Raw genomic sequence first — 54,372 nt, forward strand, 5'->3', positions numbered from 1 at the left:
ATATATATATATATATATATATATATATACACACACACACATACACACACACATACATATACACACACACATAGTTTAAATGTTTTATTCTATTTTATGAACCTCTGTAGTCCAGCGAACACTTATTCTGTATTTTGAAATCAGTTTTGAGGAGTTATAGCTGTTTTTATGTCTTTTTACATTTGTATTTTACATTGTAGCATGCTTACTTACCGGTACATTGGTTTTTTTTTTTTGGTTTTTTTTTTTTAGGTAGACAATTTTAAGATCCGTCAAGGGACAACAGATGAAAAATAGCCTTTTGGCCAATTCTGGTGCATTTGCAGGAATGCTTTTTAATGTACAGTATCCCTGTCAAATAAATTAATTAAAATCTTTTCTGCTCAAAGAAGAGAAAATGTGATTCTTTTAACAGAATCTGTACACCGATATAAAATGGTCAATTACTTTTAGATTATTTCCAAGTCAGGAAATTTTGAATGAAGTCATGGACTTTGTCCAGCCTGTAGAGGTTGCATGACACAGTGACCTCATGGGATGGAATCCAACATGGAGAGCTGACATTGCTTCAAAAGGCCAGGGGGAGCCTGTGTGCAGCAGCCTCTCTGCAACCAGTGTGACCCAGGGCAACAAAGGCTACAATGTAGCTTACCACCAGCATGTGAATGACTGCATGAATATAGTTATAAGTGCTTTAGAATTCACTTGACTTGAAATGGTGCTCCATGAATACAGGCTATCCATATACCAGCTTAAAAGAAAAGTAAAATTTTGTGACAAATGTGTACTCCATATTATCAAATGCACTAGTCCATTATAGGTATGTCTATAGATAGTTCCTGTGTAAAATCACATATCAGGATTGACTGTCACCAGCTAGAACGTTGGTAGACCTGAAAATCTTGATTGCAAAGATCATTCACCAAAAATGTAAAAAAAATCAACTCCAATAAGGGTGTTCAATAAAAAAAAAAAAATAAAAATAAAAAAGCAATAGAGCATTTTTAGTATTAATGGACATTTGTGAAGGGACATTGGATTGAATGGAGCAGACCTAACTTTGTGTCTCAGAGTAGCTGGAGGCCCCAAACTGCAAAGAGAGAACTTGTTCCCATGGTGGAGCAGCTGCATCTATATCATATATCATCTTATAAAATGCAGAATGTTGGATGCAAAGGTATAAAATAGGCCTGCACTACATTCTGGAGCAGTGGAGGAAAGCTGTTTGTGAAGAGATGAATCAAGCAAACTGAAGTCTGGGTTTGGACATCACCTGGTGTGTGGCATTTATCTGACTATCACGCCAACACCATGTTTTTAGGAGCTGAGCCTGGCCCTTTGGCTGCAATAAAGACAACAGTTTAGCACAAAATTTGAAATTTCCCTCTAAACTTTTATAGGAACATTTTGGAGATGTAAAATCACACATTCTGAGAAAGTTGATAGTTGATTGGATTATGAAGAAAATGCCGATAAAACTTGCTTTAACTCCCCAATTGGTTTATTCATCAGACAGTGATGTTTCGGGTGACACGCCCTTCTTCAATCTGGCTTGAAACATCACTGTTTGATGAATAAACCAATTTGGAAAGGTAAGCTAGTGTGTGGATCAATCTTTTTCATTTTGTTAACAGTTTGAAGATGGCATGTTCCATTAAAAGGACTGTGCACCACTGCACAAGGCAAGGCCCTTAATGACACAAATGTGCAGGTCAACAAGTTCATCTGAACCAAATTCTCACTGATTTCTGGTAAAACAGCCTTGGGTTGAAATGAGGCCGAGAATGAGTCAGACCTTCTTATTCAACATCAGTCTATGATGGTGAAGAGTCTCAGTCATCCAGGTCATAGTCAATCAAAATCTAAAGAAGTTCAGCATGTTATCTAGAATTTCTTCTGTGTTTATTTCCTCCACTTTCTCTTGCATCTATGCTATCCCTCTCCTGACAATGTATATGGATGCATGCCAACAACTGGACAATATTGGGTTCAAGAATCCATGTAAAATAAAAACAGTTTAACAAGTATTAGCTTGGATATATAAAATTACATTCATAGATTGTATTTATTTTCCTTTTTTATTGATTATAATATATAACGGTAATACATTTGTTTTATCAGCACTTTTAATAAAACCAATATACTTTACAATGTTATTGAAAGCTTTAAAAAGCGGTGGAGGAGCTTGAAGTGGATATGCTGCTTTATGGAGCCAAGGTTTTAGGATGGCTGTTACAGTTATGTTAATGTAACGCACATTTTGACTTTTAAAAAAAAAGCTATTTTTTCCCCCAGACACTCTGGCTGCAAGTCTAATAATCAAATATACACGCACAAGACACCAATTCAAAGATTTGTGAAAATGAATACACCTGATATTACCACCCTTCTAAATAACGTGATCCAAGAGAAGAAAAAAAGCCTAATTTACAGTAATGGACTCCCTCACCAACTGTCGTCTTTTGCAGACCAGCGTTTCCCTGCAAGACCGTAACTCCTGGACCGGTTAAGTTTCCTCAAAATTCCAAAACATACCAGAAAACCGATAAATGCTTGCGACCCTACAGTTCTAATTATGTTAGCACTAAGACTTCAGCAGTGCATTGACCGTCCAATCACAGACCCAATTTAGTGGAGCATAAAGTGAGCTTCTCAGGAGTGACAGCGAACACAGCTACTCACACAAGAAAACATGGAGGGCCAATCAAGAGCTTGAGGGTGGTGTAAACTCAGAAGTGGGCTTCAGCTTGAGCAGAGGTTTTTTGCTTGGCCTTAGTGCTCGACGAGTGTTAGAGTACTGTAGTGTAGCATTGTTGGACAGTAAAAAGTGTAGGGGACCAAAACGGACTTTTGAAAAAGTGCAGGGGACATGTCCCCATGCCCCTCCCCCAAATTACGTCCATGCTCCAAAGCATGCTGCTGCCACCCCAATGTTTCACCATGAGGGGGTTTCTGAACACATACATGTTAAAAAACACAAATCTCCTTTGTCATTTAGAAAAATAATTTTGGTAACACTAAATGACAGGAAAAGTCTGGGTGGATATAATATCTATAGAGGAAATGTCTTTTTATGCAGTGTATACAAATGCCCACTTTCAGTTGTATATAATAAAGCCACAGACTTACTTTTTATAACTTTGGTATAGACAATGTACATTAAAGGAATTCTTACAATTTTTCCCCATGATTTATGAATCTCACCACTCTTCGTGTCCCACAGCCATCCATTGGGATATTGAACAATGCATACTCAGGGGTCACTCTCTGAGGCTTGCAGGTGGAGTTGTTGGCAGCAACCAGCAGTGCAGTAGAAAGAGGGGGGTCCGTGAGGGAGGCGGGTACAGAGAAGATCATGTGGCGGTCAATAGTGCACTCTGAAGGGATGAACAAAGACACACAAACAGATACATGCACAGTTACCAAAAGGTTGCATGAACAAAAGGTCAGAAATCTCAGGAGGCAATTGATAACGAGACCCAAGCTTCTTCCAGCCTTTTCACATTCTGTGTCACTGTCGGCTTGACTCATACTGTGAATATGCTTCCCTTCACACACCCACCAGCTACAGTACGTTTCTGTACTCTAAACAGCTCGACTGCACTTAGCTAAGTGGCGTGAAAACGCCAGTAGGGATACAGAGTGCAGCTCACCATCCATTGGGTAGTAGCAGGCAGGGGGGTGCTTGTTGAAGCAGCAGCCCATGGAGAGGCACTGTGTCTGGGATATAGAGCTGGACCCGCAGGGGAGGCGGTATTCGCTGTGAAGGTTGCACTCTGAGGGGCAGCACGACAAATGTCAGGAGCACAGCTGAAACAACAGATAGGCCTGGACAAACTGAACAGCCTTTTAGAGGTAAAATCTATCTACCATGCTCAGACCTCGGGTTCACAATCGGACAGGAAACCTTTGCCTCCTTTCTTCCACTTGGTGTTGTGTAGAGGATGCTAATAATGTACATTTGATCCTTTGCAAAAAGAAAAAAAATCAGTGACACAAATAGTTAATACATGCATAAAGTAGTCACTTGCTTGAAATGTCATGTGCTCAGCATGAAATCTGAATCAATACTTGCCTGCACGCTCATATGACAGTGTGAATGCAACTGGAGAAACAAATGGATTTTGCCATCCTTGGCCTCACTTGCATAATATCCACATTCTTTAGGAGATTCATGGAGGCTCATCTGGTTCCCATCGGTGTCTGCAATATATTTGTGGCAAGCATACACCAAAATATTTCAGTGTAGACATTAAATAGAACAATCAGAGCTTTGCAGGAAGAGGCCGAGTTCCTCAGACACAATAAAAAGCCAGGCTTTTACTCCCACAGCAGAGTCTCTGAGCTCATGCAGAATTAATGGCAAGCAGACACACCTTTAAGAACTATTTCTGAAATGGGTCCAGGGGGAAGCACGACCTTCATCTGCTGGAAGGAGCAGAAGACTTCAGTCATGGTGACGACAGAAGGACCAGGCTTGCCCTGAGTGGTGCTAGGAGGGGTGGGGAAATCCCAGGGAGTAGATGTTGGAGTATCGGGAGTGATTTGATATGGACACTCCAGATCCAGAGTCCGATTCTGCTGGGTGGAAAAATCCCAATAACGTATGGGTAGGGAAATGGTGGTAGGAGTCTGAAGAAGAAAATATGAATTAATAAAACAAAAACTTAATAAAAACACAAAGTTGGAAAAAAAAAAGTGAAATTCCTTTTTTCTTTAACTTTATTTGTAAAACATTATCTAAACCTTTTTATTTACAAAACACCCTGCTCTTTACAGCTAAGAAGCATAAAGGGACAAATAAAAACCTACCCTACCCCATATTTCTAAACATAGGGGCAGACTAAAGAGCACTAGAAATCTGATTCATTTTCAGATCAGTAAAGCTTAAAAAAAACTTGATTATTAAAATGTAAATCAGTCTGTTAAGTAAATCTCTGAGGCTTAATTTATTTAAAAAAAAGTTTTCTTGTTTTCTCTAAAATAAGAGCCGCAGTTTCAGCTCAAATGTTCTCTCTCACTCTAGAACAGTGATGATCAGACTGAAGGATGATTTTTTTTTTTTTTTTACTTTAAAAGTGACAAGACAGATTTTTTTTATCCTGAAAACATACATAAGCTCAGTAAATGAATACACTAGTAGATTTGGTAATAGAGGAAGTGACCTGTAAGTGGCTGTGGCAGGCTGGCAGAGGAGAGTGGAGAATTACACCGAGGCCTCCGGTCATCTGCAACATGTAACCACAGAATGGAGACGCACTGGAGATTGACTCCCAGGACTTTAAGGGGTCTAAGAGAAGAAGACGTGCCAATTAGACCTTCGAACCCAAGAAAAATCTTATGCTATCTTTTAAGGCTACATATTTTAATGTGCACCTCATTACTCCATTTCACTGTATTCTTGTTACTAAAATTGTAGATTTTTCCAAGCTGTGAAAGAATTACAGCCAAAATATACACCTTCAGGTTCATTAAAAAGGGAGTTTTTCCTTTCCACTGTTGCTACAAGCATGTTTGGTGTGAGGGATTGCCTTTGAGTCAATGAGTCGATGCAATCAGCTGGTTTTCCTTAAACAGAAAACTTTGAATAAACCTGACTGTATGATCTGGTTGAATTGTACAGTGCCTCGAGATGACTTGTGTTGTGAATTGACGCTGTATAAAAAAACTGAATTGAATTAAAACATGACATCTATTAATACCTGTAACCTCATCACTGAACACAAATCATGCGGGACATCTTTAGCGAGTCACACTTGCCTCTGACAAAGACCTTTTATGTTTACATAAAAACTGACCTTTGATCTGGATGGTGTTTGAATCTGCAAAAGGCAGGAAAGCAACCATGTTCTTCTCCAAACACTTGATGATGGACTTCTCAGGGCTGATTGACTTTGGGGTTACGGTGGGAGAAGTGGCCTTGGGATAGTGCGGGAAAAGGGGATGGAGCTTATGGTAATTTGCAGGGTAGAACGTACCATGACTGGCTAGAGGTTTCTTAGACTCCTGATTGACTAGCGGCAGATGTGGAGGTAGCAGAAACTGAAAGGGAGTTTGGATGTTAGATTGGCTAGTAGGATAAATTGGATTATCAGGTTTGCCAGATGGTGGAGCAGCAACAGGATGTGAAGCAGAGTATGAAAGTGCTTGCTGATGGTAGAAGGACATTGGATTAAATGGAGCAGAGTGATGCTGGGGATTCAAAGGCCCTTTAGGTAGAAATGAAAGACCAGATAGAGGAGCTGGAGCCTGGGTCACTGGTGTAACTGTGTATACAGGGTAATGATGTTTCTGGTGATAGTATTGAGGATAATATGGACCTGCTGGAGGTTTGTGATGATCGTCAACAGCTGGATTCAACTCCTGATGAAAGAATGGCACATAGGTATAGAACGCTGGATATGGATCCTGAGATGGGGAATCAGGTAACTCATGTGCTGAATTATCCTTAAATTGAAAATGGTGAGAAAGGTATCTGGGATTACTCCCTAATGGTTCAGATCCAGAGCGGTACTGGTGTATGGATTCAATGGTTGGCTGAAGGGTCTGTAAAGCTCGAGGAGAGGTTTGTGGTAACTGCTGGTACTGGAAACCAGAGTAGTATTTCTGATAGTGTGGATTTTCTATAGACTGCTCATTACCTGAGGCTTGACCGAGGGGATTAGGAGTTGTAGTGGGGACAGAGCTGATTGGATGTGGGAGGTTTAAGGGAAGAGGGTCACCATGGGAAAGAGGTTGATACTGGGGCAGGGAGGGGGCATAGGGAATCTGGGAAGGGACTGGGCAGGAGAGAACATATAGTAGATCATCTAATGTGAGGTGAAGGTGAAGACCATCCTAGGGAGGGAAAAAAGTCAAAGTTATTAATGAGTGAGCATTCTGAGAAAGTTTATTTCAATGAGAGACCTTACATCAGTGGTGATACAAGGAGCACTGTTGGAAATAAGATAGGTCAACTTTTGGGCCTCAGAGTCGACCTGGAACGCACATCTTTCAGACACAAAAGGATCCTTGGTTCCAGCCACTATCAAACACAGTAAACACCTCTGTTACCAATCCAGTGAAGCAGAGGGATGCTTCAGGCATCCAGCTCCCCATTAGGAGTTTTTGACTCCTAATTTTTATTTCAACAACATCTGTTAAAACTGTTGAAACAAACTACTTACTTGTGTTTGCTAATCAGCTTTAATATTTTCAATGTTGAATCTGATATTCAGAAATACTCCATGTACTGTTCAGTGACTAAGTAACAAATTCTCCCTAGTAATTGTATCTATGTGAATTGGATGACCTCAAAAACTTCTCAGATATAAATCACCCCCCTATTAAAACAATGCAAACAAGAAATCATTTAAACATAACCTGCCTGAACAAGGCTGAAAGGCCACAGGAGGAACTGAATAATACGCCATTCTAAGGAACTCCATCAGGTTGAAAGTCTTACACAAGATAGTTTTAAGACTTTGGGACAGTAAGACTATGGGAACCATCCAAAAAGAACAAAGACCATTTTTGGCATTCTCCAGACCTCTTTCCTCAGCTAAGGAGGTTTTATGAATAACTGAGAAAAACTGGGGAAGACTGAGACCCATGAGAGAATTTCAGGATTAAAACTACTCTCAACCAAGACCCAACTCACATAAAAAAAAAACAAAAAAACAAAAACAGGATGATCCACAAGTATAAAACAATCAGAGACCAAAAAGAGACCAAAAGGAGAACTTTTTCACTGAAGGGTGGTACATCATTAATGCAGTTTTATGCACTTAAAATAGTCATTTGTAAAATAAGGCGAAAATACTGTCATGTCAGAGGCATTTAAATAATTTTTTTTGAACACCAAGAGATCAACTATCCCCCCCATTAAGTTCTAAATTGAATCAAAATTATTTAGCCTACTTTTCAGTGCTACTTGACTTGTGCAGGTAAAACTATTGTTTGTGCTGATTTGGATTTTAAAGGAAAAGTCCAGTCATATTCAGAGTTCAAACTTCTGAAAGTACTTTAAATATTAATCACACACTGTTCAATAAATAAGTGTTTTTAATTAAGAGCAATTTTCATTTGAATGTGCTTTACTGGAGGCCTCCATGTTTGTCAAAGAACACTACTGCCACTTACCGGTTTGTGGCATCACGGTATCGGATGTTGACTAAGTCCCAGTGCTATTTGGTGTTTGTCACTACATGCTATTATCCAAGTTATCTTGAAAACCTTCAAAAATGTTGGCTACATATGACGCTTTTTCCTCTGGCCAGAAGTTTGATGGCATATCCTCTTCAAGTTGGCAATCCATCGACAGTCCGACCGTGGAGGATCATGAATCAGAAAGGTGAAATAACCAATCATTTTTTCACTCTTACCCGATGTATTGCACCATCCAACTACCACGCACATGGGCATTGTCACTTTATACCTCTTGCAAATTTCAATGATGAAGTCCTCTCAACATCTAATTGTTGTTGATTGCAGGTGTGTATAATAGCTCCCATTGATTTTGCTTGTAAAGCGGGGAGAATGGCGCTAGGCTTAGCGCACCGTGACACCACTGCCGGAAGATGTCAGGAGTGAGGTGTTACTATATTTAGGCATAAATGGCCGCTCCCAGAATCAGCGATTGAGACAAAAATTATTTTAATTTTTTTTACTGATTAACGCTAAATTAATTAAATCACTGCTAACGTATTAGTTTTAGGTATAGATAATGATCAATTGATTATTCCTTGCTGACAGGACTTTTTCTTTAACATTCATTTTTAATTACAACCGATGACCTCCCAGTCCCAGCAAATGTTAGGGCTCTTTTTGATATAAGTTATTGCATAAAATCACACGCAATTCCTGTGCTGGTGATGAATATAACAAAACATAAGGAATGATTGTTTTTTTTGTTTTTTTGGTAAGTCACCAGCCTCGAAGGTCCTTCGCTTTGGACGCACTGATCTCTATTCACTTGATTGCTAATAGACGGAAAAAAAGTGAAGTCACCGGCCCACATCTTGGTAGTCCTCACTCTCACGGAGACGCGCCATAAAAATGCCTATGTTTCACATTTGCAAAAACAAGCAGTCTTCTGGCTCCTGGAAGATGTTTCTAAGGTAATTTTACAGTCAGTGGATGTACTAACCAAGAAAATCCACAAATACGCCGATGAATCCTATAGTAAAGTATTTATCGTAATATTAGTCTGGCCATCTCAGACCAACTCGAAGACACTGACTGAGCTAGCCATCGACAGTGTGTCTAAGGCTAGAAAATGGAAAGCGTAAATAGAAAGTAATTCACTGTAAAATGTCAATGTAGTCATTTTTGATTAAATGGATGATGCTGTCGTTTTTGTAGTGTTTGGTAGATTTCTCGTTTGAAAAAGTCCGGTGCCGAAATATATTGCATGTTATATTGACGAAAAAAGATTTTATATATATATATATATATATATATATATATATATATATATATATATATATATATATATATATATATATGAATGTGAATTCACACTGCATGCATGTTAGATTCTTAAAGGTATTCAGTTACTGGACAGTGGATGTGTGTTTGTGTGAGCATACATACTGTACTTGTATGCATAAGATATGCATACATTCTCTCTGAAAAACTTTTGAAACACCTTGGAGAGACCATTTCTTTGGAAAAGCTCCAAATGTTCCGGGGAAACAAAAAAGAATCCACTTTGGTTCATCTAAAGCTGTGTCTAATTCAGTGGGACTTCCTTGTAAATCCATTCCATCAGAAAACACAGATCCTGGGCAGTGAAAGACCATGCTCTGTGCTGGAGGCAAGTGAGGGCGATCAGCACAGGACTAAATTAAAATGGCTTTTTTAAAACCTCTTAAAATCATTCTACCTCTTAACATCATTTTCTCTATATTCCATTTCAAACTAAAAAAGCTTCGCCTACAACCTGTCCCTGATCTATTACGGTGTCTCGATTTCATAGAAAAGTTGAGCTCGTTTCATCTGCAGCAATCACCGCTCGGCTCTCTCCATGCGGCGCTGCTGTTTAACAACACCTCAGTTCTACCTAGTAGCCCCATGAGAGAGCAGAGCAGTGAACACCCTCGCCGTGTGGGATGCACTGATGGCCTCTATGTGTATCCACCTCGCTTGCAGCAGACACAGCGTGCAGTCTGAAGACACCATAAAATCCATTGTTTCCCACTCCAGTCCTTTAAGTGGAGGCATTACATTTGGAGTCTAAATAAATTAACTCATAAGTACTGTGCAATGATACTAAAGCTTCTAAAACAAAATCTTTTTAGTTTCCCTCAGTATCAATAAAGTATATTTTTATGTGAATAGAGTCTGTAAGAGGGCAAATAAATGTCCCAGTAATGTACTACTGATATAAAAAAAAATTATAACGGAAGAAATAATACCTGTCAAGTTTTAGAGTTGAAAACAAAGGAAATTTTATACGAGATTTGCTGTAAGCCATCCGACTATCCCAGTCATGCTCCAGTATGCATTATATTTTTAAGACATGTACACACAAATCTAAAATAAACATGCGTCCACCAATTTCAGCCTATAATAAGGGGATTAGATTTTGAATTGTGATGCTAGTAACAGTTCTGTTTTGAGAGACAGATACATTTTTTTTATACAATTCTATAATACCACAATACGGGACATTTATAGGAGACTGCAAAGAAGAGAAAAGAAGGGTAAAATACAATAGTTTCCCGGTCCAAGTGGGAGTCTTGGCAGCTATGGAAGAAAGAAACCTTACTAATGTTAGACAAAGTAACCAAAAGAAGTGTAAAGCTTAGCTTAGAGCTCCACTGTGGCCAAAGCTTGCAGCCTACTGTGATATAGAAGTATTCCATCAAACAAAATCTAATATCCTATGATGTGTAAATACATCAGTACATTAGTGACTGATTGCACCAAGATGCCTGCTCTAGGTGCAATCCTTTCCCAAACTATTTCAAATAGAATTCTTAATGAAAGTCTGCAATGAAGAATCACTTTTCTATTGAGGATTATAAACCCCATTTTATGTGGATTGTAATAGTTTCCAGTTTGGAAAAGTTTGAAATAAAGTCTGAAACAGGATTTCTTGAGCCATCACTGTAGTGTACGTACCTATGACACCAAGGACAGGTAAACTATGCTCTTGCTGCTGGACCTGTACTGCCATGCTATCCGCAGAGCAGAAGACTGTGGGAGCCGGCAGGGAGTACATGGGAATAACTGTGGATGCTGTGATTGGACAGGACAGCCTCAGAGGGCTTCCTAACCACAGCATTGGGAGCACGTGACTGCCATTCTGATAGAGGAAAAATAGACACCCATTACCTGGAGCATACTTTGATAATATCAGGCAACCTTTGCTCCTGATACCTCCTGTATGATGTAGCAGTCATCATATGGCACCATCATTTCCAGGTCAGTCCGTGACGCCTTCACCACGTAGCTGCAGTAGGATGGCAGCTGGAAAATGGAGATGGGAGAAGCCTTCTCTGGAGATGGAAAAAAGATGCTTCAAGATTCTGAAGCTTTAGGAATAAGTTAGACTACAGACAGAAATATTAAGAGCCTTCACGACACACAAAGAAAACCACAGCCGTCGTTCTGAGCTATCCAAAAAAAAAAAAAAGTAAAAAGCATAGATAATAGAAATGTAAATCATCCTGCTTTTCTATAGTCTCATATAGGGGGAAAACCTGAGTTACATTTTATATTGACTAATAAGATGTCTGTCGTCTTACTTCTGTCAACTTGCAGGTGTGTGAACCCTTGACCGGATGCATGGAAAGTCATAGAATCATCGGCACACTTCACTAGAGGTCTCATGGCCTCCCACTCAGAGAAATATGGGCTGGAGTCAGACGAAAGGCCCAAAACCTTCCCCTCAATAACAGAAAAACCTAAAACAACAACAAAAATGTTAAAACATAACGTTGTATTGCATCTTAATTATATTCTAGAGTAGACATAAGTAAAATACAGACTTGTAGAAAAAATAAATGAATAAAATTTGAAGCAGTATAGCTAAACAGAAATCCAGGGACCCAAAGAATGATTAATTAGCAGACTGAAGACCTTAACATTTACAGCTCACATTAGTGGAAACACTTCAGGCTTCCCTCGTTTATTAAAAATCCACAGGTGTGTTTAAAATTACAGTGCTGACAGGGAGGCCTAAGATTTAAGCAAATATTACTGTACCAAAGGCAACAGAATAAAATAACGTAATTTACAAAACAAAATGTGTACCATTAATCACCGAGAGGGGTATTAGTAAATTTAAGCTGCTGGTTTTAAAAACAATGCTTGTTTGCTATTAAAAAGAACATGGTTTAATTTAATAGTAGAAATCTCACTTATTTGTTGCATAAGACAGTGAAATTAATACATTTTATTTCATCCAAGGACACTGTACAACAAGCAAACATAAAAAATAGGACATGCAATCAGTGGAGGTATGCAGCCTTTAACAGAGTATAGTTTTTTTTTTTTTTTTACTTTTTTAAAATCCCATTTTTAAATATTTTGGTTGCTTTTAGATAAGCTGTAACAAAGTTTGACCTGACCTGTAAAATCTGCCTGGTAACCTTGTTTAAAGCCTTGAGCAGCTGATCTTCTTTCCTCCCTGACCTTCCCGGTGGTCCACATGGAGCTGCTGAGGTTTAAACTGTTACTGGTTTTATCAGGTTTTAGTTCCCCGACAGGTGGGAGTGAGTTAGTCGGAGGTTTAAAGCCAGGCTGGAGCTCCAGGAGAGCCGACAGGCTGAATAAATCCCAGCTCGGAGTCCATGTAACCTGTTTAACGGCATGCGAAAGCCCCCGCTGACCGTGTGCAGGACTCTCTCCGCCCGCAGAAACTCCACGCAGGCCGGCAGAATCATTTTCCCTCGGTGCTAAACTAACCGAAAAACAACGCTGAAAAATAAATACACTTATAATAATCAATATTAAAAGTAAACGTAACTCTCGTTTTGGATGGCAAGTCATAGCCGCTCATAGAAGCTCCTTCCTAATGCGCGCTCTCTGGCGCACCTGCACTTCAGTCAGTTAATTAGGACTCATTAAGCACGAGCCAATCAGAGAGCAGCGGGAGACGCGGTGGTTTTATCTGTAGGCTACTCGTTTCCTTTCTTTATGTAATTTGCTTTAGCTTCTTTTCTGAATCTCACGCTTTTTAAATGTACCGTTTTGTTTGTCTCTGTAATTTGATTTATAAATAAACAAACTTTGCTGATCAGTACTTTTGATTATCTACTTTGCTTTATTTGATGTGTCCTGTTCCAGTTTCTTAATTAATTATATTAGTTTACTTGTTTAATTAAATACCCAGCCTTCCCAATAAGGAAATATATTATACTTACCTCTTAAAAGCAAAAAAATATTGTCAAACTGATTAATTCAACATTTTAGTAAATTATGAACGTTTTGCTTTAGAAATTGAGACTTAAAACATGTCAGGCAATATTTATCTATTTTATAAATTGGATTTATTATAAAATATTAAATGAACCAATCAGATAATTCAATACAAGCTTAAGGCCAAATAAAAAACATCAGATTAGATCAGTTTTATCAATGGATGCAGAGACAGAGGTAGAATCCAGACATGGGTTGTAACAACAACTTTACTTGAACATCAGGTTCCAGTAAAGTTAGGGGAAATTAGGGAAAAAGTACTTTTAGGACTAATGTTTAGAGCAGTGCTCTTGTGCTCTGAGAAGGTTGCAAGTAGGTGGTTCGATCCCCACAGCCTGCCCTCTGGGTCTATTAGCAAAACCCTTAACCCCACACTATTTCCCAGGCGCCACACCGCAAGGGGATGGGTTGGATGCAGAGAGGGAATTTCTCCAGTGTGAGTTGAATAAAGTTAAATTATTATTATTCTATTTAAAAACGAAGAAACTTCATTACATGATTATCACACAGATGGCATCCCATAAAAGCATCATCCTGGAATTTGTTACCAATGGTTGCAGAGGCAGCCGGCATGTCTAGGTGCTGGATGTAATACACCTGTGAGCATGGAAATGATTGGAACACCTGGATTAGATTATGTAGAGGGGTTGGTAAATCATTTCTGCATTGCATTGCATTGGAATTCTCCTTCTCACAAATAAAGCCTTAAATGACCAAGCTCCATCTTATATCAGAGATATGACTGTTCCTTATGTTCCTTACAGAGCACTTTGCTATCAATCTGCAGGTTTACTAGTGGTTCCTAGAATTTCTAAAAATAGAATGGGGAGCTGGCTCGGAGCGTGTCTGCCTGGCTGTGCGTTTTCTGGCCTTTTACAGCTGCTTTTTGTATCTGTGCTTCTCTCTCCTTGAACCCCAGTCGGCCTCGGCAGATGGTCACTCACACTGAGCCTGGTTCTGCTGGAGGTTTCTTCCTGTTAAAAGGGAGTTTTTCCTCTCCACTGTCGCCACAAGCATGGTTAGTGTGAGGGAATGCATTTGAGTAAAACATTTGATGCAATTAGCTGGTTTTCCTTAGATAGAAAACTTTGAATCAATTTGACTGAATGATCTGGTGAACTGTAAAGTGCCTTAAGCTGACGTGTTGTGAACTGGCACTACAAATAAACTGAATTGAATAGTTATTGATGCCTTTATAGAAGAAAAATCAAAAATGCTGTGGATTTGTTTGTTTAATAGGAAAAAACTACTGATGCCCACATATAGCAGCGACAGCACAGTTTGTTGACTCCCACCAGAGACCAGAAATGATGGGGGTCATGGTGTGTGGAGGGCAAACAGATCTGTGCAAGAATTTTATTGTATTCATGTTCAGTTAGGGTTTTCATGAGCTCTGTTTTTGCTTTTGCAATTTAAATATTTTTGCAGTACTATTGAATCCCTGCATGCTGATTTTAGACGTTTCTCTCAACTCCGATCTTGCACTTATGACAAATTTTAGCAACAAAACTTTTAACATTTGACAAGCAGAAGCTATCTCACAGAAAGTTATTTTCCTTCTAAAATATGTAAAGACTTTAAATAGGTTCTGTAGAATGTGTCTCTGCTGGCCACCCACTGACAAATGGGTATGAAACCATAGGGTTTGAGGAAGCCCACATGTTGTTACTGGGATAGAAAACTCCACTGGAGCAGAAGCGGTGTGCAATGGGGAGCAGCACAGCTCAGCATCCACTCATCATTACTGTGATATGAGAAACCAACAGGGGTCACACATAATAGCTTTGAATTACAGTGAGTGGAAAATGTCTCCCTTAGTTCATTCCAGCACCTCTCTCTTTGCTACTATCAAAACAGCCATAAAATCTTGGCTCCATTAGTTAGCTTTTTACAAAATTAGGTCACACGGTCCTTTAGGAAATACATTCATTCAAAAGGAAAATTTTATTATATTCAATAATGTAGATAGGCTGAGAAATCTAAAGTAAAACTGATTTTCAAAACTTGTCCTCTGGGTGTTAAAGATGTAAACAAACGTAACAAAGCATAAAATTCAGGAAACCTATCAATTTACTCTAAATCTAAAGGAAATTAAATATTTAAATCTACAAATGTTTTAATTTGATTATTGAAGAAACTAAAACATCTGTGGACAGTTTACTCAAAGTATATCAAACCTTCAGCTTAGATCACTGCAGCTACATAACATGAATGATCGTCATTCTTCAAAGGTCAGGCTGAACAAATGAGCAGAACAGGGATTTAAAAAAAGACCACCATTCTGAATTTTCAAGGGTTTCCGTAACAACGAAGGTCCGGTGTTGAGGTGGGACAGGTCGGAGTGCTGGTTCTAATCTGGTTCTAGAAAAAGATAGCTGTAAAGAACTGATGTTGTTTTTTCAGACTGAGAGACAACTTTTTTCTATGTTCTCGAGCAACCTATAAACATCTCAGTGAGCTTCATGCCCTTCTTTTGTTTTATTGTGTTTTTCGATCAAAGTGAAGGGAGGCATAATCTAAATAAAACACACCGTTTATCTCAGCATCATTTCAAGCAGATGTCTTAATGTTCCAGCTTGAATAACAATTCATAAACCACAATTTAAACAGCTAGTGGTTGTTGTTAAACGCTACATTTTAAGCAGGATTTATAAACACCAGCTGGCAACATTTAAATACCAGACAGTGTCTATAAACAACCGGAGTCCAAACTGTCGTGTTTTGAGTTGTTTTCCTGACTTTCATGCAGAATCAAACTAACAAAACATAATGTAAATTGCAAAAGTGGTTGTGGTGATAACTTACTAAACCATGGCGGGGCAGAGCAAGCATGATTTTCTCGCATCCCTTTCACCAAAAAACATGTCATAAAAATAGTATGTTTAGCTTATATCATAGAATATATTAATCAAAAACTAAACAAAACCTCTCAGTTTTTTGTTTATAATTAGAGGGTTCTTTTAACTTCACAACTTTCACAATCACAAGCTGCAGTGAAAATAAAAAATTGGACACCTCTGACTTGGTGAGTAGCCTGTACTCCGAAGCTTTGCACTACATTCAGTCCTTACTGGTGGCAAGATTAATTGCATCCACAGCTGCACTGGGGCACAGTGAGAGCTGCTATAAACGGGCACCACCAAAACCTCTGACCACGATCAGTAGGCGCTGTGGGTGATCAGTGGTGGACGAAGTACTCAAGAGTAGTACTTGAGTAAAAGGCTATGATACTCATAGTCAAATGTTACTCAACTGCAAGTTAAAGTTACTCTGTTAAAAATGTACAAGTATGGAAGTACTCAAGTTTAAAAATACTTAAGTATTCAGTACAAATTAATATTTCTAATATCAGCACATTTCTTTAAAATTTTCAGAGTGTAACCTTCAGAAACCACCTGAAGTTTTGATGTGTAGAACTTCTCTGCTACAACTTCTAGACAACTTGTAGAAAACTTCAGCATAAAAATGCCACAAAAAAATTAGGAAAGCAATTTTGATGATTATTTCTTATATAAAAAACAGGCCGAAAGTAAAACAGGTGCGTCTTCATTCTCCTCAAACTCTCACTACTGAATAGAATTTTAAGGTTGAATCTATTATCACAAAAAAAAAAAAAACGGCACTCTGACTTGAGCACCATTCGTACTGAAAAACTCGGCCAAATGGCAACAACTAACGCCTTAATAAAATTAATAAACTACAAATAATATCTGCACTGAGTTTGTCACATTTGTGAAATGTTATTAATTCTCTAAAACATTGGTGTCCAAATTCAGTCCTAAGGGCTGCTATCTTACATGTTGAAATTGCATAAAAAAAAGAAAAACAGCATATTAGAAAGCAAAGTTAAGCTAAAAGGAACAAGGAACTACTGTAGCAGCTGCTTCAAAAAGTAGTGGAGTAGAAAGTACAATATTTGACTTTGTAATGTAGTAGAGTGAAAGTTATAAGTACTGCCCCAAAAAGTTACTTGAGTGAAGTAAAGATACTCAAAAAAATCACTTAAGTATGGTAATCAAGTAAGTAAATGCACTTTATTATTTTCCACTGCGGGTGCTGTATCTTGCCCAATGACAGAAAGACGGAGGGAGGGTTCAAACCGGCAACCCTCTGGTTGTAGGATGAGTTCCTGCATCCACTGTCTCACTTACATTTTCTAACTAGAATTTACATTTTTTATTTTATTTTTTGGAGCAAAGTGGTTTTAATGTAACCTCTTGAACTAAGTCAACTTAATACAAAACAGTAGCAAACAAATACATCCTAAATGTCATTTTATTTTATTCTTTTGGTCTGGCAATAGATCCAGTTAGGTCAAGAAGAAAATCTCTCTATATATGAATTTTTTTTATATTATAAAACATTTAAATGGCAACCGGTTCACAGTGTTTCCTTTCTGTCCAACGATTACTGGATAAAGGGATCAGCCCCCTTGAGCCTGCAGGCACAGCCAGGACCTGATTTGTGAATTAATTTGCCTGTAGTGAGGCATATCTTTTGGTCTTGAAGAAAGATGCATAAAGGCTTTGGAGTGGTTGTGACTGCTGAAGAAGGTGGGGTCAGTCCTGAAACAGATAAAGGAATCTACAACCAAAGGTGTCCCAGCTGGTCTAAGAGGCTTAATTAAACTGGGAGAACTGGAAAGGAGACATGCAGCTGAAGAAAAGGCAAAGAGATGGTGGGCATATTCTACTTATTTCTGCTTTAGGACCAGTATAAGAATGTGCAATAATAAGATGGAGGACATAATTCCTCTCCTGCTTCCTTCCCTTTATTTCTGTTTGATGGCCCACCAGGGATAGGCTGTTATTAGTTAACGCTTTGACTCTTGGACTGACTGTTGGCACTGACAGCTTGCACAACTCCTAAGACGCAGGATCTGATTTGGCCCCTACGACCCCAAACGTGTCTCTCAGAAAAAAAAAAAAAAAAACTCTCTCTACATCTGACATCAAATTATGTAAGCTTAGACACTGGTCTGTTGGTGCCGAGTGAAACTCTGTCAACAAACAAGGAAAGGAGGGAGAGGGAGGAAAAGAGGAAGTGTGTCTGAACCCTCCCCATCTCAGACAGAATAAAGCAGCTATTGTGGAGCTTTACCAGGACTCCACTGAGGGATCGCCGGCCGTCAGACAGCTGCGCTCCGCTCTGAACTGTGACAGTTTGCTTCATTCAAGATGGATGATGAAAGGCTTCATTGGATATTTACTGTCTGCTAACTAATCCCCTAATATCATGGCTTCACCTGACCCATTCTTACAACGATAATAGCTGTCTGACAATTTCTGCTCTAATTATCTGTGATTGAGTAGAAAGTAGTGGTTTAGCTAAAGAATACTGAGAATCAAACAATCAATTATGTCTCAGATTTAACTATACACACATTCTGTGTATATATATATAAAATGGATTACATTTTATATTTTACTTACTGAGATTACTGAGAAGAAGGGCTATTTCATTGCACAGCTCAGTTTGATATCAGTGACATGAAATATTAGATTTACTCTGAATTACTGGCTATCATTTGTTTCACTTTATATAACAACCACATGACAAATAACTGAGATGCTTTTCTGAATCTTATGTAATATATTTGGGGATGTTTGTTGTTCAGGGTTACGACACATTCTAAAAACCATGATACTGAGATGGAAAAATGAATTTCTTTTGTAGTTGCAGTAGTTTTTTAGTTGGATGGATTTGATCTGCTTTCTAAAGTTGCAGCTGATCCAACCATAAAACAAGTATTTAGGTGTATCATTTCATTTCCTACTGCTGTGCTTGAATGTCCATGGGTCCTCTCATTAAAGAAATTATAAATGCTCACTATTAATTCAAATAACCCAAAACCGAAAAAGTGATAATAAACAACAGAAATTACTCAGTTATAATTTACTAAAGGAATAATTCCAAGAACAAATTGCTCCACACAAATTAAAGACAAATTAAAGTTCCTGACAAATTAAAGTAGTTAAAGTAACTTTAAAAATTAAAGTTCAGTCAGACTTCAGCAGAACTCTGACTGAACATTTACTGAATATTACAGAAAACAACTGATTTGGGTGATTGCCTTAAAGTGTTCAACAACACTTTACTTCACGAGCTCCATAAGGCTTGTTTATTTGTTTTATTTATTAATATATTGATATGTATGTATTAATTAAATTAAATTCAGTTTATTGATATAGCACCAATTCACAGCATATGTCATCTCAAAGCACTTTACAGAGATGATGCAACCAGATCATACAGTCAAACTGATTCAAAGTTTTCTTTCTAAGGAAAATCAGTTGATTGCATTGACTCATTGGCTGATGGATAGGGGTACCAATGTCCTCCAGAAATTAGACTTAGACAACTTTTATTGTCATTAACGACATTTCACTTAGTACAGCTTTTCAAAAAGTAAATTGACATTTCCATTCCATAAAGTGCAGCAGTGATTAAATGCAAAAAGTGTGGGAGAAAAAAAAAAAACATGGTACAAAAAACACATTGATATGGCAGTTCAGAGCATTAATATATATGGTGCAAGTATGCAGTATGTTTGGTTTGATGTTATCAGTGTGATAGTCTAATAGCAGAGCGAGTCTTTGACATGATTTAGACTTTTTACAACAGTTCAGCAGTCTGATGGCAGTGGGGAAGAAACTGTTGCAGAACCTTCTGGATCTACACTACCGCTCAAAAGTTTGGGGTCACCCAAACAATTTAGTGTTTTCCTAAAAGGTCACACTTATTCACCACCATACATTGTGAAATTAATAGAAAATAGAGTCAAGACATTGACAAGGTTTGAAATAATGATTTGTAGTTGAAATAAGATTTTTTTTTTTTTTTTTACATCAAACTTTGCTTTCGTCAAAGAATCCTCCATTTGCAGCAACGACAGCATTGCAGACCTTTGGCATTCTAGCTGTTAATTTGGTGAGGTAATCTGGAGAAATTGCACCACACGCTTCCAAAAGCAGCTCCCACAAGTTGGATTGGTTGGTAATCTTTTTCTTTTCTTGGCCAGTCTCAGATGTGGCTTTTTCTTTGCCACTCTTCCCTGAAACCCAGAATCCCGCAGCCGCCTCTTCACTGTAGATGTTGACACTGGTGTTTTGCGGCTACTATTTAATGAAGATGCCAGTTTGGGACCTGTGAAGTGTCTGTTTCTCAAACTAGAGACTCTAATGTACTTATCTTCTTGCTCAGTTGTGCAACGCGGCCTCCCACTTCTTTTTCTACTCTGGTTAGAGCCTGTTTTTGCTCTCCTCTGAAGGGAGTAGTACACACCGTTGTAGGAAATCTTCAATTTCTTAGCAATTTCTAGCATGGAATAGCCTTCATTTCAAAGAACAAGAATATACTGTCGAGTTTCAGATGAAAGTTCTCTTTTTCTGGCCATTTTGATCGTTTAATTGACCCCAGAAATGTGATGCTCCAGAAACTCAATCTGCTTAAAGGAAGGTCAGTTTTGTAGCTTCTGTAACGAGCTAAACTGTTTCCAGATGTGTGAAAATGATTGCACAAGGGTTTTCTAATCATCAATTAGCCTTCTGAGCCAATGAGCAAACACATTGTACCATTAGAACACTGGAGTGATAGTTGCTGGAAATGGGCCTCTATGTAGATATTGCACCAAAAATCAGACATTTGCAGCTAGAATAGTCATTTACCGCATTAGCAATGTATAGAGTGTATTTCTTTAAAGTTAAGACTAGTTTAAAGTTATCTTCATTCAAAAGTACAGTGCTTTTCCTTCAAAAATAAGGACATTTCAATGTGACCCCAATTTTTGAACGGTAGTGTACACTCAATGTGTATTGAAGCCCAGCTGTTCCAGTTTAGCTATGAGATGCTGTGAGAAGATGATGTTGAAAGCTGAGCTGAAGTCCAGGCACAGCATCCGCATGTATCCGCAGTCTAAGCCTATAGCAGCATAACTATAGAGATAGCGCTGGATAACCTGAGCCACTCTAACTATAAGCTTTATCAAAAAGGAAAGTTCAAGCTTTAATATTTATTCAAAATCAGTAAGATGATTTCCATTTTTTAAATAATGTTTTATTTATTATTACTGATGTAAATTTCAATTTATTTTACTAGAAGTTGATTTTTTTATGTCTTTAATAGAAGGGTATGTAAACCTTTAAGTGCAACTGTATAAATATAAGTTTAAATGCTAAAAAGCAGAGTTAACTTGAACACCTACTGTCTTTTCCAATATATAGACCTATTTCTTCAAGGTGAATAAAAAAAAGGGCCTCTGGGTATTTTAGAAACTTTGTGGCTTGGTGCTTATGGGGTAAACATAGATGTTCCAAAACAATGAGGAATGCTGGCCAGCTCAGAGGCAAGAGACGTAATAACTGTCATTCTCTGTCTGAGGGGATGATTCTTCTATTTAATGAAGACCTTCAGAGAAGACCAGCAGACACCAGGCTTGATTGAGGAATGTTCTGAAAGCTCCTTGCAATTACATTTATACCCCTAAAACTTTCAAACATTTTATCCCACTGCAAGCACAAACTTTAATGCCTTTCACTGGGACGAAGTGTGTGGTTGTCAGAGAAATCCTGAGCTGCGACCATATATGGTGCAACTCTGTAGGGATTGTAAATATGGAAGTTGGGCCCACTCTTTGCTGTAGAAAAAAGATACAGATTTTAAATATAACAAACATTTTGATGATACAATTTTAGAGCCTTTACAGTTTGGGAATGCTTTTCTTTGACAGAGACAGCGGGGCTACTCAGAGTTTATGGAAGGACAAATACAGAGGGATCTAAAAGAAGAGATGTACCAAATAACTAAAATTAAATTGAATTTAAAGAAAAGAAAGAAAGATAACCTGCATGCATCCATCTTCCGTCACACTTATCCCTGCTGGGGTCAAAAGTCTATCACAGGGCAACAAAGAGACAAACAGGACAAACAGCCATTCACACTCACACCTAAGGAGAATTTAGAGAAGCTATTTAACCTAACAATCATGTTTTTGGACTTCAGGAGGAAACCAGAATACCAAGAGAGAACCCACACATGCACAGGGAGAATATGCAAACTCCAGCGCAGAAATACCCTGGACCAGGAATTGAACCAGGAATCTCCTTGCTGCAAGGCAGCAGTGCTACCCACTGTTTCACTGTGCAGCCATGTAAACATTTGAACATTTCTCATCAGAGAATTGTTCAAATGTTTATATCCTAACGCAGTAGTTTAGTACTTGCCACAGTGAATCTGCAGGTTTAATTGCAGCATTTCTTCCTAACTCTGTTGACACCCTCGATGAACTAATAAATATGGTTGTTGCATAATCCAATTCCGATCAACTGTAGATGCTGAACGTTAAAAAATCTCTTCAATGCATGCTATGTCATACGCTGAGCAGCTTACAGCTATAATTATCATCTCTTCAACAAATATTTGTTCCTCTGACGAATTCAGGTGGGAAACATGCACGAACTAGCATTGCTGCCCCCCTGAACCACATTCTTAGAGCGATAACGACCCCAGGCATTTCACACTTCATACATTTTTTATCTCTTAACTTCCTCCACTGCTGTCACAAAAGAGTAGATGATTATTAAAAATGGATTTCTATGGGTATCTACTCTAAAGCTGTCTCCCATCTGAATGTAAACTGTGAAAAGAAATGTGTTAAACTCAGATTAACTCTGAAGCCAATCGCTGTTTTATCAGGTAACAGAGATCAAGTAAAAAGTCTACTGCCCCTGATGTTTTCCCAGAGCCCCACGTTAAAAGTAATCAGAAATATTTCTGCTATTTTTGCTCTTAAAATCTAAACGTATTACTTAACATAACTTGTCTACCGGTGCTACAAGACAAAGAATCTCTGTCTTTGCTGATTACATCATTTTGAGAATGCAAAACAGAGAGAGGTCTTGCCGTCGTATTTATGCAAACCTTCAGTAGTTAGTCAATAGGATAAAGATTTAGAAGCTTTCCTAACAGCTTCTCCCTTCCTGAATAAATATATTGTTAATTTTGTGTCCAATCTTACTAGAAACAATTTTTTTACTAATGGAGTGCTTAAAAAAACATTACATGAAAACATTTCACATATGCTTATTTTATTAGGAATATTTTCTTTTTAATCACCCATGCATGGCTGAAACTGTGTATCTTTCTTTTATAAATAGCAAAGGTGCAAGACATGTTATCTTACAGATTTATAATTATTTACAGATGCCTTTAAACCCTTGATCACAACTCTTAAAGTCTAGCTTACTACTTAGCTGGAGCTTAGTGAAGTTCTTAACACTGCTGGCATTAAAAGAATCCCTAACAGATTTTTCCTGGTGTTTACATGTTATCTCTGTGCGTTTATATGCATGCTGTTTCTATCTGGGTATGCATCCTGTCACGGTCCACAACACAAAAGTTAGATCAACTCCACTCTAAACTGTCCTCAGGTATAATAGGGGATTGTTCCTTTTCGATCGTGTATAAATAAGCAGTTATATACAGTGGATTTATTTAAAAGACTGAAACATCATTCTAGAAAATCTTAACCTAAAATAAAGTTTCCATGAAGTAATTCCAGCTTGGCTATGTAGTCATCTATGGCAGTGTTTTTCAACCCTGGTCCTCAAGGCACCCTGCCCTGCATGTTTTAGATGTTTCCCAGCTTTCACACACCTGTTATCAATTGATAGCAGATTATCAGGCTTTGCTGAACTGCAATCATCTGAATCAGGTTTGCTGAACCTCAGAAACATCCAAAACATGCAGAGCAGGGTGCCTTGAGGACCAGGATTGAAAAACACTGGTCTATGGCCTGCACATCATCCCTATAGACCAAGGGTGCTCAAGTCCAGTCCTCAAGAGCTACTATCCTGCAACTTTTTGATGCAACCATTTTTAACACACCTGAATCAGATGAGTGGCTGGTTACCGTGCCTCTGCTGAGCTACATGAGGGGATTGAGCCTTTTGATTCAGGTGTGTTAGAGAAGAGATGCATCTGGACTTGAACACCCCTGCTATAGACAAAACATAGTGTTAGCAGGATCATGCTGTGGGGATGTTTTTTCAGCTTGATCATGGTTTTGTGGAAGCTAGAAACAGCTGTCCAGTTGCTGAAAGATGTGCATTACTTTTTGCTCTTGTTTTTGTCTATGCATTCGTCCCCTCAGGGTGCAACTGTGGTTGTATAAACCATAGGTTCCCTGGAGCTCCTTTCTTCTTGGGTTACTACCAACTCAAAAGTGGGAGACTGAGAGGTAGGTAGCTCACCAAAAGGGAAAAGAGGATTGAAATTTTTTTTTTAACACTTTCTCATAATATTGTTGAGACTTTGAGGTCCAATGCGTATTTTACGCTCACTTTAAAGCGCAACATTGAGGCGTTTCCGTGTTCTGAGCTTTTTTTCCTCTTACTGAAAAGCTACATTTGAGACTTTTTGGGTGGAGCTTAGTAGGGGGAGAGGGAAGAAGTGTAAAGGGAGTGAGAAAAGAGGGAGAAGTGTGCGCTAAGAATTAGAGACAGGGTGGGGACACACTTTTTTACACATTCCCAAGCAGCGGCTGCGCCGAGACTTTAAGCGCTTCCAGGTAAATTTATTCCATTTATTCAAAGTCCCGAATCTGTGACACTAAGTTATCATTTTCTTTTTTATCTTTAAAAACAGGGCTGACTTTTGATGAGCGAGTTGCAATAAAATACTTAAGGGGATCGTTGAAAAAAAGCGCGCAACAAATGCGTCAAAGAGGAGCAGCGGCCGCGCTTTTTACGCAGTTCTTGTTACTTTTGCGCAAGTTTTAGTTGAAGGTTTACATGTTGCTGGATTCTCGCGCTCTTTTTAAAGTTGTTGGCTGCTGGGCCTGTGTGTGTGTGTGTGTGTGTGTGTGGGTAGGGGTGTGTTGGTGTGTAATTGAGTGGGTCCTGTTTGGGAATGCCCAAACACGTCCAAACAAACGCGCTTTTCTCAGCGGAAAGCACTGAAAAAACTCTACATAATAAGCGGAGATCTTTGGTTTTCATTAGGAGATCATTAGACCAGAGTTGGGTTTGGAGAAAAATAAATAAAGAGCTGTAAAGAGAGGCGCTTTGGTGCGACGTGTCTGACTCCAGATGTTTTTGAAAAATCCCCCCTGACTCGCAGGGCGTGCTGAGACTCGCATGTAACGGATCCCTTCCCCTCTGTTTTGTCAGTGTTTAATGGTTTTATTGGAACTCGTGCTGTGTCTTAATTGATGCGTCCCATAAAGCTCATGTGATTGGAAGATAAGCAAAGATCTGCGTCTTTTCACATTCCTCTAATTTTTCAGTTTTCACAGGGTCACAATGTTGGTGCTGGTAGGGATCGTCGGTTTGCACATAACCACCATCATCCTGCTCCTGGTGGCCACTATTGATAACGTGAGTGTTTTTTTTGTTTTGTTTTTTTTCTTCTTTTATCACTTTAAAGATGCTCTCCAGAGATTACATTTTTTTTCTGCTAATCAATCCAAACGTGATGCAAACTAAGCTGGGTCATCTATAGATGCTCTCTGTTGAAGTTTGAAAAAAAAAAAAGAAAAAAAAGGCCCAAATTTTGCTTTAATTGAGTTGATGGAATCACAAGAGACACAAGAACCAGACTGATGGCTCTCAGTATCATCCATACTCCCAATTCTTTAACTTTATGTCCTTTTTTCCCTTTTTTTTAACCCATTATTTAATTTTAGCAATAGTGAATAAAGAAAATAACCCTGTAGAAGCTATTTCTCCATTTTCAGTTAAATCTTAGAAATTAGATGATTTAGTTTGATTTGTTATTTAGAATAAGATTTGTTTAGTTAATTTGCTAATTAATTTTAGCTTGGGATGTGGGTGTTTCACAGTATAAATAGGTAGGTCTTAGGTAGCTCATTATGCACGTGGGTAGTCATAAGTTTTTTTTTTTTACCAGTTGTCAGTATTCAGTCAGTCAATCAAAGAACAGGTGCAGGAATCAGAGTGAGAGCAATAGGAGAATCCTGTGAAGCCTGTAACGTCTGAACGCAGAATAAATCAAGCAAAGAACTGGATTTTGACCCTTTTTAATCTTTTTAGACTGTGTTAGCCAGAATCCACGGTGCATCAGGTGGCTATTAGAGTTAAAATCAACTTTTGCTTTGATCACTTTTTAAGTTTTGTTGAATTTTGAATTTTAGTTTTGTACAAATAGTCACTACAAACCCTTTTGGAGTTGAAGATTGAAAACATATGGTCTGAATCTTGAGTCTTAAGAAACAATCTTTATGTCACGGAGGGCTGTAACTAATGTTCATTTTGCTAATTGATTAATCTGTCAATTGTATTTTTGTGAATTTCTTACACAATTTCAACCAATTGAATCTAAAATGGATAAAGCTTATTGATTGAAACTTTTTTCTTTATCTTAAATGTAAAATGTTTATATAATTTTTTAAAACAATTTTGATATAATTACTGCTCTATATTGGTTGCTCATGTTATAGAGTCTCTATACTCTGGTTAATGATTAGTAGATTACTAAGTTAGTAATAATGCATTAGCTAGCTTAATCTGATGCATCTGATGCTCAGTGTCGTGGTTTGATGTGTTCCAAATTTATTTAATTGTGTGGTCAATACTATCAGGCAGCTAGCAGGAACAGGTTGACCATAAATGGCTCCCAGTCCACTGATGTCCCTGGTTGATAAATCAAGAGCACAAACATGCAAACTCCAGAGAAAGAGCCAGGAATTGAACCTACGACCGGCTTGCTGCAAGGCAGCAGAGCTACAAACTGCACCACCATAGAGCAAATAACTTACTGTAAATCTTTACATACTGATTAGACTTAACAACAAAGGTTTTAATCCGTCCAAATAGTAAAAAAATATATATTTTGTGTTTTAAAGTAGAGTTTTTATTTAACTTATTTTTCCCTGAAAATAAATAAAAATTTATAAATGTAATTGACAACACATCAGGGTATATTAATTCTCTGAATAATTTAAGCCAACTCAATATTGTTTGTTTCAGGATAAAGGAAATGTTCGAAAATAAGTACAAATACTTAAAGATCTAAAGGTACTTGTAGATTAAGTTAAAACAAATACATACAATTGTTCAAATGTGGATCCCGGCCTAAGAACAATAGAAGCTGTATTCCTCAAATACAACAGTGCAGTTCTATAAGTGGAATAGATAGCATGTATATGTTGATTTTTTTTTGTGTGTGTGTGATTTGAGAATTGATTTGAGACAGAGCAAATGACCTGTGAACATTGCTGTCATGTGCCTAAATCTCCGTCTTTAAGTTTAATTTTATTACTAGTGACAGTTTCATATGAACGTTGAAGATAGTCATAAAAATGTTCAAATTAAACCCATAATTCAAGTTTAATTGTGCATTGATTTCCTCAAGACTTCTTCCATAATACATTTGCATTGATTTGGGATCTGATCCTTGTGGACCAGTTGACTTTTATTAATTATGTCGTGATGAAACCAACCAAGAACAACCTGCTGCTTGTTATGATGCATAGAGAGAACGACTTAAGCTGTAGCAGTCGACTCCATTCTGAAAACATAAACAAAATAAAACCTGTATGATTACCCTGAGAGTAAAGCACTGCAAGCTGATCAGCTGACATTAGCAAATATTTTCATCAACTTTTTAAAATAATATTTGTTTAGATTAGATATTCCACTTCTTGTATCAGTCTAAATATATCAGATACTGGTTAGGATTCGTATCCTTGTATTTGGCTTTTAACAGTTTGCTCCATGTGGTTTCCATCCTTAGTTTGCTAGCTGCGATAATCCAATTATACAAGTTTTTAGTTGTGGATTGTTAATGTTATGGTCTTAAAACAGCTTCTGTTCTTACTTCAAAATAAGAGTCTTCAAATTAGGTAAGGTCTCATATTAACAGATAGCATTTAAGGTTATAGACTCTAAAAAGAATTGACCTTTTGCTTTAATATAAGGAAACTGTATACCACTAGGCAAGGTAAGTTTCTTTGTATAGCACAGTTCACTACAATGACATTTCAAAGTGCTTTACATGAATTAAACAAAAGAAGAAGTAAATAAAACAGATCACATCCTTAAAGTAACGATACCTCAGTTAACAGTTTAACTTCAATAGTCNATTATACAAGTTTTTAGTTGTGGATTGTTAATGTTATGGTCTTAAAACAGCTTCTGTTCTTACTTCAAAATAAGAGTCTTCAAATTAGGTAAGGTCTCATATTAACAGATAGCATTTAAGGTTATAGACTCTAAAAAGAATTGACCTTTTGCTTTAATATAAGGAAACTGTATACCACTAGGCAAGGTAAGTTTCTTTGTATAGCACAGTTCACTACAATGACATTTCAAAGTGCTTTACATGAATTAAACAAAAGAAGAAGTAAATAAAACAGATCACATCCTTAAAGTAACGATACCTCAGTTAACAGTTTAACTTCAATAGTCAAAGGTAGTTCTGAACAAATGGGTTTTTAACTTTGACTTTAACGGGTCATAGAATGATTATAAAGGGCTACTGGTTCTCAGGGGGGGATTTACCATTAGGCAATACTAGACAGTTGCTTAGGGCCCCAAGTTCCTAGGGGGCCCCATAAAACTCTGTTTCCATGTATGGTTAATACAACTATTCCTTATTTGTGTGCATTTATTATGTTTTTGATAAAAATCCTTTGGCTAAAATGCCATTAGAACGCTTATAATATTAAGTGTGCTTGGAAAAAATCTTTTTGATTTTTTCCTTTTAAGACAGCATGAAAAGTCAGCTGAGTACAAAACATAGAGAGGAACACAACAAGAAAAGGGACAAGAAGAGAGGGACAAAACCTAGAATGAACAATGGATGTCTATTCTAATAAAATTTCTCTATCTGTAGAATGGGTCTGTTTTATGTGTTGTCTTCTCAATTCAGAGGGCCCCCTGCCTGTCTTTGCCTAGGGTCCCACATTTCCTAAATCCGCTCCTGCTGGTTCTTAAGGTCTCTAAATAGGGTGTTTAATTGGTTGGGTTGAAAATTACATATTTGCTGTCCTATGAGCCCAAAAGCAAGCCTGGTTAAAGGCCCTAGAATGTAACTACAGGTTTCTTCTTTTTATGGTGTGTTCATGAATATTTAGATGAGCTGTGCGCTGATTGGTTGGTTTACAACGAACACAGTTGATGAGCAAAGATGCATCATAGCAACAAGCACTCACTCACTGAAACAGCAAATTGTTAATATGGTACCGTTACCAGACATCCTCTTTTTCCCGGACATGTCCTACTTTTCATACATAAAAAAATGTCCGGGGGCGAATTTCAAAATCATCCGGGATTTTGGTCGACTACGGTGCAACAGAACCGAGCCGTGAGCTCTGGGGCTGGTCTGGAAACACGGGCGGACAAATTATGTTTTTATTAAGAAGGAGAAAATGATGGTAAATGGAAAGCTGTTTGTTGTCTGCATAGTTATAGTAACTGATCTTGTTAATCTGAGCTAAAGGAGCAAGCAGATAACAAACAGGAGGGGCCCAAGAATGGAGCCTAGGAACCTGAGGAACTTATGTCTGCTTAGATTTTTTAGAGGAACAAGAATGTTTTTTGGCAAATTTCCCTTATATCCAAGCAGTGTTTTAAGTATGGCTCTAATGTTTTGGATTGGCATTAAACATCTACTTATGAACATCTACTTTATAGGCGACATTTGATTTAAAAACGTGTTAGAAAAAAAAAAAAATGGGTTAATTGAAACAAACTGATTATTCACCTTCTAACCACATGCCATCGTGGAATATGATTGTGAAGAAAACATTTTTTCAACTAAGTAAAGCTCTAAAAACACAGCAGAACAACTAGAACTGTTGCATGTTGTTTTGTCTGCGGTTAACTATGTCTAAATGCAATCGGGTTTCACAGAAAAGTCTGTTTAATTGCTTTAAGTTACATCTGTGGTCAGAATTTTTGAGAGTTCAGAACAGTTTTATATGAGACTACCTTTCCCTCTCCTCAGCCAGCCATGTGCAGAAAGCAGAAGTTAATAGTCAAAATATGTTTTCACCACCCACTGTGTTGCAGATTTTCAAACCTCCACGTACATAAAAACTGGTTTGGCAGCGCTTACAGAATAACAATAAAAAAACAGCTTTGTAAGAGAACGGTGAATTGGTCTGCCCACATCTATGCAAGCACACATCAGAGGGGGAAAAAAAAACTGGAAGCAATAACCTTTGCTGGCTAAAAAAAAAAAACTCAACAACATTTGCTGTGCAATCGTTCTCTTGCATGTTCTGACATATATTCATATTTTCAGGGCTGGTGGATCAACCAAACTGAATACATGGACCTGTGGGGGAAGTGGAGCTTAGTAAACTCAGACTGGCGTTACAGTGAGCTAAAGGATTACACAGATCAAGAATCAGGTTTGAATGCAACTAACATTTAATTTCAGCTGTGTTCATGACAAAAAGGTTACATCTATGTTTTTTTTTTTTACCTCTGTCTCACTGCAGATTTCCTCCAGGTAGTTGAGGCCACCTCGGTTCTGGCGTGTGTTTTCACCATCTTAGCCCTGATTGTGTTTGTGGCCCAGCTGTTTACCCTGCCCAAAGGCCACAGGTTCATCTTCACCGGCATCTTACAGCTAATTGCCTGTAAGTAACCTAGAGTCACCGCTATGAGGGACGCTGATTCATGTTTCTCTTTTGCATCGCTGTTAGCTTTAGTTTTATTTTTAAATGGATGCCGCGTGCTTGGCTGACCGAGGTCAGTAGTGCAATTAAACCTTGGTACCACGCAGACTGGACACTATTTTAAAAGAATTATAAGCAGAAATAAATATGTTGCTATTTTTTCACTTTATTCATAACCCCCAAGGAAACAATTGCAATGTTTATGAGATCAGGCTCTAAAGGTCATAGAAAAAATTGTGATGCTTTAGCTTTTATGCAGACAAAAGGATAAATAAGACGCTAATCCTTAGCTGTTCATGACACTAAGCTGAAATCCATTTGGTCTTCATAGTTTTTATTTATAAATGACAAAGTGCTCATATAAACTCCACTCTCAGTGGTTTTTCATCTAACTTTCAGCCCATACTCTGTCTGCAGCTACAGTTCTGGTTCTATCCTCAACGACCCCCTCCCATTCAATCATCAGCATTCCCTGGCTGCTTCCAGTTAACACTCTGCTGTTAATGTGCTAAAAACAGCATGTGCTTGGCTGTTTTCAATGTAAATACCACTGCCTTTACTTGATCAGTTCGACACAAACATTGACTCGTGCCATTTGGTTTGGCTTAAGCATGCAGTTTGGTGTAAATGTGGTTCAGCTTTTACAGATGTGGGATTTTATGCTACAGAGCAACACATAGAGGTAGTTAATGGAAAATGTTTCATTTTATTTTACAAATTAAATCCCATAGCTTAATGTGCATTTTTTATTTGTCTCCCTTCAAGCCAATATCATTAAATGCAATAGCAATTAGTAAAGATAATAAATTGTTTTAAAAACTTGGGTAATTAGTTGACAGACCTCCACTGCATGTGATTTCATTTCTATTTTTTAGCAATCCTTTCAAAAAGACAAAGACACTTAGCAGATAAAAGGGTGAAAAGTGTTTGAAGAGCTTTTCTTTAGCAGAGATAAATGGTTTTAGAAGATGAAAGGGGCTGAATGCCAGAAAAGATATTCACAGATTTTCTCCATCTAAACCAGCTGAGCTGCTTGAATAGTTTAGGGGCGTTGGCGCTTTGCTGGAAGGGTGGGGTTTGCTCCGTTTCCATAAAGGTCTTCTTAATTCTGGATGAGTTGTGGCAAAGTGGTTAGAGACAAGGTGTTCCGGTCCTGGAAAGGCCTCAGGATTCCTTGTTTGAACTCAGACTGATGCTCAAAGAAAGGATAAAATTTCAGGTCTCTAGATATGCAAAACTGGTGGGGTCTTGTAGTTGTAATTAAAGTAAAAGGTGATTCAGCAGGATTAATTCAAGGGAAATAAAAGTGCAAAATTTTAAGTTGGAAATAGTTTTCCTTATGTTTAACAAATTTGTACTAACTGGTGTTGATCTTCAACATCAGAAGAATCCTGACAAAAACATCAAAGTTTGTGCCCAGGAAGTGACAAAAAGTGTGAAGTATTTTAGCCTGGCCCACTCTAACATCCTCATTTTAACAGTCTGCTCTCATTTTGTTTGTTCTTACTATAAATCAGAGAAAGCATCTATCTGGGAACAATAACTGTGCTGGATTATTTTCCAGGAGTTTTATCATCCTTTCCATTGTTTCAGCTGTCAGCGCCTTTGGCTGGGCCATGTGTCCTGTACATCTGCCAGCTCTGCAAACACCACATATTATCTGTATGCACAAATTCCCTGTAGATGCAGCTCGTCTCTCAATCCTTTTTAATATCTTTAGAGACAATATTGTCTGACGCACTTAGGTATCAGATAATGGTCAGGGTGCGAAAGAAGAAACAAAGAGGAGAAACAAGCTCAGGAAACAGCCAAAGACACGTCTTTAGATCCGGAGGGAGATGCAGAAGGGTGGGGCAGTTTAAGACTCACGTTTCCGTGACATTAAAGAATTTTAACAGGTTCTAATGAAAATATATCTTCAATGTAAACTGTTTTGTGGAGGAAAATGAGAGCGACAACATTCGGTGCTACGACCGTGTTCACATTCCAGATGTTAGAGCAGGATAATGTACAAAACCAAACAATACAGAGGAAATGGTCACTTTATCACGGAGTGTGATCAAAAGACAAATTGTGATTTAACATGTCCCTTTTCTTTTTCCATGTTTAGCTCCAAAACAAAGACTAAGTAGAGGAGTAGCTAACAAACTGCTGCCAGTGAGCTGAAAAAGCCTGGAACGTCTCAGTGTTCAAGGCTCCAAAGCTTTGTCTGTCTATCACGACTACAGACTATTGTCATATTCTCAACCAAATGTTCACGTCAGAAACTCCTGATCAGAATAAAAAGATTTAACTCTTAACACGTAAAAATGGTTGTATTTGGTGGGGAAAGACAAAGATTATTTGGGGTGTTTAGGTTGCAGTTTTTACCTCTATGGCATCGTGTTGTGCCCCTACTGATTGTTGAAGACAATATTGTTTGGCTAATCAGCAGGTAAAATCAGATAAAAACATTAAGGGCTGCAGATCTGCACAATTCCTTCTATATTCTCTCAATTTTTAGTTCTGGACTTTTTGCTGATTATAACAGAGTGGACTTAGATGCATAATATCCCCGAAGGTCTATGAATTTGCAAAAGAATGAAGTTCAAGGTCCCGAATAGTCTGTGAAAAATGCTATTAAAGGACACTCATCCTCAAATTGCTTAATTATTTTGGATTATTTTGGTGTGCTATGCATAGCTATCTTGTGTGTTACAGCACACGCATCATTGTGTACAACCTATCGCAGGCGAATTTCGTGTCCGGTTGAAGCAGGTTCAGTCAATGCCATGCAAAGAAGGTGGAAATTTTAGGATGCAAGGCTTGCATAAAAAAAATAAAAGATGTGCGGTTATCAAAGGACCAAATATGCAGGGTTTCTTACAGTGGCTAGAGCTTTATTGAGTTACATTTTTGGGGTGTGGACTACAATGCAGATGTCAGTAACAGCACATTTATAAACTGGTTGCAGGTAATTTCACCAGATTTCTCTAAATAATAATAACATTTATCAAATAAGACTCTTTAGGTTATTAATGCTTTAATTTTATCACAATCAGTTTCACTTTTACAACCTCACATAAGCAGGGAAACACTAGGAGATTGCTAATGGGTTTAAATAACCATCATCTTATGCAATTAGGACATGTAGGCTAGATAGATTCAGTTTCTTGTTGAATGTGTATTTATTCACCACTAACTAACCCCTGGGAGGATTTTAAAATTATGCAAGACTTTGAGAAAAAATGCCACAGAGTTTCAACAAAGTCTCTTCTCGCTGTAACTACGTTAGGGAAGCGGCGGCCTAAGTTAGTAGAGGTGTGGAAAAAAATAGTTTATGCAATATATCATGATTTTTGGCTGTCTTATATACTTTTAATTTTGATAGCAGGAAAAATATCAACATATATGGTGATATTATATTATTGTGACCCAAGTATCGTGACACATATGGTATCCCAACACTAATGCCAATACTCACCCCTTGTGGTTAGGGTATAGTGCTTGGAATCCTCTGGTTCTGAGTTTATTGAAATGTAGGCTGTACGCTCAGTCTATTTATCTAATAAGATTAGATAAAGCAGTAAAAAGTATTTCTAATACAAATATCACAGTAAAGCCTGCAGGATTCTGTTGAAAACTACTGACTTCACAGCTTTTATTGAAACGGTTACTGAGACACCTTACAGAAGGTGGAGCAGCATAAGGTTATTGTTAAAGCTAGCTGTTCAGAGTTACCATGGTAACTGAAAGTTGGGTGAAAGGGAAAATTATGGAGGCACAAGCTAAGACATTAACAGAGATAACTGCAGGTTTGAAAGGATTGGAAGATAGTCCACATAAGTCCATCTTAAGAGTTTTGGGGCAAAAAAAGAAAGAAAAGAGGCGGAGCTCCTACAGCTGATGCACACAGACATTTTCAGAGAACTCTTTCCTTCTGAATTGGTAAACCTGCTTTCAGACCAAGTACTGGGGTCATTTACTCTACAGTACGCAGTTCTGCAAAAACGTTTAAAATGAAGATATAAATGATTCAAACACTCTGCGTTTAATATAGCTATATAACATTAAGGTGTTTTTAATTAGAACGTATTTGATGTTGCTGCTTTTAACTTTCGTGTCTGTTAAAAAGTTCTCATGTTCTCTTCTAAAGTCTCATATCTTCATCCTTCCCTGCTTTTCTCCTGCAGGCCTGTGTATAATGACAGCCGCCTCCGTTTACACAGCGCAGCTTCACACCACCGACACACAGGGAGGGTACGGCCACTGCTACGTCCTGGCGTGGATCTCCTTCGTCTTCACCCTCATTCTCACCATCACCTTCGTCGTCCTGCGGAAGAGGACCGAGTGAAGGAGCGGGTGAAGGAGCGATGAGGAGGAGGGTGGGGTCCATGTTCCTCTGCTGCCAGGCTGAGGAGTCCTGTTAATCGTTTTAAATCCTGTCAGCTTGATCCGCAGTAGGGAAAGTGTTAATGCTAACGAGCCAATTGTTTTGTTTGGATTTGAACAAATTAGAGTCGGGGGGGTGGGACTGAATGGGAATGAGGAGAGCTTCCATCTGTGTAACCAAACCAATTAGTTATTTATCTCTAGGCTGTAGCAACCTGTAGGTTTAAAAAGTGAGTCCAGACATTATCCGTATTTAAAGGAATAGTTTGTGTGAAATGTTTTTGGGTAGATTTCCACCAGGCTCAGTCGCTGTTTGGCTCATTTTACTTGATAGAGGGTTAAAGAATTAAAAAAAGGAATTGGTAGAGTTCCAGTCAGGAATTAACATATTCTCCTATTAGGCATAAATTTGAGTGTGAATTGTTTTTTTGAGAATGCTTTTAAAGAATAATAACTGAGACAACTTAGAATCTATCCTTAATCTTCTTTGATCCAGTTTATGCTGGCAGCCTAAAATGTCGAAGAGAAAACACACTTGTTGAAGCCTTAGCATAACTCAGGCTAAATATTCAACCCGTTTCTCAGAAGTGAATAGAGCTCAGTTAAAGCCAACAGGTCTGTGATCCCAGTAAGTCAGCCTGCTTGGGACACATAACTATCCAGATATCAACCATGCAGTCGTTGACTTAAGATGAGGTTGAAGTGGATGTACGTTATTACATCAACTTTGTGCGACCTGTTAACAGTAGTGCTACCAACAGCAACCCCGCAGCATAATGCTGCCCCCACCTTGCTTTACAGTCTGTACAGCACTAAATCCTTGTCCTCTCTGGTCCTATAACCTGTCTCTAGAGTACATCTTTTAATCTGTCTCTTTTTTTTCTGAGCACCCACTCAGCCCCTTAACCCAGGTTTTCTAGTCTACACTAGCTTGAGTTTTGGTGTTTTCTGGGTTCTTCCTGAACCCGTACATTTGATGGCAGATACTGGGACTCTAACACACTCCAGCAGGTGAGCAAGATATGTGGTCTATGCTTGGAAATCAAGCAGCTGAAGATAATTCCGTTGATTCAAACAACCATTGTACCAAAAACCTCCTAAAAGGAGTTTATCCCTATAATTGCAGTATTTTTTATTTTTTTTTTTACCCTGTTTAGATCAGAGAAACTAAAAATAACACTGCTTAAGTCATACAATGATTTATTCCACCCTGAAAAACAGACGCTCAATGCATTATAAAAGCCCCAAATCAGTATGAAAGGCACGGCCATTATGAATGGACTCCACTTACGACTGAAGCTATAGAGACGGTTGACACCTGCCATATTTCATTTAAATTAGTACAAAAAAAATCTTTTTTTGATGTGACAACACAGGGTATGACGCTTTGATTCGATTAGCTTAGTGTAAATCCTGCATAACGGTTTAAAACTTCTGTCCCATCAAAATGACTGAACAGCAATCAATGTCTAAACTGCTGGCAAACCAAAGTGAGCACACACCTCAGTGAAAATAGAAAGTGTTCATATTTAGTGACTCCTCAATAGAGTTTTTATAGGTTGGTGATCAACTGCTCCTCTGAAGACATGATGAAGCCTGTGGATATCAGAGAACTTCTCATCTTTCTGTTGGAGAATTTTCCATAGATATCAACTGAGTTATGAACTGGAGACACGTTTGGTCAGTCAATATCTTTACCCTCAGATTCTTCAGGAAGGCAGCGGTCTTCTTGGAGGTGTGTTTGGGGTCTCTATCGTATTGGATGACTGCCCCGCTACCCAGATCATGCTCATTAATACTTCCACCATCGTGCTTCACTCTAGGAAAGACACACTAATCTTTGTAGTCCTCGCTTGGCTGCTGCCACAAATGCTCGACTCTCTGCTGCACTAATCTATCTTCTTAGTCTGCTGACCTTCAGCAAACCGTTAACAGGCTTCATCTTTTTAAGATCCCTCTTTCTAGGATGAGAGCCATACAGACCAATATGATGAAAGAAGCTACAACTATTGACTGTTGATCACCGTTCATTCACAAACACATGAAGATCTACCTCATCCCACCCTCTCCTCAACTGTGAGAGAGGTGACCAGCACAAGTCGGCCAATCACGTTAGATTATTTTGATTTAGGGCGACATACAACTCTGTAGGAAGCGAAAGCTCACATCTGTTTAGTCAGAATTGTCACTTTAATCATTAAAAGAGGAACGGTAAGAAGCAATTTGTGCATTGGTGTAGAACTGAAGCGAGGACGAGGATTGCCAGGTTATAGCTCAGCTTTGGAGAGGAACTAATCTTTCTTAGCTATAAGGTATATATATATATATATATATATATATATATATATGGCTATAAATGCCATATTGAACTACCAGTAAACTTAGTGTAAGCTTTTCCCCATTCTCACCAGACCCGTTAAATTAACAAAAAAACAGCTAAATTATTTTAAGGGGACAGAAAATCCACACAGTTATACTTTCCATTGAATTGTAGCGTCATACCTTCAGTATTGTCCAATGGAAAAATATATACACTTTGTAAAAATGTTAGCGGTGTGCTGACTTTAGTGAGATCCTGTATGTCCAGGTTTAATTTCAGCGGTTGGCAACACGGAGAAATGTGCGCAGCTTCTTCGCTCTCGTCTGCTGCTGAGCTAAAAACTAACTCGGAGTAAAACAGTTCTGCTGTGGTAGATGCGTGCCTTCAGAAGTGGCTCCTGTGATGATCCTGTACTGAGATAAAATAGTTCATCATGTGATCGGTAGTGGTGTTACTGCTGCCCTTTATCTGAAGGGGTGCCGCCATTCGCCAGAGCAGCAATACTGATGAACACTAATGGAAACAAAAGCCTTATTTCATTGTACGTTTATTAATTTCTCTTTATTTTACTCATATGGTATGTATACCCTCTTAGTCTATGTACAATATAACCAACTATTTTTGTAGATGTTTGTATTCAGTTTGCTTTTTTTTTTAAGCTGTATTTTGTTTTCTGTCTGTAGCCGGCTGCTATCTGATGTAAAGTACATTTGTACAAGTGAACCTTAAAACAATCCAGGGATGAAGGGTGGAAGCGTTACATTCTACTATTGAACAGAACTATGCATTAGACAGTTTGTTTGTATTTACATTGGAATCTAAGCCATGTCTTTTACTAATAAACTCTATTCAAACTTACAGAAGACGTTTTTTTTTTATCTAAAACTTCTTAAAATTCACAGCCATCTTATTCGCTCCGGGATGAGATGAGTGAGTGACAGAAAATATCTGTTTCCAGGACAGTTTCTAAATGGTGAAAACAAGCCTTCTCCAGGCCTTACAACAGACCCATAAGGAGCAGGAATATTCCATTACACACAGTGCTGCTCCCTCGAAGAAGCCGCTACAAATCAGGCTGCTCTAAATGCCTTGTCCAGATGGTGCAATTCGCTCCATAACCACCAGGTGGAGGAGGTGGTTCTGCTCTGCCGTCAGAAAGGGCCTGAAGAGAGAAAAAACAAAACATGTGATCAATATGGAAAATTACTAAAAAGCCAGAGAATATTTCACTCTGCTCGTCACATGATGGAAAACGGACATTTCTCAACACTCACCACAGCTCAGTCTGCAAGGACTTCAGGGACTCTGTGTCTTTCTCCTGACACGCCATCTGCAGAACAGATCCGTCAGAACCAGGACTAATAAAAACACAACTACAGATTCAAACGGCCTTGTTAACGTTGCAGATTTCTTTTTAAAGCCTCATAACATAAGCTCAGGCAGCAAAACAAGAAGGCATAAACCCTCCCCTTTTATTAAAGGTATTTTACATACAAACACACCTAACAGCAGTAGTTATACCACTTGAAGGCCTCCACTTATTGCACGTTTAAAACTTCAATGCACACAGCAGTGCATAAAATAAAGCATAGCTTATAATATTTTAAATATTTACATCTGAAAGGTTTTCAGTTCTCTAATAAACTCTTTGTATAACAGCATGAACATTTATCTAAAAATAAGCTTCAAGCCTTTAGAAGTATGCCAGCTCTGCAGGTCTAAATAAAAGTTGACTTTTCTTCTACGTGAAATCAGGTAAGGTGGGTTTCAGAGCATCAGTTAACATGTGGGTCCAGTTCTGTTCTAAAACTCTCCACTAGATATAAGCACTGGGTCGATTTAACGCTAATATGCATTGAAGTTGTAGGTCTGCTGTGAGCTTAGTACCTTTATCCAGCTGGAAAGTGAACATGTGGCTGTCAATGCCACTGATTTTTAGATGTAAAAATGAGGGGAAACATGTTTTATATTACTTCCACTTCACTATCATGTGTTACCTTGTGGGAAGCCATCACAGAAAACATAGAGAAAATACTTTGTGGTTGAAAAACGACACATTTCAACACTTTGAACAGCAAAACGTGAGAACTTGAAAGCTGCAGTTAAAAAGTCTAACAGCACTGACACAGATGCCAAGTAGGGAAGAGTAAGAATGCGGCAAAAAGGACAAAAAACACAATGCAACTGAATCATTAATCGCTGTCATGTACAGGCTATGATGAAAAACTGTGCGTGTGAGGCAGAAAAGGTCAGGTAAAAACTCACCACCACAGATTGCAGAAGTAGGAACACATTCTCAGGCAGGAAGGTCACTGAAAGAACAAACAAAGTTCGTATTTACCCCCACCGCCAGTGCAATCCAAATGATTCATGCTCTTAAGTTGGATGGGAACTGAAGTCATTCACTTCCTCCAAAACAGATCAAAGTATTAAGAAGCATCTACCTTGGCTGTGAGGGTCAAACGACTCCCATGCATATCTCTCCAGGGTCTGAGCATGTTCTGGTAGTAACTTCTGAGGTGGAGGCTGCACAGAAAACACAGACCGAGGTGGTGCCATTAAGATTTAATGACCTACAGCTGTTGTTTTTTTAAATGCCTCAAATCCAACGGATTTTATGGTTGCTGAGTTTGACGGTTTATGGTAGCTTTTCTCTAAACCGTTACAGAGTGATCAAAATACGAAATATTCAAGCATTCTGATTAACCAGTTTTCTCCTGTTCCAAACCCAAACACCATTCTATTTTATTGGATTCTATGCAGAACATAACTGTGGTGCGTTGACCCCCAGGTTCCAAATACTCCGCCAGCGCCCGCCCCGCTCACGTACGTCATGTGGAGTACTTGTCCGTCATGTTAATCAGTGAGAGCTGTTCCACATCCACCTCTACTCCTCCCCACGTCCCCGTCCACGTACGTCTTCTGCGTCTGTCACCGTCAAAATACGGAGCCGAGCTATTTTTTGTTCCCCTCCGGTCCGGCTAGATCAAGATCCGCTATTGCAATCACACCAAACAGGAAAAAGAACGTCGAGAAGATCCGGTTTGTCAAATTAAAATATAGTAACGACAGATCGGTAACTAGAAATTATAGCATAATTCTTATATATATATTCAAAAAAACTAACATTGTTTATTTGCAAACTATTGGTTTTTCAACACACCAGGAAGCAGATTTCTCATCTCCATCAAAATATTTATTTTATACCGAGATGCTTAACAGTTTTATCAAATCCAGTCAAAAGAAGCTTCTTATTGCAGGAATGGATGAAGACATGCCGAGTTTGGGAGTAGAGAACAAACAGTTCATAAAAAGGCAGTTTTGGATGATCCTATTTATCCCCGTTACAAAATCTACAACAAGAAGAAAATATTTGGGCAGAAACTGAACATATGCTGGATGCTGATGGGGATTTTTTTTAATGCATCATATTAAATTAAGAGTTCATTTCCACATGTTTTGCTCCTGTTAATTTAATAATATCGCGCATGCTCTCCTCGAGCTCAGAGGAAGTCTGAGTGAAGCAAGATGGGAGGCTGTAGGCTTTGCTTTGGGCAGGAGTTCTGGAGCGCAGCGGAACGGGGCGGTGATGGAGGATGTGGGATTTCAGGGTAAGTGCTTTACAAACAAAACTCTGATCTCTGAAACCCAAACATAAATCAGATGCAACCTTTCTGCCTCCAGAGGCCAAAATTCAGGGGAAAGTTTAATAGATTCTGTAGAAGAATTCAGCTACTAAACAAAGATAAAGGAAGTTCCACGGCTCCAGAAGAGGACAAACTGCTGCCCTCTAAACACCAAGACCTTAATGGAGGAGTGGGCTCATGGTGGGGAGCAGGTCATCACTCTTAGTACGCTTTAACACTTTAGTCAGAAATCTGGTCAAATCAGATCAAGACAGGCCAGGCACATAGTCCTGGATTAGATTGGCCCAGAAAAAAGGTTCAGTCCTAAATCCTGAGAAAATCTGTTTTACAACTTGAGAATAGATAGTTGCTGATGTTTTTCATGCCGAATCACTAAGCTGAATGTATTTTACCAAGAAAAATAGGGAAAAATGTTAGTTTATAGATGTTCAAAGCTAACAGAGAGATTTTCCCAATAGAATCCCTGCTGCAAAAGGTGGTTCTAAAAACAATCGACTCAGGAAGGCTGATGATAAAATAATTTAAACATTATAAAACATAAAAAAAGCATATGTCATTATCCTTTTCCTTCATAAATTTGATCTATCTTCACAAAAACTTTACTTATATATTGTTAAAGAGTTGAAGGTGAGTGAATACTTTCCACAGTGTCTTTCTGTAAAATAAATAATATATTTGTATTTCCAAGCTTACCTCTAGTAACATCAGCAGAAGCACTCTGGATATCTCACATTTTGCCACAATGTCCATAAAGGCACCTTTTTAAACATGAAAACCGAGAAGGAAACTGGTCAGCTTTTTAGTTCAACCTCAGGAAAAGATCAACTTTAGGATGACATAAAACAATGTGACATTGGAAACCAATTTTTGATGTTAAAGGATGAAGTAAAATAAATGAGGGATCCAGATAATAAGCATATCTGCAGCATCTGTGATCAGCGTGATTTGATCGTTTCCTCACCTATAGGGTTTGTGGTGCCTGGCAGCTGCAGCCCTCTCTCCTGACACATCAGCTGCATCTCTGTGAACACTGACAAAGCGCCGTCATAGTCACCTGTAAATTAGAGGAGACAAAGTCGGACATCTGGAATCCAGCCCAGCACGGGGCAACCATGCAATCTCCTCCAAATGAGCAGATCCTACTCACGTGTGATGATTTTACACGTGGCTATTTCCCCCATGGACAGCAGCGCTTCTATGGGCATCTGAGTCTGTAAATCTGCCGCCCTTTGGAAGTGAACAATGGCTTCTCCTGGTCTGTTCATTTCCTGTTGAAGTGCAGAAAAAAAGACCCATGTGCCATTTGGATTAGATAAAACTTACAGCAAACCTAAAAAAACAAAACAAAACAAAAAAAAAACGGGGAAATCAGCTTCATTAATCATCTGAGACAGCTGAAAGCTGTGATCAAACCTTGAGCGCGCTGCCAAGTTCCAAACACAGGCTGGCTGCCATCACAGGCTGGTTCATCTCGATGTACACCTGCAACACATTTTCACGTCAGCTTTCAGTCATAACACAAGAATGCAGTCAGGGAATCTGTTCTGCACGCAGACACTGGCATGTTTTAACGTTTCACTCTAAATATGCTTCTACTGCTGTTACACTGCACACCTTAATGGCAAAACTGTAGCAGTTGAGAGCAGCTTGGAGGTGTTCATCGAAGCCCGCCGCCTGCAGGGCTCGGATCTCCTTCTCAGATAACAGGAAGAGACGAGCAGCTTCGGTCAAGGCCAGAGCTTCTCCAGGAGCATTAAAGAGAGTCTGCTCGCACCTGCAGATAAACCCACTGGGAATGAGGAATAAAAAACAGACAGAGAGACGCCAGCTTTTCTCTGGCTCCTCAGCCTGGCTGTAGCTTTAGCCTCACATACAGTACATGACACTGTGCTGCTGCCATGTTTAATAACACAAAACTAACATTTCAGCCTGTGACCCCAAAAATAACCGTGCCACAGACTGGAGACCCCATTAAATGCATATAGCTGTTTCAATCAATAAAATTTATAATATAAATATATCTTTTAAATAACATTTAACTGATATTTTTATATTTTAAAGTATGTAATGGATCATTTAACTATTATGCATTTTATTATTTAATTGTAAATCTAATATCTAAATGACGAATAAGACAAATAGATAATTTATATATATATGAACATATATAATTTAGTCATTTGATTTATTATTTTACATTCATTTTTGTAAATTAATTTGTTATATGAATAAATACATTTTAAAATAACATGAATCATTTGATTTATAACTTTGAAGTTATTTTTATTGATTTATTTTCATGTTTAACTATTTAACTGTACTGTAGCTATTAGATAAATAACTTAATATGTAGATTACTTTAAATAACATTTAGTTGTTTTAATTTATTAATGTAACCTTTTCATTATTTGAGGATTTTTCTTATTTGCATTTTATAAATTCATGGTACATCTAATATTAAAATCACATGTTCAATAAATAAAGCATTTCTAAAAGAACATTTAATAGCTAAAGTTATAATTTTAATTATTATCTGAATTATTTAATGGGAAACTTAATTGTGCATGTTATTATTTCATGGTATATCTAATATTTGAATCCTCTTTTTAGATAAGTAACATTTACATTTATTATTTCTAGGTAAATTCCTTTCATTGGAAATTCACATTTGCAATTTTTTAAGATCTATTTTGGCCCTCCATGTACCCTTAGGGATGACATCACATTGATTGTGAAAACCTTCTTACAACCCCTACTTTGGGAACCCTTTCTTTAGACTATTTCCATATTTGAATAGAAAAAAAATTAAAAATTAATTAAACCTAGAGGAAGATATTTAACATGCTTCATCTGGCAGCACTCTGGTGCTTCCGCTGCCATATTTGTTTCCACTTGTTTTCAAACTTGGAAACAAAGTCCAGCGGATTGTGTTTTTTCACACAGTAACTCAGATTTGGCCAAAGATTGGAGCCAAACTCAGCTGACTGACATTTAATAAGGCAGAGATTCAGAAAGGGACACATGTTACTGCAGACAGACATATTTATACAGTAACAAAATCATGGAGGGATTATTGAAGAACATGATGACAACAGGGTGAAGAGACCATAAAGAGCATCACTGCATGTTATCTCTGCATGAAATCCATTTTACAATCATCACAGTTTTGTTTTTTTTCCAAACATGTTAACCCCTTCACTCAGTCATGTTATTCATATGAGACTAAGCTGCATGAACCCCCCCTCCCAGCGTGCACTCACCGAGCCATGGCCAGGTTACAGAACGCAGCATACTGAAGGCAGTCCTGCTGCTTCAGCTCCTTCGCCAGCTGACCTGGAAGCACAGAGGCAGAAGAAAGACACAGATGAACTGGAAAACAGTGAAACTGCTCTAAAAGCAGCTGCTGCCTGTTATCACAGGGGCAGAACGAGTCACAGCGCCGCCGGCGTCCTGTTTAGACAGTTATCACCCAAACAGCGGCATTAGAGAGAGGTAGTGGGAATCAATGAGAGCTTCTGCAGAACCACAGACAGACACAAAAAAAACAACCAGAATAAACTTCTATCTGATCGTGTTGGAAATGCTTTCCTTGTACTATTAAGCCATTATCAGTCTTCATTCAACATAAACTAACCTGCTTTGTTTTTGTTTTTCTAATAGCTGTAGCTTCAAGTCTTATTTTAACTCCCATTTTCCAGTTAAAACATGATGAGTTTAGTCCTTTGGGGTCATGTTTTGTTTATTTTTTTTTTTGTTTGTTTTATTTTAGTTGGGCATCTTCTAAGGACTTTTCCCTAAATCCTGTCAGGTTAACTTGAAACATTGGCTGCTGTGTTAGTTGTCATTTTCAGGGATCTCCCAATCCGATGTTGATATCGGAAATCGAATGAATATAGTGATATCTAGCGGCTTGGATCTGACATCTCCAGTATAAGCAGCTAATAGAAACCTTCTGCTTTTGTTTGTAGTTTATGTAACCCATTCAAATTTTAATGGATCAGTTGTTCTCATATTTATTGTTGTTGATTTTTGTTCTCTGTTTGACAAATTTAACCTGATTCAGCTTTTTGGAAAATTCTAAACCATGAAAGAAGAAATACAAATATGCATGACTTGTACTAATATCATATTAGGTCAATGTATAAATCTGCAGCAACGTATCTTAGAAATGAAAAAGTCATATCAGGACATCACCAGGAATTATTTCCATCATCGACTTAAAAGCTACAGTAATGAAATATGCTCTAATCAATAACAACCACAGGTAAAGCACATGTCCCTCAAGTGTTTAGGTTTGATCATAATTTATATTAAATAACAAGATTAAACTAGATCAGATCAGCATTAGAATCCCAATAAACTGAAATAAGGTGATATAAAAAGACAATACTGCAAAATAATATGTGATTTCTTTTTAAAATTCATGACTATTAACTTTGATAACTATTTCAAAATACTGTGCCAACACCTTAAGAAAGTTACCAGAATATGAAACAACTAGTTTAGATGTAGGGAATGGAGCTGGGCTGGGAGAAGATGGTAGTAAGTGGTTACAAAATGAATTTCCTATCTGTAATATTGGTATATGAACTTTGGGGTTATTTTGGTTTTTTTTTAGCTACACATGTTTTTTTAATCATTGTTAAATTCACTGGTCATATCTTACACCATCGTCTGGCATTAGATAAAACAGAACACAGCTGAGTTTTGTAATGTCGCCAATTTAAACAAGTATCCAAGGACACTAATTATGACATTATGGTCCAAAGATCTACAGAAAACTTTGGATTTAACCGCTGCTATATGCTCCTTTAGATTTATGGACACTAAAGGCCTGATTATCAAACTTTTGGGTGTATTATTAGAATATACCAACCTGTTTGAAAGAATAGAGCAGATCTTAGGCAGTGTGTGCAAACTTTTGATTGTGCAAACGCCTTCATAAACATGCAGATCATATCGTTATGAGCAAAGCATGGAAAATATTAAGCACATGATATGCTCATACTTTACAAGTTGTAAGTAACTACTTGCAGCCTGTAAAGCGGTGGTAAGTAGTTACTCTCGGTTTGGCTGTTTACCCAACTAGTTGCGGCATCATTTCAGGTGAACCTGTCATTTTTGTAGGTCACCTCTTGCAGCACGGGTCATTTTTTGAGCTATTTCTTTGGAATCCATCAAGACCAGGCCCAAACCAGTCAAATCTTTACCATAACATCCATTATTATTTCACCTCTGCTGAACAACGTAGTTGAACCATCTTGACCTCAAATATTGTTGAGGGATTGATTCTAGAGAAACAGCAACACCCATTAAATTGGATGAGTCAGAAGTTTGCCAAACTGTTCTGCATGGTTTAATTGCTGCTAATTTTAGCTTTCACAGTCGCTGTTATTAAAGAACAGGTAGCCAGAGATAAATCTGTCCCTGACACTTACATCCTGGGAGAACGTCTGCAGTCTCTCAGGATGTAAACAAATAAATGCCACTATAAGCGTTCTTGTCAGGCTGTTTCAGGTAACTGCTCCACTGGAGCCGTTACAGCCTCTTGATGAACATCTTTGATTGCCCAGGAGAAATCTTAGGAAACGCTGGACAGATTTAAATAACTCAGTGATTCATAATCGTTTGTAGAATTTATTTTGTTTTGTTCAAAAATTGTTCACCACTTATATATCTTAATTTCAGTAGTTTTATGTTCTTACGAAATGCATCTTGTGTTCCAACGATTTAGACAAACGTTATAAAAGACAGACCCAACTTAAAAGGACTGGTTTTATGAACGATGACCAATGTAAAATCAGATTGATATGTCATTTAAAGTTAGTCTGATGGGTTCGTGATATTTATTTCCTACTTTTAAATCCATCCATACATAATCCTGAAGCTGGTAATCGATCAACTCACCAAACTGCTCGCTGGCTTCAGCAACATTGGGCTTTCGGAGGAAGCGTCTGCAAGGATAAAACACAAACCTTTCAGCATTGATCTAATATAATATTTTAGAGACAGCATGTTGGCTTCAGGCTTAAATGGAACACCAGAATTGTTTAGATAGAAGATATCTGTTGGATTGAAGCCTTCTGTGTTTGAAGTTTAATATTTGACCTGCATTGTTAGACTGGGTGTACATCTGACAGCAATGTATGCTTAGGGATAAAAGATGGCTACATAAAAACGACAATATCAGTGAACACAACAAAATTAAAAAGTGGTTCAATTGAGTTCATAGTTTACACTAGTATTGCACCGATGGAGATCAGTGCAATACAGTTAATTTACCTAAAAAATAACCTATCATACCCAAAATAATAAACTTTACACAATGTTGGAACTACAGCTCAGAAAGAGAAGAGGGGAAATACTAGGATATAGGACAGCAGATGATTTCAAAATTATGTCATTTTCTATTAATGTGAAGCTTTACAAAAAAAATTAAAACAATCCACTGGACTTGGTTTCCAAGTTTGAAGATGTTTTGCTTCCCATCCAGGAAGGTTTTTCAATTCAGAATGTCAGGAATAGCGTTGAGAACAAGGTTTTATACAGTAGCTCAACAAAGGCTTGTTTTTGATTTGAAAACATGCAAATTGGAACAGAATGGAGGTAGTTCAGTTTCTTTTGTTAGACTGCAATACCCCATACCCATGTAAGTGTCTAAAAGGTTGGTCACAGGCACATTAATGTGAAGCCTTTACTGTGATCCAACTTAACTATGTCCTTCATCGAAATACTAATCAAATATTTTTTTTGATTAATCGAATAGTCGATTTTTTATTAAATTAAACCAGGTAAAACTAAAACTTTTCCACTTTAGGAGTCCTGGATAGAGCATATTGACTGACAAAAACTTTTTTTTTAATCTTAGATGCAAAATATAACATATTTTATTAAAATCTTGGTATAATTACTGCTCTAAGTGGGTTGCTGTGTCAGCTAAAGGCATGTTTTAGTGTCTCTATACTCGAATACTAATTGATTACTAAATTAGTTGTTGATTATTTCAATAATCGATTAATCAAGATTAATCCAAATAACTGTTTCCGCCCCATTACCAACCAGTTTATTTTCTCAAGCTAGAATTGTTGTTTCCAAAACAAGAAATAAAGGGATTGCTGATGTGTTTGTTTGTACATGACAGTGATAGTGAAGCAGAGAGGCACAGCTACGCTGTAGTAGCATTTTGATGTTGTCCAAAGGGTACACAAGTATAAAACATTGGTAATCTGCTAGAACGGTAATACTGATATCTAGTGATGTTATGAGATGAGCCGAGACTTCGAGGCGTGTGTCGAGTACTGGAGGGGGCGTTTCCGAGAGGCGTGTATCGAGGCTTGCTTCATTTGGTGGTGGAGCCAAAATAGATGGCGTCCGAAGCCTCACTACCCCTCCATACCACGTGACTGCTTAAGGAAGTGGTTCAGCTTGCCCCGAACTTTGGCAGGCATTTAAACAGCCTCAGTATTCAGTCAAGATGTGGGACTTTGTAGGAGAGTTGGATAGAATTTGTTTATATTCTAAGAATAGATTGGTGCTTTTTCCAACAATTAGTTGGTTAGATTAAACAATGTAATTATCAAAATCTGAATAAAGCACTGATGTAATGGATTCTAAGTAATATTGCTTTTTGTAGATATGTCAGCTACTTAGTGGTTTAAGCTGTACGTGATGGACTTTCAATCTGTGGGATGTTGATTCAAGATCCCTTAGACCTTTAAAAGTTTTGATAAAACACATCTAGTATTTTGGCTAATATGACTAATATGCATTCCTTGCCCTAGATTGGTAAAAAAACACAAAATATTGATGTGTTGGTTTAGCCAAAATATTGGTTGAACACATAACTTCCAACCAGATTAAAACCACAAACTGTGGGAAAACTATTATATTTAAATTAAAATGACTAACACCTTTCATTTTGCTCATCATTGCCCAATTTGCATGAACACTTTCCCTGTCTGCATGAGCTTATTTCACTAAAATGGCAGAAAAACTGTGTACCTAAAATTATTGTTCTCTTCTAAGACGTTTTACATAAAAAAAAAATTCTAAAGATTTTATTACACAGACAGAACATTAACAATTCCAAATGAACTTATAAGGGGGTAAAAAAATACAAAAAAAACAAGAAAGATGATATTGCAAAGGATCTCTTACATTACTAACTGTAGTTCTGCTGTCCACCAGTAGGTGGTGACATGTTCACATGGAGACTCATGAACTGTGGGGATCATTGAAGCACTTCGGCCAAACGGTTCAATGCCTCATGAGGCTTCATCTCGCCATCAATACTGATTTCCCACATAGATATCAGCCGACAATTTAAAGCGACTAATAAAAAATAAAATTCTCTTACACCATTTTTTTTTGTTTGCCTCTTAGATGTGAACAAACAAAAAGAAATTATTGTAGAAAACTTGAAGGAACAGATTGGAGAGCAGATCTATTTTTCTTCTAGCTAATTTAACCATTTAAAGCCCGAATAAAACAAAACAGAAAATTACTTTTTTTTTGTTTGAAGTCCTTATTTGGCCTTTTACAAAATATGTAAAAAGAAAAAACAGAAATAATTTATTACTATGCCATAAGTCGAGATTATTTTTATTGTAGTCTTCTGCCCTCTGTTATCACGTATATCTGATTGTGTAAAATAGGATTTTGAGCAAAGTTTTTACCATTAAATCATGAAAAAGGTGTCAGACGCAAAACATTTCAGAAACCGTATGTATCAAATATGATACATTTGGCATTACAGGGTTAATAACTCACTAATTCTCAAAAGGAGTATCAATAAATGCTTAAAAGTTAAAATAAATTATGAAACCACTGTTCCATGCTAAGAAACATTCAAAAGGCTTAAAGTTTAGACCAAAATAAATATAATATAGTTAATAAATCCAAATATTATTTGAATACAACTTTAGAAACAGTGTTGCTTTAGCTATTCAATCACTCTCGTTCTAAATATTACAGTTGTTCAGTAAAGATCAAAGCATGGGTCAGATCAACATTATTCTTTGTGGTTTTACACCTTGATTTAAATAAACTCTGCATTTGCCCTGCTGATGGATGCATTTCCACTGATTCATACCACATCCACTTCAATCATAATCAATTCGGCTAATACTAACGAATAATGCTAAAGCTTACTAAACTAAATGCACAGGCGGACAAAGATATATACATTATAAACTCGGCTGCAAACATTATACACACAACGATATTATAAAAATAAGCTTAAAAATCACAGAGAGAAAAAAGCGACCGCTAGCCTTCTACTATTAGCATTAGCTTTGATGCTATTAATGGAAGTTAGGATTATAAATGATGATGCCCTTAACGTTATCTAATCGTTCCACTCGATATGTTTAAAACATTAAACAAATGTCTTACTGACTTCTTTAATTTGTTTGACACAGCTCGGTATCTCGCCAGAAAATCGCCTTCCGCAGCCATGGTCAAAACAGCTAAACAAACCCAACCAGGAAATTATTTTTGAAGCCGCTTTCCCATTGGCTTACTGATGGTCACTTCATTGTCATTGGCTGGTGTCTGTCTACGTAGCGCGTCTCCGGAGAGGAAATGCCCAAATATGGAGTTATCAAACTGGCGTACCTAAACAGCAGGCAATGGTGTTACTGCCCCCATAGCAAAATTACTTTTACTATTAACCTTTTCAGCTATTTATGCGCTTTTATTGTTGTGGTTACAGAGGCTGTTATTATCATATAAAATCAAACTATCATTTATATTAACCCTGTTATACTAAACACAAATCTAATTCATTTTTGTTTTTAATTAATGAAAGAAGAAAATTAGATTAGATTAGATTAGATGAGCTTTATTGATCTCACAGCGGAGAAATTCACTGGTCACATATTGGCATATAGAAGTCAAAGAAGGTGCAAACAAGGAGGAAAAAGGTGCATTAAGAATAAACAATAAACAATATATATATACTGTATATCCAGGTATATACAGTATATCAAGGTAAATAAGGATTAATATAAAATAATATAGTAATAAAAATAATAAGTAGAAAAAGTAGATTAGTAGAAAATGTAATACATAGAAGAATTGTTCTCTACGTATCACCTTTTCTGATGTTCTTTTTCCAAGTACTTAGATTAAAAACTTTAAAAAACTATTTTATGATAGATAGATAGATAGATAGATAGATAGATAGATAGATAGATAGATAGATAGATAGATAGAATAGTGTTATGAAAAAGTTTCTTTTTTAAAATTCCCCAGGTTCATCTGACCACATGTCTCTGTTTCATCTCCCCCTTATTTAGTTCTTTATTTTTGCTCTTCAGATTTACCCTGCTGACGTATGTATTTGAATGAATTTAATATTTTTTTTAAATAAGTGATACCGAAACCAAAGCTTATCACAACAGGCTCTGAAAATCATTAGATGTCTAATGCTTTGCCTTTCTCGTCAATGAGAAGCTGATGATTTCTTAACTTCCTCTGTATCTTTAGCTGTTTTAGCACATTCATCTCTACAAATATTACAAATTAATCAAATCTTTCTATTTCTGACATTTATAGGCCCTGTCAGAATCATCAGCTCCAATGTTCTCCCCGTATGTGTTTACCTGATGTCATGCAGGCTGCTTCATTTCAGTCTTGAATGATAGAAAGGCTCTCAAAAATCTGACCTGTAAAATCTGTAAAATGATAGCAAATGTGTGCTATAATTTACTGTCAAAATTATTGTTGCTACTAAGCTGTTGAACATTCACCTGAACAAGACAATGTTCACAAGTTTTGGAACATGTTCACTTAGAGTTGATTAATTGCAATTTCACCACCCAAAATAAAATCGTTAGGCCTGTTTCAAAATGGAACTATTACATTGAACCTTTGCTGTTGATTGATTGTATCAATATTCTTCTTCCCATGGACTTGATCCTGACTATAGAAGGCTTGAGAAGATTTTTCTTCGTTTTTTTTTTTTTTTTTTCTGGGAGACTGCCAGTCATCTTGTTTTTTTTTTATAAACTGTCTGCCCTTTAGAATCCAGTATAGTGAGTAAGATAAAACAGTTCAATGCAATGGATTTCTATTGGTGCAGGTTTTGATTAGCTACCTACCACATAAGGACTTTAAAAGACATGGTTATACAGCACACAAACAACATCTGAGTTTTTCCAAATTGAAAATAAATCAGTAAGTGATACATCTGTAATTCATTCAGTAACATTTATTTCATTCCCTTCTTCCATGTATTCCAGTGTGACACAAACTCTGGTTATTTCATCATTAAAACACTGAGCTTTCAATTATTTAGTATTTTAATCCCTTAAACTGTGTTATTATAATACTTGTTGAAGAGACTATTTCAATTTCATTTTTCTCTTTCCTTGAATTAGCTTCAGATGTTTCTCTCATTTGTTTAATTTAAAAGTTCTCATAAACAGACTCAAATATGCCTTCGTCCTGGTTTTCAGCGTTTTGTTCCCCCTGTGGAAGCAGAGCAGAAGACAGGCCGGTTATGGGATTTCCTTTAGCATTAAATCTTTTTATTTGTGATATCAGGAATATTAGATTTTCTAACCACTTGTGAGAGTTCAGCTTCTGAGGTTTTAGTTTCCGTTTCCTTGTTGTCACTATTGGCAGCTGAGCAATCCAGCACTTCATAAATGGACCTGGTCCGAGGCTCTAAACTCTGTAAGGGTTCAAGAAATATCAACCAGAAGGAACTCATAAGTATTTCAGATGGGGAACCAAAAGAGAATAGTAGAAGAGAAGATAATGCTTACAGCATAAAAAGAAGAAGACTGAGCGGCTGACATGTCCATGCAGTCTTCCTCTTTTTCTGTCTCCTTCCCGTCTTCTCTGCTCTCCTTTTGTTTTCTACTCGTGTCCAGAGATTCAGAGCTCGGCTCTTTCTAGGAACATGCACACATATTTAGAAAGAAACTTAACAGACACGGGTTAACAAAAAAATTCTAGATTGTTTTGGTTACAGTGCCAGACATCAACCTTTTCATGGCCATAAATTAAATTCAAGTTGGACTTCTAATGATTTATTTTACTTTGTTTTTCAGGTCACATGTTTATAGAACAAATGTTTATAGTCAAGACCACAGCAACTCAGACCATTGAATACCGAGACAAAGCCAAGACCTTTAGAGGCTGAGGCCAAGACCTTATGCATTCTTGACCTCAGCCTGTCAAGGTATTACACTTCTTGGTCTCAGTTGGTGTGATCTTGACTACAACACTAAGTGCAACAGATCATATACATTAAAACTGAGGTCTCCAACAGGAGGTCCGTGACCGCTAGGGGGTCCATGGAGGCACTGCATGGGGGTCCGGAAGTTTTGGTTGATTAGACTTTTTTTTTTATTCCCCCCTGCAATTTTTTTCCTCTAATTGAAATGTCTTTAAATAAACATTAACATGAATTCAACACACTGTAGTAAACAGATAAATGGAGGCAGAAGATGTCTTTCAGTCATCAATGCACACATTATATCTATTATAACTTTCTGCTAACTGTCAATAAAATAAAGTTTAATGAAATCTGTAAAAAAGAAGAACCAATAGAAAAAATTTGTTTATAATTCAAAGTATTTATAAAGGTAAATGGTTAGTTCAAACAGTACTTTGAATGTGGCATATTTTATATATATATATATATATATATATATATATATATATATATATATATATATATATATATATAGATATATATATATCTATATATATATACAGCAGGGCCAAAAAGTATTTAGTCAGCCACTAATAGTGCAAGTTCTCCAACTTAAAAAGATGAGAGAGGCCGGTAATTTTCATCATAAATATACCTCAACTATGAGAGACAAAATGAGAAAAAAATCCAGAAAATCACATTGTCTGATTTTTAAAGAATTTATTTGCAAAATATGGTGGAAAATAAGTATTTGGTCAATAACAAAAGTTCATCTCAATACTTTGTTTTATACCCTTTGTTGGCAATGACAGAGATC

At 37.5% G+C, this 54,372-nt stretch overlaps 3 protein-coding genes across 3 annotated transcripts in view; 1 reads left to right on the top strand and 2 right to left on the bottom strand.

Annotated features, from left to right (window-relative positions):
- The first annotated feature begins 24,830 nt into the window (after window positions 1-24,830).
- On the top strand, window positions 24,831-35,769 carry LOC107099162 (epithelial membrane protein 2-like). Its single transcript, XM_015397179.1, has 5 exons — window positions 24,831-24,973; window positions 25,691-25,781; window positions 30,673-30,781; window positions 30,872-31,012; window positions 35,224-35,769. Exons 2-5 carry the CDS (start codon window positions 25,707-25,709, stop codon window positions 35,382-35,384), a joined length of 486 nt encoding a protein of 161 aa, XP_015252665.1. The 5' UTR covers window positions 24,831-24,973; window positions 25,691-25,706; the 3' UTR covers window positions 35,385-35,769.
- Window positions 35,770-38,376: 2,607 nt separating this feature from the next.
- Window positions 38,377-50,892, bottom strand: LOC107099167 (factor VIII intron 22 protein-like). Its single transcript, XM_015397187.1, has 12 exons — window positions 50,787-50,892; window positions 47,297-47,343; window positions 44,650-44,722; window positions 43,004-43,163; window positions 42,803-42,871; window positions 42,537-42,657; window positions 42,351-42,443; window positions 42,083-42,147; window positions 40,187-40,268; window positions 40,008-40,054; window positions 39,017-39,072; window positions 38,377-38,904 (listed from the first exon to the last, which is right to left on the bottom strand). Exons 1-12 carry the CDS (start codon window positions 50,843-50,845, stop codon window positions 38,823-38,825), a joined length of 954 nt encoding a protein of 317 aa, XP_015252673.1. The 5' UTR covers window positions 50,846-50,892; the 3' UTR covers window positions 38,377-38,822.
- A 1,724-nt stretch (window positions 50,893-52,616) lies between these two features.
- The window catches only part of LOC107099164, an 11,911-nt gene continuing 10,155 nt past the window's right edge, over window positions 52,617-54,372 (bottom strand). The window contains exons 4-6 of the mRNA XM_015397182.1: window positions 53,161-53,289; window positions 52,956-53,066; window positions 52,617-52,861 (exon numbers count right to left, since the gene is read on the bottom strand). Coding sequence (XP_015252668.1) covers window positions 52,799-52,861; window positions 52,956-53,066; window positions 53,161-53,289 — 303 coding nt within the window. The 3' untranslated portion in view covers window positions 52,617-52,798. The remainder of the gene's footprint in view (window positions 52,862-52,955; window positions 53,067-53,160; window positions 53,290-54,372) is intronic.

The sequence above is a fragment of the Cyprinodon variegatus genome, unplaced genomic scaffold (assembly GCF_000732505.1).
Source record: "Cyprinodon variegatus isolate N-32 unplaced genomic scaffold, C_variegatus-1.0 Scaffold843, whole genome shotgun sequence".
NCBI classification, from domain to species: Eukaryota; Metazoa; Chordata; class Actinopteri; order Cyprinodontiformes; family Cyprinodontidae; genus Cyprinodon; species Cyprinodon variegatus.

Bases quoted from the DNA above. Each gene is read 5' to 3' on its own strand.
- LOC107099162 (XM_015397179.1), top strand. From the start codon at position 25,707: ATGTTGGTGCTGGTAGGGATCGTCGGTTTGCACATAACCACCATCATC. The intron at 25,782-30,672 runs GTGAGTGTTTTT...TCATATTTTCAG, and splicing joins TGGTGGCCACTATTGATAAC to GGCTGGTGGATCAACCAAAC. The intron at 31,013-35,223 runs GTAAGTAACCTA...TTTCTCCTGCAG, and splicing joins CATCTTACAGCTAATTGCCT to GCCTGTGTATAATGACAGCC.
- LOC107099167 (XM_015397187.1), bottom strand. From the start codon at position 50,845: ATGGCTGCGGAAGGCGATTTTCTGGCGAGATACCGAGCTGTGTCAAAC. The intron at 42,444-42,536 runs GTGAGTAGGATC...TCTAATTTACAG, and splicing joins CACGTGTAAAATCATCACAC to GTGACTATGACGGCGCTTTG. The intron at 40,269-42,082 runs GTAAGCTTGGAA...TTTTCTGTGCAG, and splicing joins TTCTGCTGATGTTACTAGAG to CCTCCACCTCAGAAGTTACT.